The sequence below is a fragment of the Budorcas taxicolor genome, chromosome 11, assembly GCF_023091745.1.
Source record: "Budorcas taxicolor isolate Tak-1 chromosome 11, Takin1.1, whole genome shotgun sequence".
NCBI lineage: Eukaryota > Metazoa > Chordata > Mammalia > Artiodactyla > Bovidae > Budorcas > Budorcas taxicolor.
The window spans coordinates 31,076,029-31,148,117 of NC_068920.1; the positions used below are offsets into that span (position 1 = coordinate 31,076,029).

A 72,089-nucleotide genomic window follows, 5' to 3' on the forward strand; every position below is an offset into this window, starting at 1 on the left:
TTGATTCCAGTTTGTGCTTCATCCAGCCTGGCATTTTTCCTAATGTACTCTGCATAGAAGTTAAATAAGCAGGGTGACAATATATAGCCTTGATGTACTCCTTTCCCAATTTGGAACCAGTCTATTGTTCCATGTCTGGTTCTAACTTGCTTCTTCATCTGCATACAGATTTCTCAGGAGGCAGGTATGGTGGTCTAGTATTCCCATCTCTTTTAGAATTTTCCGCAGTTTGTTGTGATCCACACAGTAAAAGGCTTTGGTGTAGTCAATAAAGCAGAAGTAGATGTCTTTCTGGAACTCTCTTACTTTTTTTTATGATCCAATGAATGTTGGCAATTTCATCTCTGGTTCCTCTGCCTATTCTAAATCTAGCTTGAACATCTGGAACTTCTTGGTTCACCTACTGTTGACGACTGGCTTGGAGAATTTTGAGCATTACTTTGCTAGCATGTGAGATGAGTGCAATTATGCAGTAGTTTCCTCTGCCTTTTCTAAATCCAGCTTGAACATCTGGAAGTTTTTGGTTCACATACTGTTGAAGCCTGGCTTGGAGAATTTTGAGCATTACTTTGCTAGCATATGAGATGAGTGCAATTGTGCAGTAGCTTGAACATTTTTTGACATTGCCTTTCTTTGGGATTGGGATGAAAACTGACCTTTTCCAGTCCTGTGGCCACTGCTGAGTTTTCCAAATTTGCTGGCATGTTGAGTGCAGCACTTTCACAGCATCATCTTTTATGATTTGAAATCACTCAGCTGGAATTCCATCACCTCCACTAGCTTCGTTCGTAGTGATGCTTTCTAAAGCCCACTTGACTTTGCATTCCAGGATGTCTGGCTCTAGATGAGTGATCACACCATCGTGGTTATCTGGGTTGTGAAGATCTTTTTTGTATTGTTCTGTGTGTTCTTGCTACCTCATCTTAACATCTTCTGCTTCTGTTAGGTCCCTACCATTTCTGTCCTTTATCGAGCCCATCTTTGCATGAAATGTTCCCTTGGTATCTCATATTTTCTTGAAGAGATCGCTAGTCTTTCCCATTCTATTGTTTTCCTCTATTTCTTTGTACTGATCACTGAGGAAGGCTTTCTTATCTCTCCTTGCTATTCTTTGAAACTCTGCATTCAGATCGGTATATCTTTCATTTTCTCCGTTTTCTTCAGCTTCTCATTTCTCAACTGTTTTTAAGGCCTCCTCAGACAACCATTTTGCCTTTTTGCATTTCTCTTTCTTGGGGATGATTTTGATCACTCCTCTGGTACAATGTCACAAACCTCCATCCATAGTTCTTCAGACACTCTGTCTATCAGATCCAATCCCTTGAATCTGTGTGTTCCTTTTACTGCATTATTGTAATGGATTAAATTCAGGTCATACCTGAATGTTCTAGTGGTTTTCCCTACTTTCTTCAATTTAAGTCCGAATTTTGCAATAAAATTTTCATGATCTGAGCCACAGTCAGCTCCTGGCCTTGTTTTTCTGATTGTATAGAACTTCTCCATCTTTGGCTGCAAAGAATATAATCAATCTGATTTTGGTATTGACCATCTGGTGATGTCCATGTGTAGAGTCATCTCTTGTGTTGTTGGAAGAGGGTGTTTGCTATGACCAGTGTGTTCTCTTGGCAAAACTGTCTTAGCCTTTGTCCTGCTTCATTTTATACTCCAAGGCCACACTTGCCTGTTACTCTGGATATCTCTTGACTTCCTATTTTTGCATTCTAGTCCCCTATGATGAAAGGTACATTTTTTTTTATTTTTAGTTTTTGATGTTAGTTCTAGAAGGTCTTGTAGATCTTCATAGATCTGTTCAACGTCAGCTTCTTTAGATTAGCAGTTGGGCATAGACTTGGATTATTGTGACACTGAATAGTTTGCCTTGGACATGAACAGAGATTATTCTGTCGTTTTTGAGATTTCACCCAAATACTGCACTTTTGACTCTTCTGTGGTCTATGATGACCACTTCATTTCTTCTAAGGGATTCTTGCCCACAGTAGTAGATATAATGGTCATCTGGATTAAATTCACCCATTCTGGTTCATTTTAGTTCACTGATTTCTAAAATGTCAATGTTCACTCTTGCCATCTCCTGTTGACCACTTCCAATTTACCTTGATTCATGGTCCAAACATTCCAGGCTCCTATGCAATATTATTTGTTACAGCATCAGACTTTACTTCCATCACCTGTCACATTCACAACTAGGCATTTTTTTCCCTTTGCTTTGCCTCTGTCTCTTCATTCTTTCTGGAGCTATTTCTCCACTCTTCTCCGGTAGCATATTGGGCACCTACTGACCTGGGGAGTTTATCTTTCAGTATCATATCTTTTTGCTTTTCATACTGTTAGTGGGGTTCTCAAGGAAAGAATGCTGAGTTACCGAGATGGTGGAGTAGAAGGACAAGTGCTCATCTTCTGCAAGAACTCCAAAATTACAACTCATTGCTGAACAGCCATTGACAGAAGAATGTTGGATCCCACCAAAAAAAAGATACCCCATGTCCAGGGGCAAAAGGGAAGCCCCAAGACTATGGTAGGAGGGGGCGAAATTGTGTTTAGAATCAAAACCCCATACCTGCCAGAGATGCTTGGAGGGCTCAAGTACCTTGTTCAGAAAAGCATATGATTTATCATCCAATAATTTGCTTAAATCTTGATTTGCTAGACCAGAAGACATGCCAGAAAAGTTCAATTCACTATTGTTATTCTTACTTATTACTTTTTCTCTATACAACATTATGTTGATTTCTTACCATATTAGTTAAACACCAAATATATGTAAACTCCTTTAAGTTGCTTTAAAAAATGTGAGGTTTTTCACAGAACTAGAAAAAAATAATTTCATAATTTGTATGGAAATACAAAACCTTGAATAGCCAAAGCAATCTTAAGAAAGAAGAATGGAACTGGGAGAATCAACCTGTCTGACTTCAGGTTCTACTACAAAGCTACAGTCATCAAGACAGTATGGTACTGGCACAAAGACAGAAATATAGATCAATGCAACAAAATAGAAAGCTCAGAGATAAACCCACGCACCTATGGACACCTTATCTTAGACAAAGGCGGCAAGAATATACAGTGGAGAAAAGACCATCTCTTTAACAAGTGGTGCTGGGAAAACTGGTCAACAACTTGTAAAAGAATGAAACTAGAACACTTTCTAACACCATACACAGAAATAAACTCAAAATGGATTAAAGATCTAAACGTAAGACCAGAAACTATAAAACTCCTAGAGGAAAACATAGGCAAAATTCTCCGACATAAATTACAACAGGATCATCTATGACCCATCTTCCAGAGTATTGGAAATAAAAGCAAAAATAAACAAATGGGACCTAATTAAAATGAAAAGCTTCTGCACAACAAAGGAAACTATAAGCAAGGTGAAAAGACAGCCTGCAGAATGGGAGAAAATAATAGCAAATGAAGCAACTGGCAAAGAATTAATCTCCAAAATACACAAGCAACTCCTGCAGCTCAATTCCAGAAAAATAAACAACCCAATCAAAAAATGGGCCAAAGAACTGAACAGACATTACTCCAGAGAAGACATACAGATGGCTAACAAACACATGAAAAGATGCTCAACATCACTCATAATCAGAGAAATGCAAATCAAGACCACAGTTAGGTACCATTTCATGCCAGTCAGAATGGCTGCGATCCAAAAGTCTACAAGCAATAAATGCTGGAGAGGGTGTGGAGAAAAGGGAACCTTCTTATACTGTTGGTGAGAATGCAAACTAGTACAGCCACTATGGAGAACAGCGTGGAGATTCCTTCAAAAACTGGAAATAGAACTGCCTTATGACCCAGAAATCCCACTGCTGGGCATACACACCAAGGAAACCAGAAGTGAAAGAGACATGTGTACCCCAATGTTCATCACAGCACTGTTTACAATAGCCAGGACATGGAAGCAACAATATGTTTCCACAGAATGCCCTTACTGGTGAGTATTAGCCAAGAATTACCATTGCTTAGGAATATGAGGAATATGACATATTTTGCAAAAAGAACATCAAATGATCTGTGGACATAAGAAGCTAGAGTGAGTTATTAAAGAAACCTCTATAAAACCTATCTCAATGGTCAAATAATTTCATTTGATGTCTGCTAACTCTCACTTGCAAGTGAATACACTCCCCATGAGGTTGCCCAGTGCCCCCTTTACATCCTTATTCCTCAGAGTGTAGATGAAAGGGTTGAGTGTAGGAGTCACTACTCCATAGAAGAGAGCCATGAACTTGGGCTGGTCTCTTGAGATGGAGGAGGGGGGCTGAAGGTACATGCTAATGGCTGGACCATAAAATAGGAAAACTACAATGAGATGGGAAGAACATGTCCCAAAGGCTTTTTTCCTTCCCTCCAAAGATTTAATCTTAAATACAGCATGTCCAATGCAAGCATAGGAAATTAGAATTAAGCACAGTGGCACAGCTAAGAAAAAAATGCATACCACTGAGAGTGTGAGCTCATTAGCCCCCTTTTCGCCACAGGCAGTCTTTATCAGAACAGGAATCTCACACACCAAGTGATCCAGGGTATTGCGACCACACAGTGGTAACTGTAAGGTGACAGTGGCCTCTGAGACAGCATAGGTCATTCCACTCAGCCACACGGTGGCCACTAATAAGATACAGATGAGCTGATTCATGATGAGGGTGTAGTGTAGAGGCTTGCAGATGGCCACGTAGCGATCAAAAGACATAAGAGCCAAAAGCAGACATTCTGTGCCCCCCATTATGTGGAAGAAATAAAGCTGAACAGCACACCCTATATAGCTGATTGTCTTCTTAGACATTCCCAGGTTAAAGAGCATCTGAGGGACAATGCTTGTGGTGTAGCACATGTCCAAAAAGGAGAGGTTGGTGAGGAAGAAATACATGGGACTGTGCAGACGGAAGTCTAACTTGGACACCAGAATGATGGCTATGTTTCCCATCATGGCCATGGGGTATGTTATAAGCAGAATAATGAATAGAGGAAGCTCTAGCCAAGGACGGTCAGCAAAGCCTAGTAGAATAAACTCTTCAGGATGGCTTCTGTTAATTAGTTCCATTATCTTCAATTTGTTTCACCTATAGCAGGAAAATGACAGGAAAGATAGAAGTATTTTGAGAAGTGACAAAACACAGTTATGCAATGTGCACAATTATGAACTACTCATAGGAGACTGGGTACAGTAACTTGGGAAGGGAGATAATTAAATGAATGTGACACCAGGTGACTTAATTACTTTTCATGACTCTACAAAATAAAGGCAACTACCTTAAACAAATAACCTCGCTGAAGGTCAGTTTCCTACTCTGTTTAATAAATACGGGAATAACTGTCTTTGGGCTCTGGTGAGGATTAAATAAGTGACTGTTGTTCCGATACTCCAAAGTAATGGTTTTCATACTTTGCTTGTGAAAATTTTAGCTGAAGAGACTGTTAACATGATTCCTATCTCCAGGTGTCTGATAGAGTAGATGTGGCATGGAGTCCAGGAGTCAGATGGGTCATTATCAGAAACACTGCTGCAAGGCATTACTGAAATATTGAGAAGATTAAAAGCATTGACATAGTTATAGGAGAAGACCAGACTGGAGACAACCTAGGAAGCATTATCAGGATAGCCTTGTTCAGAATTTATGGTTACCAGGGAGGGAAGAGTTGGTGGAAGGGATAGTTAGGGAATTTGGGGTTGACATGTACATACAGCTATATTTAAAATAGATATTCAACAAGGACCAACTGTTATAGCACAGGGAACTCTACTCAATATTATGTAACAAACTAAACAAAAAAAGCATTTGAAAAAGAATAGATATGTGAATATGTATAACTGAATCACCTTGCTGTAGAGTAGAAACTAACACAACCTTGTAAATCATCTATACTCTAGTATAAATTAAAAAGCTAAAAAAGATAACCTTATTCAGATTCAGATATGTTATTATAGTTGAATAATTATATCTGTCCCATGGGAACTGGGCTTGCTTCCCTCGTGGCTCAGCTGGTAAAGAATCCACCTGCAATGTGAGAGACCGGGGTTCAATCCCTGGGCTGGGAAGATCCCCTGGAGAAGGGAAAGGCTACCCACTCCAGTATCCTGGCCTGGAGAATTCCATGGACTGTATAGTCCATGGGGTCACAAAGGGTTGGATACAACTGAGTGACTTTCACTTCACTTCACTTCATGGGAACTATGAAGGCTTGTTTTATTTAAATCTATCTTAGTAATTTGGAATTGAGCAAGAAATTTAAGCATGTCAATTTCCTGAAGTATATAATGAGAGAACTTTGCTATATAGTATGTTTTTCCATACTCAAAAATTTGTTTTTGAATGTAAATTTTCTTGCATAGCTACTTAGTTCAAACTGGGCGTTTGATTTTTCATGTTAAATTTTAATTATCTATCTTGTACGAATTTTTCTTCAGTGAGTGGACTTATCCTGTTTTTATATAAGAGTTTGGATGGTTATCATTGATTCACTTAATTGCATATAACTACAAACATCCTTTAAGGCCAGGGAATTGATGTCAGGAGGAAATTCTTTATTCCAATTCAGGATTGCAGACATTATTCATAGGCATAAAGTACTTCATATACTCACGACATGATGCCCTCCATTTCTTAAAGATTTTGGCTGTGCTGTGCAACTTGGGAGATCTCAGTTCCCCCACCAGGGATTGAACCTGGACCATAGCAGTGAAAATGCCTTATCCTAAGCGCTATAACCACTAGACCATCAAGGAACTTCTCCCTCTCTCTCTCTCTTTTTTAAAAGCTATGAGGCATGTGCAACAACAAAATCAGCTAGCTGAGTAAAGCAGTTTTTGAGAAAATTTAAAAAGTAAGTGAATTTTTGTTTATCCTTTTTTTTTCCTGTTTAGCGTTAAATTGTGTTTCATGAAATCTATTATCTTCTGTAAGACGAAAAATAATCAGATAGGAAGTTGAGGTAGTGTATACCAGTGACAAAATTCCAAGTTACTCTGCCAATTAATTATTGGTTCAAGGGAAACAGAATTACACTTGCAAAGCATAGTTTTCACATACTTTATTTCATCGAATCCTCAAATCCATCTTGTGAGCTGCCACACAAAGCTACTCAGGGCTAAGATGTGAATATGGTCCTTTGTTTACACACTAACTCTAGATCAGATGTGTATAATATAGTAATTTAATAATAATTTCAACTCATCCTGAAAGAGCTCTATGCACCAAACACTACAGTAAGCATTTTACACCGATTAAATCTTTAGTACCTAGCCCCAAACCCTATAACAAAGGAAGGTTTAGTACTCATATTTTAAGATGTTGTTAACCAATCGTGTTTATTGAGGTTCTAAATATAAAAAAGCAATTAATTCCTTAAATTGAGATAGTGAGATAATGAGACTGCAAATTTAGAGTTTCAAGATTCCAAAGAAAGCACATGTAGAGATATTTTCTAAGTGAATATGTTTGCTATAACTCATTCAACTGTGACATTATTTAAGGTATTAAAAGAACACTTCAAATGTAGGAATATATCTTGACCTAAGTTCTCTTTATGGTGAAAGTACTTTGTATAGACATATATGAAACAAAAGCATGGTATGAATTAATTTAGCTGTTAAAATAAATAAAAGGCAATCTGCCCACATTATTAAGTAATTGCACTGTATGACATCTATTGTCTGTTCGGTTAACATTGTTATAGTTACCTTTTTAATTTTTTTACTATGATTCATTTTGCAATCTTTTAAAGAGTAATTTTAGTCTTGATCTTCCAGAAATTCTTACATAATTTTTTCTAACTCTCATGATCGTGTTCAGCCAAGTATAATCTCATCAATTGTATTAAATCTGCATTATTTGGAATTTTATATATATTATTCACCTTAGCAAGTGCAGTTTTGTTTGTGAATGATGATCACCCCAGAGCCTCCTTCATTTCTCCTCATATTTCCCTGGAGATAGTACAAAAAGTGTCCTAAATAATGTGATTCTCTTTTGATGTATATTTACACTGTTTAATTCTTTCTTAGGTAACTAATCTTTTTTGTATCATTCTCATGATATTTCGTTATTTTTAGTTCTTATATTCCAAGAATTTTTAGCCTACTTTTTGATCTACCTTCAGTGATTTTTCGTCACTATTTTCACTTGGAGATAAATAAGAGATCTATTTAGCTTCCACTGTTTAACCCAGTGTTCAAAGTCACTTTACCAGAGTACAATCTATTCCTTTTGCCTTCTCCTTTAAATCTCCACTAATGTTTTCATTCTGGTGTGTCTTACTTATGTATCATTTGTATCCCACATTATTTTCTTTGTATTTATAGTGATTTTTAAGTTTATATATAGGGAAAGATTGTAGAAGAAATGAAAATTTATCTGATATCAAAGCATCTGGATGAAACATGTGGACAAGTCAATCTATCAAGTTTTGACTACATATTAAAAATGTTCACATGATTGAATGAAGGCTACACACTTCACTCAGGTGTTTAATATCTGTCAGATTAGTATTTACTAAAATTTACATGATTTTACGGTTGGTTTAAGTCAAAGACTGAGTTTGATTACAAAGATAAATCTAGTTGCTTTCTATAGGCATCAAACTATATATTTCCAAAATTTAGAGAAGGCTCCTGGAAATGAAATGCTCTCTGCTTTTCCTACACATATCAGTTACTTTGAAGTAAACACATTCCAACTTTCCCTAAGAATGGGTAGTCTTTAAAACAAGTGTCTTTTTACTCACCTTATTTTGATAACTGTAATTTAATAAAAAGGAATTATGGAGGCACACACGAATTTTCAGACTTTCAGAGAAGGACAGAGAAACTATAGTATGCAAATGAGTGTCTAAGAATTACCTTCGGAAGTGTGAGTTTTTCGTGTGACACAATGCTGCAAAAAGGGAAAAAAGCCCAGAATAGGAAGACAGTAGTAGATAATATCAAGACTGCTTTGCAGGTATGCTTTTTGTATTATATTCCTAAGACTCTTGGGCATTCTTTACAAACAGCTCATTTATGCTTATCCCAGATGAGTTAGCAGACAAAGTTCTTTGGGGACTGAGTTCTCCATGGAAATGTGTCTTATGTATAATTAGTTATTTACTGAAATGGGGTTGGTAGCAAGAGTCCTCTACTACTAGATTTGTTTTAAAATAAGCTCATTTCCTAACACACTGGAAACTACTTTTGTTATTTTAGTTTAAAAATTTTATTGTTATGATTTTTAATTGAAGCACAATTGACAGCAACATTACAGTATTTTCAGTTGCACAACATACTGATTTGATATTTGTATATGTTGCAAAATGATCACAGTAAGTCTAATTTACCATTTGTCACTATGCATGCATGTTAAATCACTTTAGTCATGTCTGACTCTTTGCAGTCCTATGGACTGTAGCTTGCCAAGCCCCTCTATCCATGGATTTCTTCAGGCAAAAATACTGGAGTGGATTGCCATGTCCTCTTCCAGGGGATCTTCCCGACCCAGGGATCGAACCTGCATCTCTTACATCTCTTGCGTTGGCAGTTGGGTTCTTTAGCACTAGTGCCAGCTGGGAAGCCCCTTTGTCACTATGCAATGTTACATATTTACCCCAGAATTTTTAAGATTTACTTTCGTAGCAATTTACTTACAGATTTGTAATGCAATATTATTAACTATAGTCACCATGGTATAATAGTGGCGCATTACGTTTTTCTTTTTTGTTCGTTTTGTTTTTTCATTTGTTTCTTGATTCCATATGTAAGTAAAATCATATGGCATATGTCTTTGTCTAACTTATTTCATTTATCATAAAGTTCTCAAGTTCCATTTTCTGTTACTCCATTGTATATATATGCCACATCCTCTTTATCCATTCATCCATCAATGGTTAACTTAGGTAATTTCCATATCTTGGCTATTGTAAATAATGCTGCAGTTAATATACAGGTGCATATCTTTTTGAATAGTGTTTTCATTTTCTCCAGATAAATACTAAGAAGTGGAATTGCTGGATCATATGATAGTTATATCTTTACTTTTTTGAGGAAACATCATACTATTTTCAATAATGGCTACTCCAATTTTTATTCCCATGAATAGTGCACTAGTGTTCCCTTTTTTCCACCTCCTTACTAATACTTGTTAATTTTAATCCATTTGATAATAGCTGTTCTGATATGAGAGGTGATATCTCATTGTAGTTTTGATAGGCATTTCCTTAATTGCTAGTGATGTTGAACATTTTTTCATGTGCCTGTATACCATCTCTATGCCTTCTTTAGAAAAAGATCTATGTAGCACTTCTGCCCATTTTGCAATCTAATTGTATGAATTCTTTGTTTATTTTGGATATTAACCCCTTATTAAATATATAATTTGAAAACATATTATCCCATTGTGTAGGTTGCCTTTTTATGTTGTTCATGGTTTTCTTTGCTGTGCAGAAGCTTTTTAATTTGATGTAATGTCACTCATTTATTTTTGCTTCTCTTGTCATTACCTTTGAAGTCAGAACCCCCCAAAAAATCACCAGTGACAATATCAAGGATTGTTTCTTTTTAGCTCTGCCATTGCTTTTTGTAGGGATTACATTAAATTTGTAGATTGCCTTGTGTAATGTGGACCTTTTAACAATATTCCCCCAATCTATAAGCACAGAATATCTTTACATCTATTTGCATCTTTTTCATTTTTTCATTAGTATTTTATAGTTTTCAGTACATGTCTTTTACCTTCTTAGTTAAATTTATTTCTAGGCATTTTATTCTTTTGATGCAATTGTAAATGGAATTGTTTTCTTGATTTCTTTTTCTGATAGTTTGTTGTTGATAATAAATTTAAATAAGATACTATTAGTACAAAATTAGCTTGAATAAGTGATTCTAGAGAATTTATATCTGAGTTCTTTGAATATCTTACTTTGCTCATTTGTAAACTATCTTACATAAGATTTAATTATTTCTGGCCATAAAATAAGGGAGCATAAAAATCAGTTGAAGAGAGAAGAAAAAGAAAATCATTAAGTGGTCTTTCATGTGAGGAGAAATCAAAGTGATAACTTAAAAAAATACCTTCAGGAGATCAAGATGGTGGCGTGGGAGGGCACGGGGCTCACCTTTCTCAGAAACACATAGAAACTATAATGACATATGCAGGGACTCTTGCTCAAATTTACCTGGGGACAGCAGAACTAATCTACTATAGCCAAAGCTGTAATGAAAGATTCATATGCAATTGGGTAGGAAGAGAGAAACAGTTTGTTTGGGACTCACATCCCTAGGAGAAGACACGAAAGAAGAGGGGGATATCACAGGCTTGGGTATCCTCTCTGTGGAGCAAGGTGTTAAGGCCCATATTAGACACCTCAACCTTGGGGTCTGACACCAGGAAGAGGAGACCCCTCAGCTGGTTGGAAAACCAGTGGAGCTTACTGGAGTAAGAAACTGAGACTCTGCTCTTGAAGAGTGCAGCCACAATCATGCTTACTCCTGATCAATAGCAGAGACTGCATATTGAAAGTTTTCTGGGCTCTGGCTGACTTGCCAGAACCACCCCAGCATGTGTAAGAGTCTACACTGGGTTCCTGCACCAGGCCTTTTTACTCCAGTGCTATTACCCATCAAGGAGGAGATGTCTATTGGCAATGAGAGTGAACACACTTGATGGGAGCTGAGACATCTCAATTCACTGGCCCTGCCTGTGAGCAGAGTAGAGGCAACCATTACCAGCTTGCAAGTCCCGGGGGGAAGATGGAGCTACCTTCAGACTAATTTCAGACCCAGCTCTCTCAGCAAAGACACTGGGCACACACAAACTGCATAGGGATGCTCCCATACAAACACGGTCAAAGACCAGGATAGGTAACGATTTCATTTAATTTTGAAGAGACAGAGAAAGTTAAAATGAGAAGACAGAAGAATATGTTTCAAATGAGAGAACAAGAAGCAACTGATAAGACTCTAATGAAACAGATAATTTACCTGATAAAGTATCAAAGCATTTGCAATAAGACTGCTAACTGCACTGGGGAAAAATTGATGAACACAGTGAAAATTTTGCCGAACTAGAAAATAGGAAAAGCCTTTGTTATAATGTCCATTTTGTCTGATATGAGTATTGCTACCCCTTCTTCCTTGTTTCCATTTGCATGAAATATCTTTTTCCATTCCCTCACTTTCAATCTGTGTGTGTCTTTAGCTCTAAGTTAGTCTCTTGTAGGCAGCATATAGCTGGGTCTCGGTTTTTTTTTTTTTTTTTTATCAAATCATCCATTATATGTTTTATCACTGGAGCATTTAGTCCATTGACATTTAAAGTAATTATTGATGGGTATGTACTTATTGCTATTTTATTATTTTCTGGTTGTTTTGGTAGTTATTCTCTGTTCTTTTCTTCTTTTATTATTTTCTATTGAGTTTTTAGATAGTATTCTTCTGTTCTTTTCTCCCTTGTTTTTGTGTATCTATTGTAGGTTTTTGATTTGTCATTACTATGGCTTGTATATCTATATCTACTTGTTTTAAACTGGTAGTCATTTAAGTTCAAACACATTCTGAAAGATCTACAGTTTTTACTCCTTTTCTCCTTATTTTGTGTTTTGGATATTATATTTTATATCTTCATGTTAATCATGTATTGTTTATTCTAGTTACAGTTATTTTATAATTTTTTTGTCTTTTAATTTCTATATGTAAGTAGTTAATCTTCTGCTTTTACTATATAATTGCCTTTCTTGTTGGGATTTTCTCTTTCCTATAGATTCCTATTTGTTTTCCACTTAGAGATGACCCTTTAACATTTCTTTTAGGATAGATTTAGTTGTGATAAACTCTTTACTTGTCTGAGAAGTTCTTTATCTCTCCTTCAACTCTAAATGATAATCTTGCACAGTAGAATATCCTAGTTGTAGGTTTTTCCCTTTCAGCATTTCGAATACGTCATACCACTCCCTTATGACCTGCAAAGTTTCTGCAGAAAAATCAACTGAGAACCCTTAAGGATTCTCTTTTATATTACTTTTTTTCCCCCTCTGACTATATTTGTATTACAATTCTCTCTTTTTCTTTATCCTTTGCCATTTTAATTATAATATGTCTTGGTATGGGTCTGTTTGAGTTCAACTCTTTTGAATCCTCTGTCCTTTGTGTATCTGAATATTTGTTTCTTTCTTCATATTTTGGCAATTTTTATCCATAATCTCATCGGAAACACTTTAAGATCCCCCCTTTTCCTTCTGTGAACCCGATAATGTGAATATTGACACACTTAATGTTGTCTCAGAGAGCTTTTAAACTGTTCTCAGTTTTTAAAATTTGCTTTTCTTGTTGCTGTTCTGATTGAGTGATTTCCATTATCCCTATCTTCCAGATCACTTATGAGTTCTTCTGTATCAATTAGCCACCTATTCATTCCTTTGACTGTTTTTTTTTTAATTTCAGCTCTTGAATTTTTCATTTCTGATTTAGTATATTTTATGTTTCTAATTCCCTGTTAAAATTCTCACTGTGTTCATCTATTCTTTTCCTTAATTCAGTTAACATTCTTATTACTAGTGCTTTGAATTATTTATCTGGTAAATTGTTTATTTGTTTCATTACTTTTTTAGAGTTTTCTCCTGTTCTTTTAATTGAAACCAGTTCCTCTGCCTTTTCATCTTGCTTCACTTTCTCAACCTCTATGAATTTAGATTAAACAGTGACCTTTTGTGGTCTTACCTGAGTGTCACTCTGTGGGAATGTCCCTGTATGGATTGCATGTGCCTGATTTCTTTGGTGGGAGAACTGGATTTGACGTGGATACATGTCACTTCTTTCCTCAGGATGTACTAACAGCCATTACCTTAGTAGAAGATGGAGGGACTGAAGCTGGAGCTGGGTATGAAGTGGGATTTCCCCTCTGCTCATGACTGTCACCTCCTAATTGGGAGTGGGTTTTGATCCCAGGTTGCTGGACCAACCCCTGAGGGCTGGGCCCAAGCTGGCTCTTTTCCCTTTAAGAGTGTGCTTTTTCCTCTCCCACACCAGGACCTTTGCCTCATAGTGGGGAAGTGCTGAAGCAAGGGAGGGCCCAAGCAGGCTCTTAGCTGTGTTGGCCATAGACAGATGTGAACTGTCCATGATGCACTTCCTGAGCAGGGGCCAGCAAATATTTCCCTCACTCTGCTCAGATGCAGTCTTGGATCCAAGTCCCCTTTGTCTCTCATAGCTGATTATTCCCCTCCAACTTCTGCCACCTTACCCTTTTATGGAACCACACCACAGGGAAGGCAGGGCCCACATGGACACTTGCCATGTATCAGTGTGTGAACTGTGGCAAACTGGCCACTGTCAGAGTTCTGGGTTGTTTCCAGTGTGATGCTTGTGTAAGCTCCAACAATGGCCACCACCTGACCCAGATGCCAACCTGGGACTGAGTCACCTCTGTGTCCCATTTTTGAGCATCCTTCTTGGTCATGACCACCCAGATCCAGTGCTGCACTACAATGTGAATTAAGTGATACTGAAGTGTATGCTTGGCTTGGGTCAGGGCATGTGCAGAGGCTTTCTCCAGAAACCCTGGAGCCACTGGAGTAGTCTTCTCTTCACCATCTTTGCCCTGCCTTGAGGGTAAGCTAGTGATGTGCACTCGTCACCAGCAGAGTCAAGCTTCTCACAGCCTTCCTGTTAGTCCCAGTGATCCTCTGGTCAGTCAAGAGGACTCATCTGCCCTGTGTAGGACCCCAGGACTGGGTCACTCAATCTGTAGCTCCAGCCACTCACTCCCTAGGGCATATCTCTGCCCATGTATTCTTTTTTTCCTCTGAGTCCCCATCTGGGGCAGCCATCTCAAACTTGATTCATCTCCTGCTTTGAACTCTTTATCAGGTGAATTATCTTGTTTCATTAGGGTTTTTTTCAGGTATGTTCTTTATTTGAAACATATTACTTTGTCTTCTCATTTTGTTTAACTTTCTCTGTCTTTATCAAATTAAGTGAAGTAGTTACCTATCCTGGGCTTGAGGCATCCTTAGGCATTCTGTGTGTGCCCAGGGGCTTCAGCAGGAGAGCTGGATCTGAAGTGAGCATGGGCTGCATCTTCTCTCCGTGTGTGCTGGCAGCCACCACCTTGGTGTGAGGTATGGCTGGTGTAGGAGGGGCTTGAGTCAGAGTCAGGTGGGAGTAAGCACCTCTCTTGTGCTCATCATCCTTTTGGAGGTGGGTTAAAGGCCCAAGGGGCTAGACAAGGAACCCTGACAGAGTTGGGTTTCTCTTGGGTGTGATGGTTGTCTCTACCTTGGTTGAGTCCTTGCCTGGGCCTGAGGGCATGAAGTTGCACTCTTGGGCTGGTTTCACTTTTCCCCCAGTATATGCATGCCTTGGTTGGAGGCTGGGTTGGGGCGAGAGCAGTTGGTGCCATGCCAGTAAGGTGGCCTCATGCCCACCAGTGATAATGTTCTCCTCCCTAGGTTTTGCTTCTCTCATGTGTGAGCATGGACACATACATTGGCAATGACTGCCCTGGCCCTGGAGAGGGCATGACTGGGCTCCAAGCCAGCTCCTTTCCTTCTAAGTGTGGGTGTTCTCATTGGCAACAGCCTCTGCTACAGAGGAGAGCAATGCCAGGGCGAGAGGGGCTGGAGCTGGAGGCCGGTGTGGGCCGGGGTCTTGCTGGTGCAGTCCTGGCAAGCTGACCAGAGCCCATGCAGTGTTTAGTTTGTAGCTTCTGCACTGTGATCAAGAGTAAGCGTGACTGTGGTGCTCTCTTTGAGTGGAGTCTTGGTTTCTTATAGCTCTGATCTAAGCCCCATTGGTTTTCAAACTGGCTAATGGGGGTTATTTTCCTGGTGTCAAATCCCAGGGCTGGAGTGCCTAATGTATGGCTGGAACCTCTCATTCCCACGGAATTTTCTGACTATTTTCTTAGTTATTTCTCCTCTATCTATTGTTTTCATTCAACTACCATTCCTGTTGTTTATATTTAGTTTCATGTGTCTATTCTCTAAATCATATGTTTTCTTGCATAATTTCTTATGGTTTCTTCTTTTCGTTTTTGGTTTGTTTGAGATAGTTTTAAATATTTACTTACCCATACTGATAATTTAGTAATCAACAGTAACAATTCAATTGTCAATTCTTTGTTGTATAATTTAGTTTTAGGAAACCAATTTTGAAAAATTTTATTGCAAATAAATGAGAGTTTCACTACTGATTGAAGTACTTAGCTGAATTTCATAGAATATTTATTTATTTATTATTTTTACTTTATTTTACTTTACAATTCTGTATTGGTTTTTTTTTTTTTTTAATGCTTTTTTATTTTATTTTTATTTTTTTTTTATTTTTTTTAATTTTAAAATCTTTAATTCTTACATGTGTTCCCAAACATGAACCCCCCTCCCACCTCCCTCCCCATAACATCTCTGTGGGTCATCCCCATGCACCAGCCCCAAGCATGCTGTATCCTGCGTCAGACATAGACTAGCGATTCAATTCTTACATGATAGTATACATGATAGAATGCCACTCTCCCATATCATCCCACCCTCTCCCTCTCCCTCTGAGTCCAAAAGTCCGTTATAGACAGCTGCGTCTTTTTCCTGTCTTGCATACAGGGTCGTCATTGCCATCTTTCTAAATTCCGTATATATGTGTTAGTATACTGTATTGGTGTTTTTCTTTCTGGCTTACTTCACTCTGTATAATCGGCTCCAGTTTCGTCCATCTCATCAGAACTGATTCAAATGAATTCTTTTTAACGGCTGAGTAATACTCCATTGTGTATATGTACCACAGCTTTCTTATCCATTCATCTGCTGATGGACATCTAGGTTGTTTCCATGTCCTGGCTATTATAAACAGTGCTGCGATGAACATTGGGGTACATGTGTCTCTTTCAATTCTGGTTTCCTCGGTGTGTATGCCCAGCAGTGGGATTGCTGGGTCATAAGGGAGTTCTATTTGCAATTTTTTAAGGAATCTCCACACTGTTCTCCATAGTGGCTGTACTAGTTTGCATTCCCACCAACAGTGTAGGAGGGTTCCCTTTTCTCCACACCCTCTCCAGCATTTATTGCTTGCAGATTTTTGGATCGCAGACATAAATCACAGCAGGATCCTCTATGATCCACCCCCCAGAATTCTGGAAATAAAAGCAAAAATAAACAAATGGGATCTAATTAAAATTAAAAGCTTCTGCACAACAAAGGAAAATATCAGCAAGGTGAAAAGACAGCCTTCTGAATGGGAGAAAATAATAGCAAATGAAGCAACTGACAAACAACTAATCTCAAAAATATACAAGCAACTTATGCAGCTCAATTCCAGAAAAATAAATGACCCAATCAAAAAATGGGCCAAAGAACTAAATAGACACATCTCCAAAGAAGACATACAGATGGCTAACAAACACATGAAAAGATGCTCAACATCACTCATTATCAGAGAAATGCAAATCTGTATTGGTTTTTTAAGGAAATCATATTGTCTAGGTATTCAATTTGGTATTGTTGCATTTGCCTTAGTGTTTGCTAGGGGTTGTGTTTTTAATTTTTCTGCTTATGCATTTATATCTTTCTTTTAAAACTTAGAGCATTTGAAACTCTTCAATCTTTTGGCAAATTGTCACCTATTTTGGAGGGGAATGGTCAGCTTATACCTTTTCCCATATTTGAGATCCCTTCTGACCTCTGTCCCTAATGGATATCTCAATTTGTTTTTCCGATGATGGTCCTCACAAATTCTGCATGTACTTCAAAGTTAACTGAGGCAGTTTCAAAAACTAATTTCTGGACATGATTTCTTAAACTTCTGATATAAGAGTTCTGTAGAGGAGTTAGTCCTTATAAGTTTAAAGATTGTAATGTGTGCCAAAGCTGAAAAACAGCCCTCTAGCAAGTACAACCAGGTGCATCAAATGTGCCTACACATGAGAGGATTTGTCACATAGAGATATTTTTAAAATATGTCTTTCAATACTTTCTAAGACACAATTTATATACAAATGAATTTTAACATTTTTATAAATTTTATCTAAAATGTTGTACCACATGTTTATTTTATTTATTATGATAGCTACATATTAAAAAGCTACATTTTAGGGAGAATTTTGAGAGGAGGTAAAATCAGAAGTGCTTTTAGAACAGGGGCTCTTCCAAGCCCTATATGGAGAGTATGAAGCACAAAAATAGCTGTGTTTATTCTCTTCTTTGATGGTACAATAAGACAAGAAGGCTCGTCATTGCCCTTTTCATGTCTTTGTTCCTTAAAGTATAAATAAAAGGATTAAGCATAGGAGTTACCAAACTGTAGAAAAGGGACATTAGTTTGTTCTTATCCTGGGAGTTAGTAGAAGAGGGTTGCACATACATACTAATTACTGGTCCATAGAAGAGAGATACAACAATAACATGAGAACTACATGTGTTAAAGGCCTTCTTCTTTCCCTCTGAGGACCGAATTCTGAGCACTGTAGCTACAATGAGCCCGTAGGAGACAAGAATAAGTGACAAGGGAACCAGGGAATAGAAAGTGCCCACAGTAGAGAGCATAGCTACATTGAATGTGGTGTCAGCACATGACATCTTGATCATCACTGGGACCTCACACAGGAAGTCATCTACCTTGTTGTTGCCACAGAGTGGCAGCTGGATGGTGAGGGATGATTGAAGCAAGGAGTTAGCCAAACCGCTTAGCCATGCCATGACCACTAGGAAGATACAGAGTTGCTGTTGCATGATAACTGGGTACCTCAAAGGCTTGCAGATGGCCACATAACGATCCAAGGACATCACAGCTAAGAGGATGCATTCAGTGGCTCCCAGGAAGTGAAACATATAAAACTGGGTCACACAACCTCCATAAGTGATAGACTTATCTGGGCCCCAGAGGTTCAGCAGCAGTTGAGGGGTGGTGGTTGTAGTAAAACAAAGGTCCAGGAAGGAGAGGTTGGAAAGGAAGAAGTACATAGGGCTGTCAAGTTGAGGATCTACTCTGGATATCACAATAATCAAGATGTTTCCCGCTAGTGTGCAGATGTAAGCAGCAAGAACTATTGTGAAGAGTGGCATTTCCAACCAGGGATGGTCAGAGAAACCCAAGAGAATGAAAAACTGTGGGGTACTTGCATTGCCTGCATTCATGACTGTTGCTCTTGGTTGTGGATTTGAGTCAAAGGGAAGATTTGCATTTCAGTGTTAAATACCCTTGATGGTCAATTTATTCAGTTAAATAACATGAGTTATGAAGGGATTTTTCTCTGTGGTGAAACTCCAGTGATGTGATTTGATATTTGCAAGATAAAAAATTATGAGACAAAATGCCCCAAATAATGATTTTGTAGTACACTTGAAAGGAAGACTAACAAATCTTGATATTTTACCTAGGAAATGAAATATAACAAATTTTCAGAGTTTAATTATTAGAGAAAGGGGGACTCACAATTGCTCTTATATTAGAGAAAGTAACAAAATAGAAGACTGTTTCCCAAGAACCACCCATTCTGACTTACTGCCTGTGTTCATTTCCTTCATCCTTACTCAGTTGAGCTTCATCATTCTCTGGTTGAATTTTTGAGTTGATTTCTGGGTAATTTCAGAATTCACTGGGCTCCAGCTGGATTCATCTGCTTTACACAGAAATAAGACATAGTGCTTTTCCTTAATCCTATGCCTCAAATCCTAAAATTACTTTTGCCAAAGTAAATTTTTGTCATAAAAAAAAAAAAAAAACCACACCTAAAAGAAACTGATTCCTTGCAACATGTTTGGAACTTGAAACAAGACAGGCAATAATTGATTATACAGACTGGCTATATAAAATTATTAAAGGTATCAGTTCTTAAAAATACAGTATGATATATATTAGTGCTTTTCATACTGTGAATTGTAATCTATCACACATTTAATGGTTATATATTATTTTATTGATTTTATAATATTTGTTTCCATTACAAGTGTGAGTATATGTATACGTGTGTGACTAGGTTTATTATATAAAATATAAAAGTTGCTTTAGGCAATGGTAAAATGTTTGAAAAAGCACTGGTGTAGTAGGATACGAAATCAGAAAACTGGATCCATTTCACTGTAATGATTAACAAGTGTATCTTTTATGCACTGCTTAAATATTTGGAACCTCCCTTATCTACCTTACTGTGCTATTAGGATTAACCAATTCAATATGTGTGGCTACACTTTTGTAAGTAATACTTAATGTTTGGTTGGTTATTTTCATGAACTATAGTGTCCAGGTTGATTAGGAGCCTCTATCTTCAAATTAATTTTTCTTAGTTTGTATCCAAATATTAACACTGTACTTATCTCCACCAGAAGAAGTCTCATAAGATTTGCATTTTCTTCCCTTTCATTTCCAAAAATTACTCATATCCTTTGGCTTTAACATGATGTTAATGATTTTAAGATTTTACACATATATTTAAATTAATGAAAATGACTGCTAACACAAACAGTATCTCTAGATTTATTTTTCCAAAATAGGAGCATTTCAATACTATTAATACTAAAAGTGCCAATTTACTTACACATTTTTTTAGTATGCAGCTTTGCACAAAATCTTGTACAAAATGATATAAATCATCAAGCAAAACAAATCACAATCACTTACAGATAATACTTACTTTAAATTAATGTTGATATTCAATGGTAGTACTTCCCTTTATTGACATTGATATTTACTTTCCATCAGGATTAATTGGAGATAAGGACTGAATTTTCTCTCTGTTTCAGTATGTTTACTTCTTATTGTAGGTCTTTACTTCTTATTGTAGGTCCTTAACATTATAAATATATTTGATTTGAAGCATCTTAAATATGTTTAGATATGAAAACCCATTTTACTCTAAAACAATTGCTCAGGAAACGTTCTTCCTCTTTATATAAAGCTGTGAGACATTTTCTCCATACAAGTAATAAACCTCAGTGGAAATCTCTTGGCAAGAAGCATGATAGAAATCCCCTAGCGGGTATACTACTTTCTTTTTGCCATAGTGAAATGAAATGATAAATTTTGGCATTTTCCTTGTTGAATGAATTTAAGAAAATGAATTTAGGACTAAGAATCCTAGAAAATGTAGTCTACCTAAAAAATTTCATGGAAAATCTCCTAGAATAACAGAGAAAATTTAAGACAATTATTTTTGGGGTAAAGATACAATTTTCTTTTATTTTTTCCTCAGGATATTATTTCTCGAGATTCCTGCAAATAATTTTATTTCTACACAGAGAGAGAAGAGGCAGTCGCCTTCTAATATTATTTTTAAGGAACAAAAAGGGTCTTGTCTTCAAATATTTCTTCCACAGTAGCATGGTATAATATAGACTTTTAACCTGACCTAATGCTATGTTAAAGTTCCACATTTGGTTTAAATAATTAAAAATGTGTCAAGAATAAATTAATGTCTCAGTGTTTCATTCATTTATTTAAGCAATAAATATTTGTTGAGTGCCTGCTATGTATCAATCACTTTCCCTGTTGCTTCAAATATAACACTGAAAAAATTACAGACAAAAATTTGCTGTAATGAAAAATTATTTGTAATAAAGAAGTAATAGATTGATGCTTATTTGCAGTATGGCAGTAAACTTGGCTCCAGAATGAATGAAGTACTAGTGAAATAACTCACAAAAGGCAAACTGATATGTGGCAAAACAAGATTTTCATTGGTGGTTTTAAACAATTATATAATTTTCACATGTACAACATTATAATTCGGCATCTGTATACACTAGAAAGTAATCACTATCACAAGTTTACTTGCCATTCATCATCTTACAGTTGACCCCCTTCACCCATTTCACTCATGTCCCAGTACACTTCCCTTCTGGTAATCACTAATTTGTTTTTTGTACCTGTAAGTTTATTTTTGTTTTGTTTATTTTTTAGATTCCACATGTGAGTGAAATCTTACAATAGAAATCTCTGTGCTTCCTATATCTGAATACCTGTTTCCTTCTTCAGGTTCAGGGAGGTTTCAGCCCTAATTTCATCGAATACATTTTGACTCCTTTCTCTGAGATCCCTATATTGTGAATGGTAATGTGAAGGATGTTGTCCCAGAGTTCTTGTAAACTATTCTCATTTAAAACAAAATGGTTTTCTGTTTCTTTAATTTTTTTTCTAATGGGTGATTTGCATTTTTCCAGATGGCATATGCATTCTTCTATATTATTTAATCTGCTATTAATTTCTCCTCCTGAAGTTTTCATTTCACACACTGTATTCTTTAGCTCTGACTGGTCTTTTATTATATTTTCCAGTTCTTTGGTAAAATTCACACTGTGTTGATCTATTTTTCACTCAGTTCAGTTAACATTCTTGTTACTATTGCCTTGAACTTTTTATCAGGTAAATTATTTACCTGTTTCACTAGAGTTTTTTCAAGGGCTGTTGTTTCTTGGTCTTTCATTCAAGACATATTCTTTTGTCATCTTATTTTGTTAAACTCTCTCTGTCTCAGTGAAATTAAGTGAAACTGTTACCTATCTCAGTTTTGGAGGTGTGTCTTTGTGTGGGTTCATCCCTGTGCAGTCTGTGTGTGCCCAGGGTGTTTGGAGAGACAGCTGGACCTGAAGTGAGCACTGGCCATGTCTTCCCCAGGGTCATTTTAGCAATAATAATTCTTCCATTCCATAAGCACAGTTTATTTTCCATCTGTTTGTGTTGCCTTCAATTTCTTTCATCAGTGTCTTAGAGCTCTCCAAGTACAGTGTACAGTTACTCAGAATAGCACATTTTCTTACATAGCTACTACAGTTATCAAAACTGGGATATTTTATAGCAATATAACTGTACTATTATCTAATCCACAATTTATATTCAATCTTGTTGATTATCTCCAAAATGTGCTTTATTTTGTTCCCCATGCAGGAGCCAATCAATACAGAAAGGTACATGAGGCTGGTTTGTCTTATAGGTGATGCTGTTAAGTTCAGTCACTTGATTAAGGTGAGGTCCCCCAGGTCTCTCCTATGACAAGTTGTGATATTTTTTCCTTAGAAATTAAAATCTAATTAGAAAGGAAAGGCCAGAAATTATATAAATATCTTGATCCTGATCAAATTTTAACCCACGGATTTTAACATCTATGTTTTAATTTTTTTCAGTTTTATTGAGATACGATTAACATAGAGCATTGTATAAGTTTAAGTTGTACAGCATAATGATATATCATGAAATGATGACCACAGTAAATTTAGTGTACATTCATTATCTTACAAAGATATAAATTAAAAGAAATTTAAAAATATTTTTTCCTTGTGCTGAGAACTCTGAGGATTTACTCTGTCAACAACTTTCATATATAACATACAGCAATATTAATTAATCCTGTTGTGCATTGCATCCCTATAACTTTTTATCTTATAATTGAAAATTTGTACATTTTGATCACTTTTATCCAGTTCTCTCCCACTCCATACCCTACCCCTAATAACAACAAATCAGATCTGTTTCTGTGAGTTTGTTTGTTGAAGTATAATTGAACTACAACACTGAATGAGTTCCTGGTGCACAGCATATTTTTGTATGTTTCAAAATGATCACCACAGTAAATCTAGTTACCATCTATCATCTTATGAAGCTATTACACAGCTATTGACTATAGGCTTCACACTGTACATTTTATACCCACGATGCATTTATTTTGTAACTGTACATTTGTGCCTTAGTTTCCCTCAGCCACTTTTTCCTCCCTCCAACCCCCTCCCATCTGGCAGCTACCTATTTGTTCTCTGTATCTAGGACTTTGTTTCTGTTTAGTCATGTCTGTACATATGTACTATTTTTAGATTTTACATGTCAGTGAAATGACACTGTCCTTCTCTATCTGACTTGTTTCACTTCTCATAATACCCCCTAGGCCCATCTATGTTGTCACAAATGGCAAGATTTCATTCTTTGTCTAAGTGAGAGTCCATTGTATATATATTCCACTACTTATTTATCTACTCACCTATTGATGGGCATGTATTTTGCTTCCATGTCTTGGCTACTATAAATTAATCTGCAAATGAACATAAGGGTGCATATACCTTTTTTTCAGGGGGGGAGTGGTTTGGAGGTACTTCTTTATGTTTTAATTTTTAAATTAACTTTTATTGGATTTCCAGTGCTGTGTTAGCTTCTGCTGTAGAGCAAAGTGAATCAGTTTTCCATACATCTTTTTGAATTAGTGGTTTTTTTTCCTTTGGATAAATACCCAGGAGTGGAATTTCTGGATCATATGGTAGTTCTATTTATTTTCTGAGACAGTGTTTTGCTCTAGAATCTTTTTTTTTTTTTAATTTTCTGTTTTTAATATTTTGAGGAACCTCCATATGTTTTCCACTGTGCTAAACCAATTCCCACCAACAGTGCATAAGGGTTCCCTTTTTTCCACATCCTTGCCAACATTTGTTATTTGTTGTCCATCTGATGCCATTCTGATAGGTGTGAGGAGATATCTCATTGTGGTTTTGATTTGCCTCTATCTGATGGCTAGTGGTTTTGAGCATCTTTTGAATGTAAGTCATCTGTATGAAATTTTTTGGAAAATGTCTGTTTAGGTTCTCTGCCCATTTTTTAAATCAGATTTTTTGAGTTATGCTTTCTTTGTATGTTTTGAGTATTAACTTCTTGTCACATATATTTGCAAATATTTTCTCCCATTCAGTAGGCAGTCTTTTTGTTTTGTTGATAGTTTCCTTTGTTGTGGAAAGGATTTTTTTGTTTGATGTAGCCCCCTCTTAAAAATTTTGCCTTCGTTTCCCTTCCTTGAGGAGATATAGCAAAAAGAATTAAAATTTGCCATCTCCAGCAATATGGATGGACTTGGAGGGCATTATTCTATGTGAAATAGGTCAGATAGAGAAAGGCAAATACTGTATGATATCACTTATGTGTGGGACCTAAAAAAACACAAAAACTAGTGATTATAACAAAAAAGAAGCACACTCACAGATGCAAAGGACAGGCTAGTGGTTATCAGTTTGGAGAGGAAAGTGAAAAGGGCAATATAGGGGTAGGAAAAAAAAGGTTTTATGGGATTTTATGGAATAATGTGTGTGAATCTTGAAAACTGTAAAGTGCTATAGAATATAAAGAATCTTTCACTTAATGAATAAGAACCTAGGTATATTAGTAAGATACAATGCACGTGAAGAGAAACTATAACCTTTATTCCTATAGGGATAAACTAATATGCCAGCAATGTTTAAAGATGATTTCTCACCCATAAAACTATTTGCTTTTACTAAAATAGAGTAATGCATTTATGTAATTTTTAAAAGATAAATGATTACTAATAACTATATGTGACTGTCACTAGATTTTCATTTTTACAGAGAAATTAAATTTCTTTAGCCTTGAGAATTTGAGTTTATATCCCACCATGGAATTTCACAAGACCATTTTCCTCACCCCAGAGAGTTTTATATTTCTGAAAATTCTTTTAAAAGAATAAATGAAAATTTGGTTATTAGCTAAAATTATCCATAGTTTTGATAACAAATATTTTAATTTTTGCCCCCAAAATTAAGTTTTGTGAGTATCTTGGTGAACAAAACCAAACTTTGCTCTTTGCTACAGTCTAGTAGTAAATAAAAGCACTTTTCAAATGATCACTTAGAAGGATAAATGCCATAAATGAGAGGTATATGGTGAGCAAGTAAATTTGTGGGTATTAGACTAAATCAGGGAGACCACAAAAAGATTTTCTAATAAATGATGAGGCTTGAGCAACTAGTAATTAGGTGGAAGGATTTGTTGTAGTTCAGTTGCTCAGTTGTGTCCGACTCTTTGTGGCCCCATAGTTTGCAGCATGCCAGGTGTGGAAGGATAAGAATGCTCAAACATTCTGCGCTTTAAGAAAAAATGCTAAGTGCAAGACAGAAGGCTGTATGGCTGGGAAATACAGCCATACATTCCTCTTCCTTCGGAGAAGGAAATGGCAACCCACTCCAGTGTTCTTGCCTGGAGAATCCCAGGGATGGGCAAGCCTGGTGGGCTGCCGTCTATGGGGTCGCACAGAGTCGGGCACGACTGAAGCGACTTAGCAGTAGCAGCAGAAAAAGAGTATGGAACCAGGAGTGTGAAGATGGAAAAGAATGGAGGGGTGGGAGGTACGAAAGAGGAATGACTGATTTGTCTTGGTAATGGTTTTGATATGGAAAACTATGCAAGAGATGGTTTAAGATATGGCTAATGGTTTCTGATTTGCAGATTCACAACAAGTGAATCAACTTACTAAAATAGTGAGCTTTAGAAGAAGACTTTGTGGTGGAGAGAGCAGGTGTTCAGCTTTTGATTGTGTTGAGTTGGAAATGTCTATCATATATTCAAAAAGAGATGGCAGTGGTAGAAAATGGTTGGGAAATCTTAAAAATGGCACTTATATTGAGATATAATTGTATTCATTCATTTACAGTGTCTTGAAATGCTTATTGCTTTCTTTTTGTGCTAAACAAACATTTTAAACTCCATATATTTAAACTTTTTCCCTTTCCCATTTATTTGAAATGTCGCATTTAGTAAACACATGCTTATTATATATTCTGCCATACTCTGTACTTACATTTTTAGATAGTTTGTGCTTCTGCTACCTTCTGTGATCTAAGTATTCTGTTTTCATAACTGGATAAAATCCAAACTTTTCAACTTTTCAGTTATCATCTACAGCCTCTTTTTGTATGTGTTTTGTAACCTTTTCTCTGCTGCCTAAAATGTTGTCCCATCTATGCCCTTACATTGTTAACTACAAGTAATCATTTAAGTATCTGAGGTTAAGAGTCGTTTCCTCTGCGAACTAGAATATTTTTTAGTAGAGGAACTCTGATTGTTTTCTCTCTGGTCTAGTGCTACCTAGTGATCAATAAATACTTATTGAGTGACTATCCAAATAAAGTGAATTAATTCAGATCAATGTTAGAAAAATTTCCTATTACCATTTTTATAAATAACGTCATAATTTAGAGGAGATCCTGTGTGCTTGGTTGCAGAACTTGGGACAAGTAAGGATTTGGGGAATGAAAGAAGAAAGGAAAAAAATGCAATTCATTGGAAATAAAGGGATGAATTAAAAAGAAGGTTAGAAATAAAATTCAGCTGAGGGCTTCCTTGATGGTCCAGTGGTTAAGAACCCACCTTGCAATGCAAAGGGACACTGGTTTGATCCCTGACCCAGGAAGATCTCATATTCCACAGAGCAACTTAGCCCGTTTGCCACAACTACTGAAGCCCACGTGCCCTAGAACTTGTGCTCCACAACAAGAGAAGTCCTCTCATTGCAACCGCAGTGTAGGCCCCACTCACCCCAACAAGAGAAAGCCTGTGTGTAGCAACAAAAACCCAGCACAGTGAAAAATATATAAATAAATATTTCAAAAATTCAGCTAATATTTCCAGTTTCTAGGATGAGATGCACACACTTAGCTAGTTTAAAGTCAGCTGTTACTAGATTTGGGACAGACTACATGCTTAGAACAGTTCTGAAGCGTGCATATGAGGACTTGTGTGCTATGGGAAAACTTCTGTCTTGGGATTGCTGGTCATTTAGTCAGAAAGATATGGAACTCCCTAACTAAGGTGGTAGACAAGACAGTTCTCTAACATATAGTATAAGTGGGAAGGTAAACCATCCAAGTGTTCTGAATAGTCAGGCATTGACAGGAGGGAATTAGCATGGCTTGGCCTCAAGAAACAAAGTTCACTGAGGAACCTTATAGAAGGCAAAGGAACTTTTAATTTAGAAAAATATAGCTTATGGTCTCAGCATTGCTTCCTGAAGTTAGGAAGATTTTCTAACTGTTGACCTAACTCTGTAAACTTGTAAGAGCCTGAAAAATAGAAAAATTAGTTTGAACATTATTACTATTTTCAAGAGAAAAAAAGACTTAGAAGATTCTCATCATGATGGAACACTTGTTACTTTTTATAGTAAAATGTTAACAGCATCAGCCTCTTAAAGGCCTCCTTCATATCTTTATTTCTAAGGCTATAGATGAGGGGATTCAACATGGGTGTGAATATCCCATAGAAGAGAGAAACGATTTTCCCCCAGTCCTTAGAGGTGGAAGAAGGTGGTTGTAGATACATGTATATGCCTGTTCCAAAAAAGAGAGAGACTACAACCATGTGAGACCCACACGTCCCAAAAGCTTTCCGTCGTCCTTCTGCCGATTTGATTCTCAATACTGCTTGAGCTATGAAGCCATAGGAGATGAGGATCAATGTCACTGGAATTAGCAGAATTAACACGCTGAAGAAAAAAAGCTCAGCAACAATAGGCTTTGTGTCAGCACAGGACAACTTGAGAAGGGCAGGAACCTCACAGAAAAAGTGGTCCACTTCTTGACGACCACACCGTGGCATGTTAAGAGTCAAGGAGGACTGCAGCACTGAGTTGCTGAAGCCAGTGAACCAGGAGAAGGCTATCATCCTCAAGCAGAACCAAGAGTTCATGATGACAACATAGTGGAGGGGTCTGCAAATCGCCACATACCTGTCAAAGGACATAACAGCAAGGAGGAGACACTCAGTAGCGCCCAGGGCCAGGAAGATGATGAGCTGGGCCACACAGCCAGCATAGCTGATAGTTTTCTTGTTGTGAGAAATATTCGTCAGCATATGAGGGACTGTGCTTGTGGTGTAACAGAGATCTAAGATGGACAGATTAGTAAGAAAGAAATACATGGGAGTATGAAGCTTGGGATCCAGAATGCACACCATCATGATGGACACATTGCCAAAGATGGTGGTTGTGTATGATATTAATAGTAACATAAAAAGAGGTTTTTGTAGCCAGGGCTTGTCTGAAAAGCCAAGTAGTACAAATTCTTTCGGGGAACTCTCATTTGCCCAATTCATGATGATGCATTTATTTTTCATTCCTAAAAAGTATAAAATAGGAAAGTGGTCAATAGATAATATTGACTACTCTTATTGTAACAGAACTGAACTTAGGATAATCATAGTGAATGATTCGACACCAAATATATAGTCAATTAAATAGAACCCTGTAAAATATAATATGGATATTGTATAGTTAAAAAATAGCCCTTCTGTTTTGGTATTTATGTTTGACTTTATGAAGCAAATCATCACATTTAAATGCCAAGAATATGAACCTGTATGCATGAAACATGGACAGTTACATGTGTTCAATACATTTCAATTCTTATCCCTTTTCTTATACTGCTGCTGCTGCTGCTGCTGCTGCTAAGTCACTTCAGTTGTGTCCGACTCTGTGCGACCCCATAGACGGCAGCCCACCAGGCTCCACCATCCCTGGGCAAGAACACTGGAGTGGGTTGTCATTTCCTTCTCCAATGCATGAAAGTGAAAAGTGAGAGTGAAGTCACTGAGTCATGCCCAACTCTCAGTATTTTAAGAATAAATGCTGTTTTAATTCAGCAGTTTTTAATCCATGCTCAAAATGCTGAGTAATATAGAGGTTATAATAGCATCATGTAAATCTGAACTTGATCTAAAGAAATTATGCTTGTTTTAGTAGTATATTCTTGGGATATTTTTGAGCTGTCTCTCTAAAATGACACATATGAGCATCCATTTCCACAAAGAGCTATCATGAGTATTAAATGCTTTGATTCATGGTAAAAAATTATGACTAACGTGGTTTATAATGATGATCACAGTTGACATCTCCCAGCATCTCCAAATACCTTGATGAAAACTGCAAAATGCATAAGCTAATTGTTGATTTACTACCAGTGACAGGCATTGCTTAGTGCCTGAAATAATTCTTTCTAGTTCTCACCAAAACCCTAATAAATGGATATGATCTACATTTTACTACTGCTATGACTCAATGAGAATAAATAATTTGCACACTCTGTAATCTTAAGGCCAAGACGCAAAAGCAGAATTTAAAGGCCATTCATTTTTATATATTCCTTAATTCCACCTAAATATAGAGAAAGCAGCAAAGGAAGACACAAGAGTTGTAAACAATGGAATCAAGGAGCCAAAAATCAAATAAAGTTGATTTTCTTCAGTCTGTGAAAGTTATCAGTTATTTAGTTATATGACCCAAGGGCATCTAAATACCTTTAGTCTACTTTGCATGTTTAAATTTTCATTGCTTAGACCTACCCCATTTGAATTTACAAGCATAAAAATAGATAGTGCTGCTAGATTGACTTAAAAAAGAAGATATAATAATAAGAATTGACATATTTTATACCAGAGTGGAATACTTTTTTCCCCAAGTTAGTAACACTGATATATAAACTATAACTTTAGCATGGGATGCCTACATGAGAATGAATAGAGATGGTGCTAAGATCTACAATTCTTTCCATTACATGAAGTTTTAATTTTGGCTTTTTAGCTACAGATACACATTATCTAGTAAATGCCAATAATATACTCTCAGTTGAAAAATAGAAAAGGATGTAAGACTTGACTTATTTGTGTGTACATTTAAATTTTCACATGAAAAAGTTCATACATTGATAAAGGATAGTCAAAATGAAAATGTGCAGTTCATGGCAAAAATGGTTAACATACTAAATATAAGTAATTAGTACATAATAATTATGAGAAAAGGCCAAAACTCCAATAAAAAAAGAGCAGTGGATATAAATAGACAGGTTGGACAAACAAATATGAAGCAAAGGTGAAAATAGAAAAGATGTGCAATTTTTCATCAATAAAAAAACAAATCAAAACAGGGAAATGCTGCTTTGTCTGTTCAATTCTGCTGCTGCTGCTGCTGCTAAGTCACTTCAGTCATGTCTGACTCTGTGCTACCCCATAAACGGTAGCCCACCAGGCTCCCCCATCCCTGGGATTCTCCAGGCAAGAACACTGGAATGTGTTGCCATTTCCTTCCCCAATGCATGAAAATGAAAAGTGAAAGTGAAGTCGCTCAGTCGTGTCCAACTCTTTGCGACCCCATGGACTGCAGCCTACCAGGCTCCACCATCCATGGGATTTTCCAAGCAAGAGTACTGGGGTGGGTTGCCATTTCCTGCTCCTGTCTACTCACTAGATAATGTTTTAAAAAATCGCCTTAAAAGTTAGCTTTTCAGAACATTGCCTCTGTAGCTAGAATCTCCCAGCATTTTATATCTGATCTGTATAAGTGAAAGTGTTAGTTGCACAGTCAAATCCAACTCTTTGCGACCCGGTGGACTGTAGCCTTCCAGGCTGCTCTATTCATGGGATTCTCCAGACAAGAATACTGGAGTGGGTAGCTATTCCCTTCTCCAGAGGATCTTCCCAACCCAGGGATTAAACCCAGGTCTCTAGCATTGCAGGCAGATTCTTTACTCTCTGAGTATGGTTCTGGGCAAATTGATGAATATCCTTGTGTTCAAAATTCACAGATTCTGTATTGATAATAAGAGAGTTCTTGTATAGGTTTAATGCAGCAAGGCCTACACATCTGAATTTAGGACAGCTCTGGAATATAGAGCTGTGAATGTGAACTAGTTATCACTAATAGTATCAAGAGCATTAATCATTATCAGTAAGTATTAATAGTAATAATGTATCATTATCTCCACTTCCCATGTATATGAAAAAACAGACAAATTACTACTAGTGGAGCTGAAACATTATAATTTTATGATAATATAGTATGAAATGATTATATGTGCATGTCATTTTTTCTTTGTGTCTAGCATAATACTGAGAACATTGTTTCCCAGTAAATGATAGTCAAGTCAATGGTTAATAAGAGACATTGAGTTGCCTGAAGGCATAATAAAAACACTTTACTCAACAGCTGGTTTTTTTTTTTCTATTTCTTTTATTTCTTTTTATATTTCTTTTTTCACATCTTTTATTCAATACTCCTTCCCACATTTTGTATGTCTCTGATGTCATTGATGCTCATTCATTAGTTCATTCTTTACATTATCAGAAAAATGAAATTACCCTTTGTAAAGGACATTTTCATCCCACTGTTATCATAACTCTTCTCTTATTTCTATATCCTCTACTAATTAAAAGAATCCTAAATACACCTTTTTTTTTTTGTATGACAATATAATGGGCAAAAGAGTGAAATGATAACAAGTGGTTTTGGAGCCACTGAAAATATTTGACCTTTATTTCAAGATTCCCAGGAAGCAAATTGAACTCTGCTTACTGAATGTGAAGCAACCTAGAGGCAAGGAAGTATATGAGATGATCTTGAGAGATCTTTCCCACTCAATGATAATAACATAATTCTGTTTAGCAGACATCACTCACCTTTGCTCTTTTCTAGTGTTGAAAAGATGTCTACACCATTCTTTGTGCATCTTTTGAAGGAAGTCTGGTCCAAAAACAGGAAGAAAAATGCAGTGACTTTTTGACATTTCACCTCTTGTGAAATTCTTATTCAGCTACATTTTGCCCACAGATTGAGAATGAAATTAGCACATAACTGGACTGAATCAAAAACATATGAGAAAAGTTCATATGATGAGGTAAAAGTATATTAGAGATAGTGTCTTCAGTCACCCAGGTGTTTTTGACTGACCCTGGCTCTTCTCAGCAAGCTCCTAACACAATGAGAAGCTGATTTTATAAATACCAGCAACACTGACAGAGTCATGGAGAGAAGGTTTAGCTGTAACTGAAGGCTTACCGTTCATACAATGCTCTGTGCTCTTTTAGCCCTAGGGATTCCAGAGTCCCTCAAGTTTAATTGGTCATTGTGTCCAGAGTGAAACCATGTGAACTCTATTTCCTGTAAGGGTAGCATAATACTGGCACATAGATGGTTCACACATATTAAAAACTAGATTGAAAATACTAGTCATGAAGCATAGACCATGAAAAATAAGTTTGGGATTGTTTAATCAGGAAAGTACAAGACTACATGAACTTTTAATCCATTCCTTTAAATAGTCTTAAGGTCAAATACTGAGACCACAGATGGTGTATATGGGATAATAGTATTTCTATTATTCATTGGTTTTTTGATGAATGGGCTTAGTTTAAACCTGCTAGAGAACTCCATATTAAAAAACTATTTCATACAAAGTTACAATATAAAATTAACACACAAATTTAAGTTTAGAATGAATTCCTTGGGGCAGAATTACAGCTGACTCTCGAACAACATGGGCAAGAGCTGTGAAGTCCACTGATACACAGATTTTCCATAAATATATAAAAATATATGTATAAAGCGTCATGTGTAAGACGTGTGGGAGAGGATAGTGTGTCCTCACGTAGGCATGAGTGATACTTAATGTAAAATTAATACTTTAGTTTTTTATTGCTTATAACTTTGCTTTCAAAGAATTACATTATTATACAGTATACTTCTTTCTCTCTTTCACAGTTAGAGAAACTATGTTTCAGCCTGTCACCACAGGTAAGTAGTTTTATAAAAATATATAATCTCAATACTGTATTATGAATATGACTATATAACACAGGCCATAAACATTATTAAATGATTCACTTAGTGTATAAGGTAGGCTACTGTGAAGCAATTATATCACTTATTTATTTATAAACATTTTTTGTTATCAATATATGTCATTATACCTTAAAATAAATATGAAATTTTCACATTATTTTTATATTTTTTGATTTCTAATAATACATATATATATATATATATATACAGTGTTTTGTATCATATAAGACAATATTAATGTAGGTACTGACAGACTATTCATCTGGTAAACAGAGGATGTAAACTTATGGTATCGATAAATACAGTACATACCATAAATATATTTTCTCATCCTTATGTATTTTTAATAACATTTTCTTTTCTCTAGCTTCCTTTATTGTAAGGATACATTATATAATACATATAATAGGTGTTAATAAACTTTATATTAACAATAAGGCAACAGTAGGCTAGTCGTAGTTAAGTTTGGGAAGTCAAAAGTCATGGAGTTTTGATTGAGTGTGGAATCAGCATTCCTAACTTTTGCATTGTCAAGGGTCAACCGTAGTAGAAACATATGGAATTGGAACAGGAATAGCATTTGGAAATAAGTTGATTTATTACTCGATATGTGCTCACCTAAGATTTGGTATGACGAAATTGAACTGAGTGTCAGCATAGATATAATCTCACAGAACATCTTTTGCTAGTAGTTTAATGTATTTGTTTTCACTTGTTTCTCTTTTGTATAATGCATTTTTTATAAATTGTAAAATCATCTGTGTAGAATATAATCATTTTCTAAATTGTTTCATTTCTTAGCACCTGCCCTTATTGTTCAGTTCACTCGCCCAGTTGTGTCCAACTCTTTGTGACCGCATGGACCTCATCATGCCAAGCTTCCCTGTCCATCACCAATTCCCAAAGCTTGCTCAAACTCATGTCCATCGATTCGATGATGCCATCCAACCTTCTCATCCTCTGTCATCCCCTGCTCCTTCTGCCTTCAATTTCTTGCCAGCATCACGGGCTTATTTTTAATGAGTCAGTTCTTTGCATCAAGTAGCTGAAGTACTGGTGCTTCAGCTTCAGCACCATTCCTTCCAATGAATAGTCAGGACTGATTTCTTTTATGATTGACTGGTTTGAGTTACTTGCAGTCCAAGAGACTCACAAGAGTCTTCTCCAACACCACAGTAAAAGTGCAACAATTCTTTGGTGCTCAGCCTTCTTTATGGTCCAATGCTTGCATCCACACATGACTGCTGGAAAAACCATAGCTTTGACTAGATAGATCTTTGTTGGCAAAGTAATGTCTGCTTTTTAATATACTGTCTAGGTTTGTCATAGCTTTCCTTCCAAGGAGCAAGCATCTTTTAATTTCATGGCTGCAGTCACCATCTGCAGTGATTTTGGAGCCCAAGAAAATAAAGTCTCTCACTGTTTCCACTGTTTTCCCATCTATTTGCCAGGCAGTGATGGGACGGGATGCCAAGGTCTTAGATTTTTGAATGTTGAATTTTAAGCCAGCTTTTACACTCCCCTCTTTCACTTTCATAAAGAGGCTATTCACTTCCTCTTTGCTTTCTGCCATAAGGGTGGTGTCATCTGCATATCTGAGGTTACTAATATTTCTCCCGACATCTTGATTCTGGCTTGTGCTTCATCCAGCCCAGCAATTTGCATGATGCATTCTGCATATAAGTTAAACAAACAGGGTGACAATATACAGCCTTGATGTACTCCTTCCCCAATTTGGAACCAATCCATTGTTTCATGTCCAGTTCTAACTGTTGTTTCCTGAACTGCAAACAGATTTCTCAGGAGGCAGGTCAGGTGGTCTGGTATTCTCATCTCTTTAAGAATTTTCCAGTTTGTTGTGATCCACACAGTCAAAGGCTTTGGCATAGTCAATAAAACAGAAGTAGATGTTTTTCTGGAATTATCTCTTTTTTTTTTTTTTATGATCTGATGGATGTTGGCAATTTGATCTCTGGTTCCTCTGCCTTTTCTAAATCCAGCTTGAATATCTGGAGGTTCTCGGTTTATGTACTGTTAAAACCTAGCTTGGAGAATTTTGAGCATTACTTTGCTAGTGTGTGCGATGAGTGCAATTGTGTGGTAGTTTGAACATTCTTCCCTGGTGGCTTCCCTGGTGGCTCAGAGGTTAAAGCGTCTGCCTACCATGCAGGAGACCTAGGTTCGATCCCTGGGTCGGGAAGATTACCTGGAGAAGGAAATGGTAACCCACTCTAGTATTCTTGCCTGGAGAATCCCATGGATGGAGAAGCCTGGCAGGCTACAGTCCAGGGGCTCACAAAGAGTTGGACATGACTGAGCAACTTCACTTTCATTTTCACTTGAACATTCTTCAGCATTGCCTTCTTTGGGATTGGAATGAAAACTGACATTTTCCAGTCCTGTGGCCACTGCTGAGTTTCCCAAATTTGCTGGTGTGTTGAGTGCAGCACTTTCATAACATCATCTTTTGGGATTTGAAATAACACAGCTGGAATTCCATCACCTCCACTAGCTTTGTTCATAGTGATGCTTCCTAAGGCCCACTTGACTTTGCATACCAGGATATATGGCTCTAGGTGAGTTGTCAGGAAGCATTTAACAGGAGGCTTCCTGTGTGCTGTTTTGATTTGTCAGGAATCCTCTGTTCCTTATTAATTCCTGAATATTCAGGAATTAAGAGGAGAGGCAAGCCTCTCCCAGGGCTGAGGGATCCAGGCATTTCCTTCGTTAGTTTTTCTATAGGGTGATAAGTACCCTCTTTCTTCTTGTGAACCATATGGTAAAAGTGATTATTTACAACTCTCTCTCTCTCTTTAATATGGATCACCTATGTTTTCTAAGTCTGGAATTTTAACCTTTATCTTTGCTGAAAATAACTACAGTATATATGGCCACACCATGTTGATTAAAACACCTTTGCTCCATCAGAGCTTTGGTCCCCGTGTCTTGATTTCTCTCTCTCTCTCTCTCTCTCTCTCTCTTTTTCAGGCTGATCCCCTGGAACACAGAGGCTCTCTGAGTTTACTTTCCTGCCCGGGCTTCTAAGACCTTCTCAAGAAGGTGCTCTGTCCCTTCACTCCATCGAGAGGGCGCCTGAGGCCTTCGTGAATAGAGTAAGCCCTGTGTAGGGGCTTTATTGGCTTTCTGTATAAACCAAGGAATATCAGCCTCTTTCTCTCTCCTTTACTTTCTTATTGGTTGACTCCAGACCACCAGGTTCCAGCCCATTAAAGGACCAGAACAGTGGGTGACCACACCACTGGTAATTTGGGTCTTTAAGATCTTTTTTGTATAGTTCTTCTATGTATTCTTGCCACTTCATCTTAATATCTTCTGCTTCTGTTAGGTCCATACTGTTTCTGTCCTTTATTGTGCTCGTCTTTGTATCAAATGTTCCCTTGGTATATCTGGTTTTCTTGACGAGATCTCTAGTCTTTTCCATTCTGTTTTCCTCTATTTCTTTGTGTTGATCACTTAGGAAGGCTTTCCTATCTCTCCTTGCTATTCTTTGCAACACTGAACTCAGATAGGTATATCTTTCCTTTTCTATTTTGCCTTTAGCTTCTCTTCTTTTCTCAGCTATTCATAATATCTCCTCAGACAACCATTTTGCCTTTTTGCATTTCTCTTTTTTGGGGATGACTTTGATCACTCCTCCTGTGCAATGTCATGAACCTGCATCCATAGTTCTTCAGGCACTCTGTCTATCAGATCTAATCCATTGAATCTATTTGTCACTTCCACTGTATAATTATAAGGAATTTGATTTAGGTCATACCTGAATGGTCTGGGGCTTCCCTTGTGGCTTAGATGGTACAGAATTTGCCTACAATGCAGGAGACCCAGGTTTGATCTCAATCCCCTCCAGTATTCTTGCCTAGAGAATTCTGAACAGATGATCTTGGTGGGCTGCAGTCTGTGGGGTTGCAAAGAGTTGGACACGACTGAGTGGCTACACGTTCACTTTCTTTTCTTTGAATGGTCCAGAGGTTTTCACTACTTTCTTCAATTTAAGTCTGAATTTGGCAATAAGCAGTTCATGATCTGAGCCATAGTCAGCTTCTGGTTTTGTTTTTGCTGACCTTATAGAACTTCTCCATCTTAGGCTACAAAGAATATAATCAATCTGATTTCGGTATTGACTATCTGGTGATGTCCATGTGTAGAATCTTCTCTTGTGTTGTTGGAAGAGGGTGCTTGATATGACCAGTGTGTTCTCTTGGCAAAACTCTATTAGCCTTTGCCCAAGGCCAAACTTGCCTGTTATTCCAGGTCTCTTGACTTCCTACTTCTGCATTCCAGTCCCCTATGATGAAAAGGACATCTATTCTGGGTTTTAGTTCTAGAAGGTCTTGTAGGTCTTCAACTTCAGCTTCTTCAGATTAGTGGTTGAGCATAGACTTGGATTACTGTGATATTGAATGGTTTGCCTTGGAAATAAACAGAGATCATTCTGTTCTTTTTGAGATTGCACCCAAGTACTACATTTTGAACTCTTTTGTTAACTATGAGGGCTACTCCATTTCTTCTAAGGAATTCTTGCCTCAAGAAGTAGATATCTGAGTTATCTGAGTTAAATTCACCCATTCCAGTCCATTTTAGTTCACTGATTCCTAAAATGTCGATGTTCACTTATGCCATCTCCTGTTTGACCACTTCCAATTTGCCTTGATTCATAGACCTAGCATTCCAGGTCCTATGCAATATTGTTCTTTACAGCATCAGCCTTTACTTCATCACCAGTCACATCCACAACTGGGTGTTGTTTTTGCTATGGTTCCATCTCTTCATTCTTTCTTGAGTCATTTCTCTACTCTTCTCCAGTAGTATATTGGGCTAACCTACCAACCTGGGGAGTTCATCTTTCAGTGTCATATCTTTTTGCCTTTTCCACTATGAGCCAGCCCTTATTGTACATTCTTTTAAAAATTTATAGTTTATAATTATTTATATACTTTACCATTTTCCTATTAAATATTTGCATTTCCTTTTTTATTGACCTCTAGTTGATTTACAACATTATAATAGTTTCAGGTTTAGGTGTACATCATGATTCAGTATTTTTTATAGGTTATATTCCATTAAAAGTTATTATAAGACAATGGCTATAATTCTCAGTGTTATACTATACATCCTTGTTGCTCATCTATATTATACATAGTAAATCCCATACCACAAATATGCCCCTCTCCCTTTTGCATAATCACTAGTTTGTTTTCTATATCTGTGAGTCTGTTTCTGTTTTGCATTTTTATAAATGGAATACTATTGCTGGGGCTAAGTTGCTTCACTCATGTCCAACTCTGTTCGACCTCATAGACGGCAGCCCACCAGGCTCCGCCATCCCTGGGATTCTCCAGGCAAGAATGCTGGAGTGGGTTGCCATTTCCTTCTCCAATGCATGAAAATGAAAAGTGAAAGTGAAGTCGCTCAGTCTTGTCTGACTCTTTGCGACCCCATGGACTGCAGCCCACCAGGCTCCTCCATCCTTGGGATTTCCCAGGCAAGAGTACTGGAGTGGGGTGCCATTGCCTTCTCCCAATAGCTTGTGTATGCTCAATTTCTCCTTTTATGCAAAGGAGACAACCTAATGTGCTGAATGTATTAATGGCTCTACCCCCTGAGAGAATTTCCTCTCACTATTGCCCTTTGAGGTGACACCTAAGTTAGGATCTTTTGTAGCATTTTTTCACTTATGACTCACAACAACATATAAAGCTGACTATATATTAGAGTCCTGAAATTTTTCTTTCCCCAGCATTTGGTCTTTTGGGGATCCTTATGAGGCCATAAGTATAGTTTAAGAGTGCAATACTGATGTAACAGAGGTAGGTTAAGTGTCTGTGCCATTAGTTCACATAATTTATGTCCTCTGGACATGATCCGGTCAGATCCAAATGTTTGGTTTCCAGTTGTATATTGGATTTTTACTGCATGAATCTAACCTTATGAGATGGTGGATCTGACAACATCGAGCTCAGATAGGAAGCCCCAGTTACATAGTCACTTGATGCTTATACTACATCAGAATAGCTGCTTTGTAAGTATTAGGTTAGTGCAAAAGTAATTGTGGTTTTGGACTGTAAATTTTTTAAAAGCATTATAACTAGGCTCAAACATATCTTTATTAATCAAAACAGGAGCCATTACAATCAACACATTTTTGCCAATGAGAAAAGGTCTGTTTATTCCTGAAGCATAAAAATCTATGCTTTGGGATCCAACAAACTCTTGGAAAGAATTTTCTGCCTCCTGCTGGTTGTGATAGTTGTTTCCTTGCAAAAAATTGTCATGATGCTTGAAGAAGTGGTAGTTGGTTGGTGAGAGAGGTCAGGTGATTATGGCAGATGAGGAAAAACTTTGTAGCCCAATTCCTTCAACTTTTGAAGTGTTGGTTGTGTGATGTGCAGTCAAGTATTGTCATAGAGAAGAATTGGGCCTCTTCTGTTGACCAGTGGCAGCTGCAGGCATTGCAGTTTTTGATGCATCTCATTGATTTGCTGAGCATACTTCTCAGATGTAATGGTTTCACTGGGATTCAAAAAGCTATAGTGGATCATACCAGCATCAGGCCACCAAACAATGACCATGACTTTTTTGGGCACAAATTTGGCTTTGGGAAGTGCTTTGGGGCTTTTTCTCAGTACAACCATTGAGCTGGCCATTGCCATTTGTTGTATAAAACCCACTTTTCATTGCATATCACAGTCTGACTGAATGGTTCGTTGTTGTGTAGAATAAGAGAAGATGACACTTCAAAATGATGATTTTTAAAAAATTTTTCAGTCACCTCATGAGGCATCCGCTTATCAAGCTTTTTCATCTTTCCAATTTGCTTCAAATGCTGAATGACCACCGAATTGTGAATGTTGAATTCTTTGGCAACTTCTCATATAGTTGCAAGAGTATCAGCTTTAATGATTGCTCTCAATTGGTCATTGTCAACTTCTGATGGCCAGCCCCTTTGCTCGTCATCTCCAAGGCTCTCATCTCCTTTACAAAGCTTCTTGAACCACCGTTGCACCATATGTTTGTTGGCAGTTCCTGGCCCAAATGGGTTGATGTTGCAAGTTTTCTATGCTATGTACAACCCATTAAGAATTTGAATAAAAACAGTTGCTCAAATTTGCTTTTTGTCTAATATCATTTCTATAGTGTAAAATAAATATAAAGTAAACTCAAGTAATGTCATTAGCAAAAATCATAAAGTGACAAATGCCAATTAAAACAAGGTATAACATATCCACATTGATATAAGAATGTATTTCAACATCAAACAACAAAGTTCAACAATGCAAAGCAGCTATTGCTTTTGCACCAAACCAATACATCTAATTTTCTCTTATGTGAGGCATTGCCATGGTCCAAGACTCTAAAAGTCTGTATGACAATCTTTTTCCTTTTTGGCTATCAGAGATGCCATATAAAAAGTGTTTACTTAACTATTACAGATAAAGCTAGCACCACGAATATATTTTTTTACATGTTTCAAGCAACATGATAACTCTCACTGCTGCTTATACCTGTTAGAAATCTCTCTCTTGCTCTGAGACCTATTTATAGCTTATAGCCTTCTCTGTCACCTGATAGTTCATAGCAGATTACCCGGTGTGGCATGTGCCACCTCCAAATGCACTGGATTCCATCAAATATTGTGCCTCTTTGTGTTAAGTAGAAAAAATGCAATACATTTTTCATAATATTAGAGAGAATGTACAAGCACACCTAAGATGATTGAACTTCTAAAACTTCACTTAATGTTCAGTTCAGTTGCTCAGTTGTGTTCAACTCTTTGCACCGTCATGGACTGCAGCACACCAGGCTTTCCTGTCCATCACCAACTCCCAGAGCTTACTCAAACTCATGTCCATTGAGTTGGTGATACTATCCAATCATCTCATCCTCTGTCGTCCCCTTCTCCTCCTCCTTCAATCTTTCCCAGCATCAGGGTCTTTTCCAATGAGTCAGTATATTGCATCAGGTGGCCAGAGTATTGGAGTTTCAGCTTCTGCATCAGTCCTTCCAATGAATATTCAGGACTGATATCCTTTAGAATTGTCTGGTTGGATCTCCTTGCAGTCCAAGGGAATCTCAAGAGTCTTCTCCAACACCACAATTCAAAAGCATCAATTCTTCAGCACTAAGCTTTCTTTATAGTCCAACTTTCACATCCATACACGACTACTGGAAAAACCATAGCTTTGACTAGATGGACTTTTGTTGTCAAAGTAATATCTGCTTTTTAATATTCTATCTAGGTTAGTCATAGCTTTTCTTCCAAGGAACAAGTGTCTTTTAATTTCATGGCTGCAGTCAACATCTGCAGTGATTTTGGAGTCCCCCAAAATAAAGTCTCTCACTGTTTCCTTTGCTTCTCCATGTATTTGCCATGACATGATGGGACCAGATGCCATGATCTTGGTTTTCTGAATGTTGAGCTTTAAGCCAAATTTTTCACTCTCTTCTTTCACTTTCATCAAGAGACTCTTTAGTTCCTCTTCACTTTCTGCCATAAGGGTGGTGTCATCTGCATGTCTGAGGTTATTGATATTTCTCCTGTCAATCTTGATTTAAGCTTGTGCTTCATCCTGTCTGCATTTCTCATGATGTACTCTGCATATAAGTTAAATAAGCAGGGTAACAATATACAGCCTTGACGTACTCTTTTCCTGATTTGAAACCAGTCTGTTGTTCCATGTCCAGTTCTAACTATCGCTTCTTGACCTGCATACAGATTTCTCAGGAGGTAGGTCAGGTGGTCTGGTATTCTCATCTCTTTGAGCATTTTCCACAGTTTGTTATGATCCACAGTCGAAGTCTTTGGTATAGTCAATAAAGCAGAAGCTTTTCTGGAACTCTCTTGCTTTTTCAATGATCTAGTGGATATTGGCAGCTTGACTCTGGTTCCTCTGCCTTTTCTAAATCCAGCTTGAACATCTGAAAGTTCATGGTTCACGTACTGTTGAAGCCTGACTTCGAGAATTTTGAGCATTACTCTGCTAGCATGTGAGATGAGCACCACTGGGCGGTAGTTTGAGCATTCTTTGGCATTGCCTTGGACCAGTTCATGGACCACAGCCTTGTCTAACTCAATGAAACTGAGCCATGTCATGTAGGGCCACCCAAGATGTACACCTCATGGTGGAGTGTTCTAACAACACATGGTCCACTGGAGAGGGCAATGGCAAACCACTTCACTATTCTTGCCTGGAGAACCCCATGAACAGTATAAAAAGGTAAAAAGATAGGACACTGAAAAATGAACTCTCTGAGTTGGTAGGTCAGCCCAATATGCTACTGGAGAACAGTGGAGAGATAACTAAAGAAAGAATGAAGAGATGGAGCCAAAGCAAAAACAACACCCCATTGTGGATGTGACTGGTGATGGAAGTAAAGTCCAATGATGTAAAGAACGATATTGCATAGGAACCTGGAATGTTAGGTCCATGAATCAAGGTAAATTGGAAGTGGTCAAATAGGAGATGGCAAGAGTGAATATTGACATTTTAGGAATCAGTGAACTAAAATGGACTGGGATGGGTGAATTGAACTCAGATGACCATCATATCTACTACTTTGGGCAAGAAGGTCTTCCCTTGTGGCTCAACTGGTAAAGAATCTGCCAGCAATGCAGGAGACCTGGGTTTGATCCCTGGGTTGGGAAGATCCCCTGGAGTAGTGAAAGGTTTACCCACTCCAGTATTCTGGCCTGGAGAATCCCATGGACTGTATAGTCTGTGGGTTTGCAAAGAGTCAGAAAAGACTGAGCAACTTTTGCTTAACTTGGACAAGAATCCCTTAGAAAAAATGGAGTAGCTCTGATAGTCAACAAGAGATCTGAAATGCAGTACTTGGGTGTAATCTCAAAAAGAACAGAATGATCTCTGTTCATTTCCAAGGCAAACCATTCAATATCACAGTAATCCAAGTCGTGCCCCAACCAGAAGTGCTGAAGAAGCTGAATTTGAATGATTCTATGAAGACCTACAAGACCTTCTAGAGCTAAAACCCCAGAAAGATGTCCTTTTCATTATAGGGGACTGTAATGCAAAAGTAGGAAGTAAGTCAAGAGATTCCTGGAGTAACAAGCAAATTAGGCCTTAGTACAAAATGAAGCAGGGCAAAGGCTGATAGAGTTTTGCCAAGGGAATGCACTGGTCCATAGCAAACACCCTCTTCCAATAACACAAAAGAAGACTCTACACATGGACATCACCAGATGGTCAATAGCAAAATCAGATTGATTGTATTCTTTGCAGCCAAAGATGGAGAAGTTCTATATAGTCAGCAAAAACAAGACCAGGAGCTGACTGTGGCTCAGATCATAAACTCCTTATTGCAAAATTCAGACTTAAATTGAAGAAAGTAGAGAAAACCACTGGACCATTCAGGTATGTCCTAAATCAATTCCCTGGCAATTATACAGTGGTAGTGACAAACAGATTCAAGGGATTAGATCTGAGAGACAGAGTTCCTGAAGAACTACGGGTAGAGGTTCATGACATTGTACAGGAGGCAATGATCAAGACCATCCCCAAGAAAAACAAATGCAAAAAGGCAAAATGGTTGTCTGAGGAGGTGTTACAAATAGCTGAGAATAGAAGAGACGCTAAAGGCAAAGGAAAAAGGGAAAGATATACCCATTTGAATGCAGAGTTCCAAAGAAAAGCAAGGGGAGATAAGAAAGCTTTCCTAAGTGATCAATGCAAAGGAATAGAGGAAAACAACAGAATGGGAAAGACTAGCAATCACTTAATGTGGAGGGCCCTAAATCTTTGTAAGTTTTATCTTCCACCCTCTGACATGCATGCCATAGAATATTCAGACTTCTTGAAATGTCTTGCTCTTTAGATATGATTTAGGGCTTCCCTGATAGCTCAGTTGGTAAAGAATCCACCTTCAATGCAGGAGACCCTGTTTCGATTCCTGGGTTGGGAAGATCGCTGGAAAAGGGATAGGCTACCCACCCCAGTATTCTGGTCTGAAGAATGTCCATGAGGTTGCAAAAAGTCAGACATGACTGAGTGACGTTCACTTTCACTTAGATCTGATTAGGATGCTGCCATCAGTATTGTGGAATAGTTATATTCTGTGAAATATCAGGACGGTCAAGATTTTTGAAGACAGACTATTTTGTCAGAAAAGGTACAGTTGATTTAGATTCAAGGTGGGACGGTGAGTATGTCCCTTTGTCCTCACATAAATGTGAATTGCTTTTAATTCTCTGTACTGATGGGAATTGAAAATGATACACTTAATAGATCAACCATATGCTAGAGACTATATTAATCTTTTCTAGTTAAGATTCTACAACAGATACACAGCTGCAAATGGGGCAATCATTTGTTAGGTTTAAGCTTATGCACTTTCATGTGTCTTAGTACCTCTGGTACTTAGTAGATGGGAGCCATTATCAATTTATTCTCCATCTTCTGGTTCAAAGTCTGAACTAATCTATGCATTTTATTCAGGACACAGTATTGCTTCTGATCTTGGCTGATGAAGGGCTGGTCTATGGATTTTCCCTTGGCTTAAAAAAATTAATTTATTTTTTTTAATTGGAGGCTAATTACTTTACAATATTGTGGTGATTTTTGCCATGCATTGACATGAATCAGCATGGAGGTACATGTGTCCCCCACCAGCAACCCCCTCCCACCTCCCTCCCCATCCCATCCCTCTGAGTTGTCTCAGTGCACCAGCTTTGAGTGTCCTGTTCCATGCATCAAACTTGGTCTGGTGATCTATTTCAGATATGGTAATATACATGTTTCAGTGGTATTCTCTGAAGTCATCCCACCCTCACCTTCAGAGTTCAAATGTCTGTTCTTTATATCTGTGTCTCTTTTGCTGTCTCTCATATAAGGTCATCATTACCATCTGTCAAAATTCCGTATATATGCATTAATATACTGTATTGGTATTTTCCTTTCTGACTTACTTCACTCTCTATAATAGGCTCCAATTTCATCCATGTTATTATAACTGATTCAAACGCATTCTTTTTAATAGCTGAGTAATATTCCATTGTGTATATATATACCACAGTTTTCTTATCCATTCATCTGCCAATGGACATCTAGATTGCTTCCAGTTCCTAGCTATTGTAAACAATGCTGTGATGAACATTGGGGTACACGTGTCTCTTTCAGTTCTGGTTTCCTCAGTGTGTATGCCCAGCAGTGGGATTGCTGGGTCATATGGCAGTTCTGTTTCCAGTTTTTTAAGGAATCTCCACACTGTTCTCCAGAGTGGCTATACTAGTTTGCATTTCCACCAACAGTGTAGGAGGGTGCCCTTTTCTCCACACCCTTTCCAGCATTCATTGTTTGTAGACTATTTGATAGCAGCCATTCTGACCGGCATGAGATGGTACCTCATTGTGGTTTTGATTTGCATTTCTCTGAGAATGAGTGATGTTGAACATCTTTTCATGTGTTTGTTAGCCATCTGCATGTCTTCTTTGGAGAAATGTCTGTTTAGTTCTTTGGCCTAGTTTTTGATTGGCTCATTTATTTTTCTGGTATTGAGTTGCATGAGCTGTTTGTATACTTTAGAGTAATTATTTGTCAGTTGCTTTGTTTGCTATTATTTTCTCCCACTCTGAAGGCTGTCTTTTTACCCTGCTTATAGTTTCCTTCATTGTGCAAAAGCTATAATTTCCTTCATTGAGCAAAACTTTTAAGTTTAATTAGGTCCCATTTGTTAATTTTTGCTTTTATTTCAATTACTCTGGGAAGTGGGTCATAGAGGATCCTGTTGTGATTTATGTCAGAGAGTGTTTTGCCTATGTTTTCCTCTAGGAGTTTTATAGTTTCTGGTCTTACATTTAGATATTTAATCCATTTTGAATTTGTTTTTGTGTATGGCATTAGAAAGTATTCTAGTTTCATTCTTTAACAGGTGGTTGACCAGTTTCCCCAGCACCACTTGTTAAAGAGATTGTCTTTTCTCCATTGTATATTCTTGCCTCCTTTGTCAAAGATAAGGTGTCCATAGGTGCGTGGATTTATCTCTGGGATTTCTATTTTATTCCATTGATCTACAGTTCTGTCTTTGTGCCAGTACCATAGTGTTTTGATGACTGTAGCTTGTAGTATAGTCTGAAGTCAGGCAGGTTAATTCCTCCAGTTCCATTCTTCTTTCTCAAGATTTCTTTGGCTATTCAAAGTTTTTTGTATTTCCATGCAAATTGTGAAATTATTTGTTCTAGTTCTGTGAAAAATACTGTTGGTAGCTTGATCAGGATTGCATTGAATCTATAGATTGTTTTGGGTAGTATAACATTTTCACTATATTGATTTTTCTGATCCATGAATGTGGTATATTTCTCCATCTATTTGTGTCTTCTTTGATTTCTTTCATCAGTGTTTTATAGTTTTCTATATATAGGTCTTCTGTTTCTTCAGGTAGATTTATTACTAAGTATTTTATTCTTTTCATTGCAGTGTTGAATGGGATTGTTTCCTTAATTTCTCTTTCTGTTTTCTAATTGCTAGTGTATTGGAATGCCAGGGATTTCTGTGTGTTGATTTTATATCCTGCAACTTTACTATATTCATTGATCAGCTCTAGTAATTTTCTGGTGATATCTTTAGGGTTTTCTATATAGAGGCTCATGTCATCTGCAAACAGTGAGAGCTTTACTTCTTCTTTTCCAATCTAGATTCCTTGTATTTCCTTTTCTTCTCTGATTACTGTGGCTAAAACTTCCAAAACTATGTTGAATAGTAGTGGTGAGAGTGGGCACCCTTGTCTTGTTCCTGACTTTAGGGAAAATGCTTTCAATTTTTTACCATTGAGGATAATATTGGCTGTGGCTTTATCATATATGGCTTTTATTATGTTGAAGTATGTTCCTTTGATGCCTACTCTCTGGAGAGTTTTTATCATAAATGGATGTTGAATTTTGTCAAAGGCTTTCACTGCATCTATTGAGATAATCATATGGTTTTTATCCTTCAATTTGTTAGTGTGGTGTATCACATTGATTGATTTGTGAATACTGAAGAATACTTGCATCCCTGGGATAAAGCCCACTTAGCCATGATGTATGATCTTTTTAATATGTTGTTGGATTCTATTTGTTAGAATTTTGTTAAGGATTTTTGCATCTATGTTCATCAGTGATATTGGCCTGTAGTTTTCTTTTTTTTGTGGCATCTTTGTCTGGTTTTGGTATTAGTGTGATGGTGGCCTCATAGAATGAGTTTGGAAGTTTACCTTCCTCTGCAATTTTCTGGAAGAGTTTGAGTAGGATAGGTATTAGCTCTTCTCTAAATTTTTGGTAGAATTCAGCTGTGAAGTCATCTGGTCCTGGGGTTTTGTTTGTTGGAAGAATTTTGATTACAGTTTTGATTTCTGTGCTTGTGATAGGTGTGTTAATAATTTTCTATTTCTTCCTGGTTCACTTTTGGAAGGTTATACTTTTCTAAGAATTCATCCATTTCTTCCAAGTTGTCCATTTTACTGGCATATAGTTGCTGATAGTAGTCACTTGTGATCCTTTGTATTTCTGTGTTGTGTTTTCTGTTGTGATTTCTCCATTTTCATTTCTAAGTTTGTTGATTTGATTTTTCTCCCTTTGTTTCTTGATAAGTCTGGCTAATAGTTTGTCTATTTTATTTATCTTCTCAAAGAACCAGCTTTTAGTTTTGTTGATTTTGGCTATGGTCTCCTTTGTTTCTTTTTCATTTATTTCTGCCCTAATTTTTATTATTTCTTTCCTTCTACTAACCCAGGGTTTCTTCATTTCTTCTTTTTCTAGTTGCTTTAGGTGAAAGGTTAGAGTATTTATTTGATTTTTCTCTTGTTTTTTTTGAGATAAGTTTGTATTGCTATGAACCTTCCCCTTAGCACTGCTTTTACTTTTTTTAGGTTTTGGGTTGTTGTGTTTTGATTTTCATTTGTTTCTATGCATATTTTGATTTCCTTTTTTACTTCTTCCATGATTTGTTGGTTTTTCATTAACTTATTATTTAGCCTCCACATGTTTGTATTTTTGATAGTTTCTTTTCTGTAGTTGACATCTAATCTTACTACATTGTGATCAGAAAAGATGCTTGAAATAATTTCAATTTTTTTGAATTTACTAAGGCTAGAGTTATGGCCCAGGATATGATCTATCCTGGAGAATGTGCCATGTGCACTTGAGAAAAATGTGAAATTCATTGTTTTGAGGTGAAACCATGGAGTAAGTCCATAAGACTTCTGGACAAAGTGTGAATTCCCCAGGCCAGAATACTGGGCAGAGTAGACTTTCCCTTCTCCAGTGTCTTTCCAAACCAGTGATTGAACCCACATCTCTCACATTGCAGGAGGATTCTTTACCATCTGAACAACAAGGGAAGCCCTAGGGTGCATTGGGGAAATGCTAAGTAGAATATTTATTGTGTATTCTTGAAATGGCATTTCAAAGTTCTTTCTGAAGGGACCCAGCATTCCCTTTAAGTGATAGAATATAGGTTTGAGCACAGACTAAGATATGAGACCTGGGTGAAGGATCATTATTTTTATTGTAGTTCCCATTTCCATTTCACCAATGTAATATTTTTGAAAAATCTACACCACCAACTTTGTAATTGTCTCTATGTATGTCTCAAACCTAGGAAATTATAATCTAATAGCCATCACCATAGATATTTGTGGAGAAGGAAATGGCAACCCACTCCAGTACTCTTGCCTGGAAAATCCAACGGATGGAAGAAACTGGTAGGCTACAGTCTGTGGGGTCGCAAAGAGTCAGACACAACTAAGTGACTTCACCTTACCTCACCTTAGTGCTGAGCCAGCCCTGCTATCCATTCTGTTAATTGTAGCTGGGTTCAGGTATTGAAGAGCTGCCATGTCACCTCTGCTCATTTGAATTTTATCACTCACATTCTCAGTAGGGATCTCAGTTTCTTGAAAACATCTTCTATTGTTAGCCTTGGCCTGGGGAGGACATTAAGCTTCCCAAAGATACTTTGTCTCTTTACTGGTACATTCTCTACTCACTTAATAGAGTGTGTCCTCTGGGACATCACAGGAAGTGCAGTTAGATGAAAGATTCTCTGTTGGTATATCGTAAATCCATTCTAACATTCCTAACTCTGAGCCCTGTTATACTTTATTATTCTGTCAAGGCAACTGTAGCAATGCTATCACATTCACCGTACATATAAATCCATAAAAGTTTAAACTACATCCCTGTAGTACTAATATATTAGAACTGAATCCAGCATTCCTTTCAAGAAATTGAATTCCTAAACACTGAAAAAGTGTTCCATTGTCTATAAACTTTTCCATATCCAGATTTGTTTCCGTTTCTCCTCTAAGAGAGGTTGCTGATGGTATGTGTTAGCCAGGTACAACAGATTTTAGAATAATCTATTTTCTCTTATAGTAGGGATCATAGTTATTGCTCTGGTGTTGTTGAGTAAGGACAATGAGAAACTGTGAGAAGGTCTGAAGCATCTTGCAAGGAACGTGTTTACATGATCTCTGGCGAGTGGAGTTTTCTCTTCTTTAACAAGACGGAGAAGACTGCTTTTGTCAGTTTTAATGATTCAGAGAAATCTGAAAGGAAGTTCACATTTTTGAGGTGCAATCGTACATATATCCATCATCTTAGGTGGCAAGGTCTGGCTTCATCCCTCTTAGAGTCCTGACTTTAATATAAACAGTCTGTTGAGATGTGCATTTTTTCTTCTTTGCAGTTCTGTCTGTCTTATAATCAAGTCCTGGGTCTGATTTTCAACACTCTTTCCTGTGTAGGATATGAGAATCTCTTTAAGTGCTTCCATGGAAGTTTACTTGCTTTTGTAGCATTCCCTAGTTATTGGTTCTCAAAGTTGCTCCCTGGACCTGCTTCATTATCATCAACTAAGACTTCATTAGAAATGCCAATTCTTGGGCCTTACTCCAAACCTAAGGAATCATAAACTCTTGATGTGTGGCCCAGAAATCTGCATTTTAACCAACAGTTTGAGAACCATACCCTTAGGCTGGTAATTGGCTGACTGACTGGAGCATAGTACTCTTTCTTTTTTCAAGGCTTCCAAGATAGTCGATGAAAGCCAGCAATGTTGACAATTATCAAAGTATCATTACCCTCATATCTTTCAAGGGCTAGATGTACTTCAATGCTTCTCCTTCTACCTGTATGGTATGCCAAACCACAACATGTAAGACTATTAGTAGTAGTGATGTTAGAGCGTGTTGAGTTACTGCTATTCCACTTACCCCTACCTGTGGCAGGTTTGTCACAATTTGACTGGTGAGTGAATTATTTCCTTGAATACTCTTCTAAGATTCTGCTTTCAAATCCTGCTTCCAGACCAATTCCATTTAGGTCCTCTAGAAAGCAGACCTTGAGAATAGAAATTAGATTCAAACAACCGGTTTCAAGAATAATGAGTGAAGGACAGGAAAAAATGAGACCGGTAAGAAAAACAGAGAGTATAAGGGCATATTAGTCAGGTTGTGTAGAATGGGAGATCAGTTCTCCTGGGACTTCCTGGAAGACACATAAGATTTTTTTCACATGAAGGAAGGTTTGCTGGAACACTTATCCACTTGCTACAATTCTCCCTTGTTTGAAAGTTTCCTCTAGGGTCATTAAATCTCTTGCATTTGGGGGCAGCACTTGTCTTTGTGCCGATTAGACTCCCACAGTGTTATACAAGGCCTTGGGACCAACCAGGAAGGCATATGCATCGTGCTTGAGCTAAGACACTGTCAGGATAGATGAGATGAATCTGAATTCACACAGAACTGTCCCCTAAAGTTCTGCTGAAGTCAGAGGTGGGCTGTGCATTGAGATATACTTCACCAGAGGCATCTGTTTTAAAAGGTGAGATGTAAATATCATATTCTACATTTGTAACCACATTAATTGGGATGCATTGGCTCTCCACAGAATCTCCTCTAGATGCTATTTTGAGAAGAGGAAATGAGTTAAAGGAAAAACACAGACAAAATTGATGTTTGTGAGAAGAGGACAGTCTCAACAGAAGTAGAGAATTCTTGTAGCATTTTGCATAGTGAATATGAGCTAAACCAAGACTCTCTCCTCCTAACCAAGAATAAGGATTGGTCAGGGGTTATACCTCTTCCAATGATCTGTAATTAAACAGGAGCTTGGAGAAAAAATGTTTATTCATGGAGGTATAAATATGTAGATACAAATATAGGTAGATATATACATATAGTGAAACAATCTAGCCTTATACAAAGAACACAAACCAAAAGTTACTGGAAGTGGATAAAAGTCACAGATTGGAATAAGACGTATCTTGATTTTGGAGATGGGGAAAATCTGTAAGACTCTGAGATTCTCTAAACATCAACTTATTTCTTCTACTAAACATTGAGTTCAGATTCATAATCAAAGTGCTAACATTTCAACTCTAATTTGCAAAATTTTACATAAAACAAAGGAACAATGGTGCAGAAAATAGAATAGAGGATCAGAGAGTATATATGGATTTTCTAAAATACATGTCATTGTAAAAATAGAAAAAAAATCTAAGAAAAATAAAAATATGAGATATGAGAGACCCTTTTGCATCTTAATCCCCTTCAAAATAGTTGTGCTTGTGAGTTTCCTGTAGATTAACATACTGTAAGCATGAGAACTATTGATTGTGAGAACTTTAAATAAATCTACTTTTAGTGTTTAGATAAAGTCAAATGTGATCATGATAGGTGGGTAAGAGTAGGGTGGATAGATAAAAAACAATAGGACTGAAATAGTCAGGACATATCTTCCAGCAAGTTGTGTAAAAGCAAAAATATGTGCTGGTGGTTCATTTGCTAAGTCAAGTCCGACTCTTGTGACCCCATGGGCCTGTCAGATTCCTCTGTCCATGAGATTTTCCAGGCATGAATACTGGAGTGGGTTGCTATTTCCTTCTCCAGGGGATCTTCCTGACACAGGGATTGAACCCAGTCTCCTGCACTGCAGTCAAATTCTTTACTGACTGAGCTACCAGGTAATCCCTAAACATATACTAATGTTGCATGATATCATTACATTGTTGAAACTGCATTATACTGAGTTTAAGAATTCACCCCTGTGACTATATAATAGATTGTAGATATCAGATAATGTCATATTTTTTCTTAGAATTCTAGCTTGAATGTTCCATTTGATGCAATGTATTATTTTTTATATGAATTTAAATGTTTCTTTTTTTTTAGAAGCCTTTTTAAAAAATTTTTATTTTTACTTTATTTTACTTTACAATACTGTATTGGTTTTGCCATATATTGACATGAATCTGCCACGGGTGTATACGAGCTCCCAGTCCTGAACCCCCCTCCCACCTCCCACCCCATATCATCTCTCTGGATCATCCCTGTGCACCAGCCCCAAGCGTCCTGTATCCTGCATCAAACATAGACTGGCAATTCGTTTCTTACATGATAGTAAACATGTTTCAGTGCCATTCTCCCAAGTCATCCCACCCTCTCCCTCTCCCTCAGAGTCCAAAGTCCGTTTTATACATCTGTGTCTCTTTTGCTGTCTCACATACAGGATTATCATTACCATCTTTCTAAATTCCGTATATATGTGTTAATATACTGTATTGGTGTTTTTCTTTCTGGCTTACTTCACTCTGTATAATTGGCTCCAGTTTCATCCATCTCATTAGAACTGATTCAAATGTATTCTTTTTAATGGCTGTGTAATACTCCATTGTGTATAGGTACCACAGCTTTCTTATCCATTCATCTGCTGATGGACATCTAGGTTGTTTCCATGTCCTGGCTATTATAAACAGTGCTGCGATGAACATTGGGGTACATGTGTCTCTTTCACTTCTGGTTTCCTCGGTGTGTATGCCCAGCAGTGGGATTGCTGGGTCATATGGCAGTTTTATTTGCAATTTTTTAAGGAATCTCCACACTGTTCTCCATAGTGGCTGTACTAGTTTGCATTCCCATAAATATTTCAATGATATTCCCAAGCTTTTGATTTTCTCTAGTTCACATTATCGTTTTTAGAATTATTTAAAATGATAAAAAACAAAGCATGACTGCTGATAAAATATAGAAACATAAACTAGGAATATTTAACTATCTGATAATTTTTTGGTGAGGATTAAATAGGCTAATTGATTTAGCAAATTGGTAGTTACCTGATAGGAACTCAGTCAAGCAGAGATATGCTGCTACTCCTGATTTTCAATGTTAGTTTCATCTATGGATCTCTAATTAAAATTTATTTTTATCCATTGATTATATGTACATTTTCTTAAATTTATATTTGTAAAATGACTTGGTAAATAAGGAATAAATTATGAATAAAGTGATGGAAATATCTGGACTTTCCCATTAGAGTTTTGATAATTTAGTTTAGTTCTCTAGTATTTGGTAAACTGAAAACTGTTCTGGGAAAGGAATATTTTTATTTAAATGTTGGCATAAGTAAGTCTTTATGAAACATGTTGATTTGGGTGAGAGAAGGGAGCCCACGAGTTTATATTTCTTGGAAGGATATGCAGTTCAAGGAGTCACTGAAGGTCATAAATTTGTAAAATCCTTTTCAAATCATTAACATCGATTGTTTTCCTTCAAAGAGTCTTGTTGGGAGACTCCCTTGGCAAAAACTTATTGTAAATGAAAATGCTTGGAATTATAAAAAATGCTATATAAAAGTTGAAGAACTGATAGATTTTGTTATGATATATGAATAGGAAAATTGGTAGGAAACAGAGAAGCAGGAAAGTGAAGGAAGAGAATACAGAAGTAAAAAAAAATTAACAACATAAAAATGGAGAAAGAAGAAGGAAAAGGAACTATGGATGCCATCTTTCTTTTGGATGTTAAGAAAATACTGCCAGTGATTGAGTGGAAAGAATATTTCCTCAAATCATTTTTAATCTACTGGACAGATAAATAGTAGTACATATTTCAAACTTGTTTTGTAATCTCAGGTTTTATAGGAAGAAAAACATGTTGAAAAGAGATATGTCTATACTGCAATATAAAGATTGATAATTTAAAGTGGTGAGAAGTGGGTACAATTACTTTCCAGTTCTTTGGAAGGAAAAAAATGTAGATATATGACATTTCTTTTTTCTAAGTGATATAACTTATGTGTGTGTGTGCTGTGTGCTAAGTTGCTTCAGTCATGTCCAACTCTGTGTGACCCTATGGACTGTAGCCTACCAGGCTCCCCTGCCCGTGGCATTCTCCAGGCAAGAATACTGGAGTGGATTGCCATGCCCTCCTCTAGGGGGTTTTCCCAACATAGGGGTCAAAACAGTGTCTCTTAGGTCTCCTGCATTGGTAGGTTGATTCTTTACCACTAGCGCCACCTGGGAAGTCTGATATAACTGTCTATAAAAGTTTGCTCCTATATTTTGATGCTTTGTCCCTGGAAAAATCAACTGAACAGTATCTTCATCAGGCTCATGATAAGTAACAAACGTTGAGGAGTTACTATGGGCCAGGAACTCCTTCACATTTAGTTTCTTAACAAGCATAGATAGGTTCTATGATTCCCCGACCTCCCCTCCATTTTTCAAACATATAATCTAAGGAAAAACTAAGATAAGAATGTAAGTTTAAACAACCTCCTTAGATCACAAACCGTAAAGTATTCTTTTTTTAAAAAAAATATTTATTTATTTATTTTACTTTACAATATTGTATTGGTTTTCCCATACATTGACTTGAATCCACCATGACTGTACATGTGTTCCCCATCCTGAACCTCCCTCCCACCTCCCTTCCCATCCCATCCCTCTGGGTCATCCCAGTGCACCAGCCCCGAGCATCCTGTATCATGCATTGAACTTGGACTGGCGATTCATTTCACATATGATAATTTACATGTTTCAATGCCATTTTCCCATATCATCCCACCCTTGCCCTCTCCCACAGAGTCCAAAAGACTGTTCAATACATCTGTCTCTTTTGCTGTCTCGCATACAGAGTTATCGTTACCATCTTTCTAAATTCCATATATATACGTTAGTATACTGTATTGATAGTTTGAGCATTCTTTGGCATTGCCTTTCTTTGGGATTGGAATGAAAACTGACCTTTTCCAGTCCTGTGGCCACTGCTGAGTTTTCCAAATTTGCTGGCATATTGAGTGTAGCACTTTCACAGCATCATCTTCTAGGATTTGAAATAGCTCAACTGAAATTCCATCACCTCCACTAGCTTTGTTCATAGTGATGCTTTCTAAGGCCCACTTGACTTTGCATTCCAGGATGTCTGGCTCTAGGTGAGTGATCACACCACCATGATTATCTTGGTTGTGAAGATCTTTTTGGTACAGTTCTTCTGTGTATTCTTGCCACTTCTTCTTAATATCTTCTGCTTCTGTTACGTCCATACCATTTCTGTCCTTTATTGAGCCCATCTTTGCATGAAATATTCCCTCGGTATCTCTAATTTTCTTGAAGAGATCTCTAGTCTTTCCCATTCTGTTGTTATCCTCTATTTCTTTGCATTGATCACTGAGGATGGCTTTCTTATCTCTCTTTGCTATTGCACTCACCTCACACGCTAATAAAGTAATGCTCAAAATTCTCCAAACCAGGCTTCAGCAATACATGAACCGTGAACTTCCTAATGTTCAAGCTGGTTTTAGAAAAGGCAGAGGAACCAGAGATCAAATTGCCAACATCCTTGGATCATGCAAAAAGCAAGAGAGTTCCAGAATAACATTTATTTCTGCCTTATTGACTATGCCAAAGCCTTTGATTATGTGGATCACAATAAACTGTGGAAAATTCTGAGAGAGATGGGAATTCCAGACCACCTGACATGCCTCTTGAGAAACCTATATGCAGGTCAGGAAGCAACAGTTAGAACTGGACATGGAACAACAGACTGGTTCCAAATAGGAAAAGGAGTACGTCAGTACTGTATATTGTCACCCTGCCTATTTAACTTCTGTGTAGAGTACATCATGAGAAATGCTGGGCTGGAAGAAGCACAAGCTGGAATCAAGATTGCCAGGAGAAATATCAATCACCTCAGATATGCAGATGACACCACCTGTATGGCAGAAAGTGAAGAGAAACTAAAAAGCCTCTTGATGAAAGTGAAAGAGGAGAGTGAAAAAGTTGGCTTAAAGCTCAACATTCAGAAAATGGAGATCATGGCATCTGGTCCCATCACTTCATGGGAAATAGATGGGGAAACAGTGGAAACAGTGCCATACTTATTTTTGGGGGCTCCAAAATCACTGCAGATGGTGATTGCAGCCATGAAATTAAAAGACACTTACTCCTTGGCTGGATGGCATCACCAAATCATTGGACATGAGTCTGAGTGAACTCCAGGAGATGGTGATGAACAGGGAGACCTGGCGTGCTGCGATTCATGGGGTCGCAAAGAGTCGGACACGACTGACCAACTGAACTGAACTCCTTGGAAGGAAAGTTATGACCAACTTAGATAGCATATTGAAAAGCAGAGACATTACTTTGCCAAAAAAAGGTCCATCTAGTCAAGTCTATGGTTTCTCCAGTGGTCATGTATGGATGTGAGAGTTGAACTGTGAAGAAAGCTGAGCGCCGAAGAATTGATGCTTTTGAAGTGTGGTGAGGAGAATACTCTTGAGAGTCCCTTGGACTGCAAGGAGATCCAACCAGTCCACTCCAAAGAAAATCAGTCCTGAGTTTTCATTGGAAGGACTGATTATAAAGCTGAAACTCCAATACTTTGGCCAAAAAGAAATTGACTCATTGGAAAAGACTCTGATGCTGGGAGGGATTGGGAGCAGGAGAATAAGGGGTCGACAGAGGATGAGATGGCTGGATGGCATCACCAACTCGATGGACATGAATTTGATGTCAACTCCGGGAGTTGATGATGAACAGGGAGGCCTGGCATGATGTGATTCATGGGGTCGCAAAGAGTTGGACAGGACTGAGTGACTGAAATGAACTGAACTGATACTGTATTGTTGTTGTTCTTGCTGGCTTATTTCACTCTGTATAATAGGCTCCAGTTCCATCCACCATTAAAACTGATTCAAATATTCTTTTTAATGGCTGAGTAATACTCCATTGTGTATATGTACCACAGATTTCTTATCCATTCATCTGCTGATGGACATCTAGATGATTCCATGTCCTGGCTGTTATAAACAGTGCTGCAATGAACAGTGGGGTACACATGTCTCTTTCACTTCTGGTTTCCTCAATGTGTATGCCCAGCAGTGGGATTACTGGGTTGTATGGCAGTTCTTGTTTCCAGCTTTTAAAGGAATCTCCACACTGTTCTCCATAGTGGCTATACTAGTTTGCATTTCCACCAACAGTGTAAGAGGGTTCCCTTTTCTCCACACGCTCTCCAGCATTTATTGCTTGCAGACTTTAGGATGGAGAAGGCAGTGGCAACCCACTCCAATACTCTTGCCTGGAGAATCCCATGGACAGAGGAACCTGGTAGGCTGCAGTCCATGGGGTCTCTAGGAGTCGGACACGACTAAGCGACTTCACTTTCGCTTTTCACTTTCATGCATTGGAGAAGGAAATGGCAACCCACTCCAGTGTTCTTGCCTGGAGAATCCCAGGGATGGGGGAGCCTGGTGGGCTGCCGTCTATGGGGTCGCACAGAGTCGGACACGACTGAAGCGACTCAGCAGCAGCAGCAGCAGCAAACTTTTGGATAGCAGCCATTCTGACTGGCATGAAATGGTACCTCATTGTGTTTTGATTTGCATTTCTCTGATAATGGGTGGGGTTGAGCATCTTTTCATGTGTTTGTTAGCCATCTATATGTCTTCTTTGGAGAAATGTCTATTTAGTTCTTTGGCCCACTTTTTGATTGGGTCTTTTATTTTTCTGGAAATGAGCTGCAGGAGTTGCTTGTATATCTTTGAGATTAATTCTTTGTCAGTTGCTTCATTCACTATTATTTTCTCCCATTCTGAAGGTTGTCTTTTCAGCTTGCTTATAGTTTCCTTTGTTGTGCAGAAGCTTTTCATTTTAATTAGGTTCCATTTGTTTATTTTTGCTTTTATTTCCAATATTCTGGGAGATGGGTCATAGAGGATCCTGCTGTGATTTATGTCGGAGAGTGTTTTGCCTATGTTTTCCTCTATGAGTTTTATAGTTTCTGGTCTTACGTTTAGATCTTTAATCCATTTTGAGTTTGTTTTTGTGTATGGTGTTAGAAAGTGTTCTAGTTTCATTCTTTTACAAGTGGTTGACCAGTTTTCCCACCACCACTTGTTAAAGAGATGGTCTTTCCTCCATTGTATATTCTTGCCTCCTTTGTCAAAGATAAGGTGTCCATAGGTGCGTGGATTTATCTCTGGGCTTTCTAGTTTTGATTCATTGATCTATATTTCTGTCTTTGTGCTAGTACCATACTGTGTTGATGACTGTGGCTTTGTAGTAGAGCCTGAAGTCAGGCAAGTTGACTCCTCCAGTTCCATTCTTCTCAAGATTGCTTTGGCTATTCAAGGTTTTTTGTATTTTCATACAAATTTTGAAACTATTTTTCTAGCTCTCTGAAAAATACCATTGGTAGCTTGATAGGGATTGCATTGAATCTATAGATTGCTTTGGCTAGTATACTCACTTTCACTATATTGATTCTTCTGATCCATGAACACAGTATATCTCTCTATGTATTTGTGTCCTCTTTCATTTCTTTCACCAGTATTTTATAGTTTTCTACATATAGGTCTTTTGTTTCTTTAGGTAGATATATTTCTAAGTATTTTATTCTTTTCATTGCAACGGTGAATGAATTGTTTCCTTGATTTCTCTTTCTGTTTTCTCATTGTTAGTGTATAGGAATGCAAGGGATTTGAGGAAGAATTCGAGCTCAGAAATCAAGAGAGTGGAAGGAAGGCTGAATGAGGAAGAGAAAGGGAGAAGGAGGAATGAAGATTGAGGTATGGGAGCAAGGTATTCAGACAAATTGCAATACAAAGACAGAGAAATAAGAGCACAAAATGAATAAAGAAGTTGCAAGAGAATACGGTTGAACTTTAAGGTGTATCAAAACTTTATGATAAATGTTATAAATGTATGATCTTTGAGAGCAAAGATGAAATGATATTATAACATTTAATAAGGTTAATTTTACTACTACATGTTTAATATTTATTTATATATTGTTTCTAATGCAGAGTTCTAAAAATGCATCATATGAAGAAGATGTAAAGGAGGAAGAAAACATAGAGTGATGAGTATCGAAGATTAAAACAAATCACTAAATCTTGTATTGTATTCCCAAAATAAGGATGCAAAAATCTCACTATTGAGTAAAAAGGAATCAAATAATTCATACTGCCCCTCCTCCTGTTTCTGTACTGGAACATCACAGGTCTTTCAGCAACTTCATTTGAACCATTCCTTGAAGAGACGATTGCTCTAGAAGCTATGTTCACAATTTGCAATGACAGCCACAGTGATTTCATCCTCCTGGGCTTCTCTGACAAGCCATATTTGGAGAAGATGCTCTTTTCAGTAATTCTGATCTCTTATTGCTTAACTATTACAGGAAATATGGTCATAATTCTTGTCTCTGTGAAGGATCCAAAACTCCACAGCCCAATGTATTACTTTCTTTCCAACCTATCTCTGCTGGATTTCTGTTTCACCAGCAGCTGTGTTCCACAGATGTTGGTTAATTTCTGGGGTCCAGAGAAGACCATCAGCTACAGTGGCTGTGCCATTCAACTCTATGTCTTCTTGTGGCTTGGGACCACTGAATGTGTCCTGCTTGTGGTCATGGCTCTGGACCGCTATGTGGCAGTGTGTCATCCACTGCAATATACCACTATCATGCACCCAAGAATTTGTCTGCAGCTGGCCATCCTAGCATGGGGGACTGGCCTGATTCAGTCTCTAATTCAGTCTCCTGCTACCCTCCAGTTACCTTTCTGCTCCCACCAGAAGGTGGATGACATAGTGTGTGAAGTTCCAGCCCTCATTCAGGTCTCCAGTGCAGACACCATCGACATTAAAATCCAGATACTCATAGCTGGTATTATTCTTCTGGTGGTGCCCTTGATTATTATCCTTTCCTCTTATGTTGCTATTGCTAAAGCTGTGCTGAGAATAAAGCCAACTGCAGGGAAGAAGAAAGCATTTGGTACCTGCACTTCTCATATCCTTGTAGTGTCCCTCTTCTATGGCACTGTCACAGCTGTCTATCTTCAACCCAAGAGTCACTATGCTCATGAACAGGGCAAGTTTCTCACTCTTTTCTACACTGTTGTAACCCCGACCCTTAACCCGCTCATCTACACTCTAAGGAACAAGGAGGTAAAGGGGGCACTAATAAGGCTGGGGAGGAGGGTCTGGAATATTCAGAATAACTAAAGATGTTAAAATATATTGGATGTTTGCTTAACCTGAGAAAGAAAATAACTGTATCATAAAAAGCTGAAGATATACCTCCCAACCTTAGAGTAGTAGAAAAGGAGCTGCATTTTGCTCAAGCTGAGATTTCAGTCCTATTCATCAATCACTGATTAAGCCTTATTTGTTTCATGGTGCTGATTTAGGCACAGTATATGGTAGAAATGAATATATTTATTAGTCATATTAAATAGCACATAATATAGTTGCATTGGGGCAACAAAAGAAACACAAACTTGCAAAATAAAAGACTAAGTATAACATTTCATGCCTTTCCATTATTTCTCTTTCCTTTGTTCTATTTTCCTCCACTATAGTATTTCTATTTCCCAACTATTACTTCCATCTAAACATCTAGTCCCAACAAGGCTCCTAACATTTTTAGAGAGTGTTCAAGAATTACTTAGGTAATCTAAACAGTAGTTCTAGTTTTGAGTTACTTCTGCCTTTTTGCCTCAGTCTGTCCTTTGTTGATGCGTGATGTGCCTAGAAATCCCCAGTACACCAATGTTTGCCAAGGAGAGGTCAGTACTTACTGCTGTCTGGTGCTACTGCTCTACAAACCTGTATCCAAGTTTCTTAGTTTGAGCCCCAATATTCTGGGCCTTCAATTATAGGAATTGACTTCATTTTTCCTCATTCTGAGTCTCTGTAATAATGAAATGGATTTCTTTTTATCAAATCCAAGTTCCTTTTGTCTCAGTTGGTAAAAAAATCTGCCTACAATGTGAGAGACCTGGGTTTGATCCTTGGATTGGGCATACCCTTGGAGAAAGGAAAGGCTACCCACTCCAGTATTCTGGCCTGGAGAATTTCATGGACTGTATAGTCCATAGAGTCAGACATGACTGAGCAACTTCCACTTTTCAAGACACAAAAAATCATCCACATCATGGAGTTTATTGTCCAAAGCTGTATAGAGACATTAACCAAAATATTTTTAATTTATCATCTTAATGGGGAGAGACTTGCTCTTCAACTCCTGCTTTGGTCTAATTACCATGCCTCATGCCTTTGACCTTTGAATATTATTCACCAAAATTTATTTATTGATTTTTTTAATCTACACTTATAAGTGTTCACCACTCTAGTTTGTTTCACTGAAATCAAGGGTATAAACTTGATTCTCCTGTAAGATTGTCTAATAAACTATACCTCCCATCTGCTGATGCCTATTGCATGTACAGGTGGAAGTAGTATGAAGCTCTATTCCATCCCATTTTCCTATACTAATGAACTGTGCCACTTGTTTCTGATTTGGAGATTTCATATCAAGTTTTTAAAATGAATTCTTATTTGTGATCTTTTTTAAATATAAATTTATTTATTTTAATTGGAAGCTAATTACTTTACAATATTGTATTGGTTTTGCCATACATCAACATGAATCCGCCACGGGTGTACACGTGTTCCTCATCCTGAACCCCTCTCCCACCTCCCTCCTCAAAAAAGTATCAAGTAACTCAAACCGACATTAAACTTGTAAGAAATAACAATACATTTCTCACTGTTGATAAGATAACAATGGTTGTATAAGCATTTTTTATCTTTCCACTCTATTCTAAGATTAAAGAAAGTAAATGGGAAGAAATCTAAAAGGACAGAGGTTGTTTTGTGACATATTGCTTTAAGTTAGTAAAGCTGGAGCAGCTCTCGGGAGTGTTGAGGTTTATGATGTGGATATAGTAATGAGTACCTGAAACGAAAAGTGGTTTCTACCTTGGAGATGCAAACAGGGATGCCAGCATATTCAAAAGTTCATCTTACTTGTGACACAGGCTGCAATGATACCAGGTCTTTTAGTAAGTGAAAAGTTGTGCATCTGATGCCAAAATGTAAATGCATGTGGAGAGAGGTCATGATACCAGTAAATGACAGCAGTATGAAGGGAAGAAGGTACACGGTTCCTCAGGCTTTAGAATTCATAAGATTCACATGGTGTACTTGTTAAAAGTTAAAGTACTTGTGTTTCATACACAGAATTTCTGATTTAAAGCATTTGATTGTGCCCTGGGATGGGCATTTAAAATAACACCATGGGTGATCCTGATGCAGGCTGTTTAGGACCACACTGTGGAAAGTTCTAGTCTAGATAGTTGCTCAGCTAAAACGACATGAACTTCAAATAATCCATGTATTTTAAAAATAGGAGCAAAGGGAATGATCTAGAAATAGAATAAAGCCAATAGCTCAAATCCCACTTTCTGAAGTAGTGAGTGTGGGATTATTTTCTCATAAGGGAGTTGTGGTTGAAATACTGTCTTCAAGAAAGAGTCTCAGTTCAATTAACACTAGGAGGTATAAAAAATGTTAAGTAAATTATTTGAGGATACAGGTAAATTATTATTTATGGGACAGGAGATCCCAACAGTACATAGGAAGGATAAGGTCATAGGAAGGATAAATGCAGATGTATGGAAAGGAAAGAGGTTCTACTATGGGTCTAATAGCACGGAAAATGTTTGTTGTTGTTCGGTCACTCAGTTATGTCTGACTGTTTGTGACCACATGGACTGAAACATGCCAGACTTCCCTGTCCTTCACCATGTCCCAGAACTTGCCCAAACTCATGTCCATTGAGTCAGTGATGCCATCCAACCACCTCATCCTCTGTTGCCTTCTTCTCCTCCTCCTGCCTTCAGTCTTTCCCAGCATCAGGGGCTTTTCTAATGAGTCAGCTCTTAACATCAGATGACCAAATTATTGGAGCTTCAATTCTGCATCAGTCCTTTCAATGAATATTCAGGATTGATTTCCTTTAGGATTTACTGGTTGGATCTCTTTGCAGTCAAAGGTACTCTCAAGGGTCTTCTCCAACACCACAGCTCAAAAGCATCAATTCTTTGGTGTTCAGCTTCTTTATGGTGCACTCTAACATTTACATATGACTACCAAAAAAACCATAGCTTTGACTATACAAACCTTTGTTTGCAAAGTAATGCCTCTGCTTTTTAATATGCTGGCAAAAATACATTAACCTTTTGGGAGATGACTGAAGAAACAGTGATGAGAAGCACTGTGGACTTAGCTATGTCCTAACTTATTAGTTGACATGATTTTTTTTCCCACCCTAATCACAAATTTTTATGGAATTTATATTGAGAGCCAGGCATTGTTATAAAACCATAAATAAGTCATAAAATATTGACTCCTTCATAGATATTCTAGATGATAGTCAATGTTTCCTTGGATAAGTGACTAATTCAGGAAAAGGCTGACTATATCATGCATTCAGGCATTCTATTACTTTTAAATCTCTAGAATGGGGTGGGGCAACATTTTCTGGCACATGTGTTGTATATGGTGGCATATTGAACCTTCTGATGGTTGCAAGGTAAGTTCTGTGTATATATTGGTCTGTAATCCACTCAAGTTCCTGAACATAAGACCTGCCACAAGACAGGAAAACATGTTCACCAGTATAAAACCCATGATCAGTGGTATGTGCATTTATGTTTGCATGTCTGCCTTTTTTGTGTGTAGCCATGGAAAATGAATCATATATGAAAAAATAACACTTAAAATGTGGCTATTATAAAAGTTATAAAACTTATCCCTTTTCACGTGGACAGTGGGAGAATTCAGTAAGAGCAGTATTTGAAAGAGCAAAAAAGAACAATAAAAGCAAAAGTCACTAATCATCAGAGAAACATTTATGAGTGTAGAATCCACAGATTTTAAAAATTGGGTTTAAATTTATCTTTTGGATTCTTTTCTCTCTTACCAAGATAACCTATACTTTAGCAGTGACATTATTATTCTATAAAAATACTCAAATGCCTATTCTATCTGCCTTTGAATGTTACTGGATTTTTGTATATGTTAATATATTGTTCATACTTAAAACCAGATTCAACTGTTAAAATGTATTATGCCCTTCTCAATACATTTTATTTTTTTATTAATGTACTGCCTAGATAATTTTGTAAAAATTCACATGTTTCTGTGATGCTAGCTTTAGGATGGAATCATCTTACTCATACTGTGCGGCCAGTGCTAAAATGCTTCAGCCTATTGATAAAGTTGTTGAATTGAATGATAAGGAAAATCCTTAAAGAATGGAACATGAGTTCATAGAATAGGAATGATGAATGAAGTTTTTTTTAAATTTTCATCCATTTTTTAAATTGAAGTCTAGTCAATTTACACCATTGTGTTAATTTCAGTTATATAGCTGCATGAGCGACTGAACTGAACTGAACTGAACTGAACTGAACCTATATTTTAATAACCTAGAACACATATAAGTTCTTGCCTGGAGAATCGCAGGGACGGGGGAGCCTGGTGGGCTGCCGTCTTTGGGGTCGCACAGAGTCGGACACAACTGAAGCGACTTAGCAGAAGCAGCAGCAGCAGAACACATATACCACAGCTTCTTTATCTATTTTCTGTCAATGGACATTTAGGTTGCTTCCATGTCTTCAGTTCAGTCGATCAGTCATGTCTGACTCTTTGCGACCCCATGGACTGCAGCACACCAGGCTTCCCTGTCCATCACCAACTCCTGGAGCTTACTCAAACTTATGTCCCTTGAGTTGGTGATGCCATCCAACCATCTCATCCTCTGTCATCCCCTTTTCCTCATGCCTTCAATCATTCCCAGCATCAGGGTCTTTTCAAATGAGTCAGTTCTTTGCATCAGGTGGCCAAAGTATTGGAGTTTCAACTTTAGCATCAATCTTTCCAATGAATATTCAGGACTGATTTCCTTTAGGATGGACTGGTTGGATCTTTTGCAGTCCAAGGGACTCTCAAGAGTCTTCTCCAACACCACAGTCCAAAAGCATCAATTCTTTGGCTCTCAACTTTCTTTATAGTCCAACTCTTACAACAATACATGACTACTGGAAAAGTCAAAGCTTTGACCAGATGGACCTTTGTTTGCAAAGTAATGTCTCTGCTTTTTAATATGTTGTCTAGGTTGGTCATAACTTTTCTTCCAAGGAGAAAGTGTCTTTTAATTTCATGGCTGAAGTCACCATCTGCAGTGATTTTGGAGCCCCCCAAAATAAAATCTGCCACTGTTTCCACTGTTTCCCCATCTATTTGCCATCAAGTGATGGGACCAGATGCCATGATCTTAGTTTTCTGAATGTTGAGTTTTAAGCCAACTTTTTGACTCTCCTCTTTCACTTTCATCAAGAAGCTCTTTAGTTCTTCTTCACTTTCTGCTGTAAGTGTGTTATCTGCAGTGTTATCTGCATATCTGAGGTTATTGATATTTCTGCCAGCAATCTTGATTCCAGCTTGTGCTTCATCCAGCCCAGCATTCCACATGATGTACTCTTCATGTAAGTTAAATAAGCAGGATGACAATATACAGCCTTGATGTACTCCTTTCCCAATTTGGAACCAGTCTGTTGTTCCATGTCCAGTTCTAACTGTTGCTTCTTGACCTGCATACAGATTTCTTGGAGGCAAGTCAGGTGGTCTGGTATTCCCACCTGTTTAAGAATTTTCCAGAGTTTGTTGTGATCCACACAGTCAAAAGCTTTGGCACAGTCAATAAAGCAGAAGTAGATATTTTTCTGGAACTCTCTAGCTTTTTCGATAATCCAACAGATGTTGACAATTTGATCTCTGGTTCCTCTGACTTTTCTAAATCCAGCTTGAACATTTGGAAGGTACATATGGTTCCATGTCTTGGCTATTGTAAGTTGTGCTGCTATGAGCATTGGTGTGCATATATCTTTTTTTAATTAGAGTTTTCTCCCATGCCCAGGAATGGGGTTTCAAGATTATATAGTAACTCTATCTTTAGTTTTTAAAGGAACCTCAATACTGATTTCCATAGTGGCTGCTCCAACTAACATTCCCACCAACAACATAGGAGGGTTCCTTTTTCTCCACAGCCTCTCCAGCATTTATTATCTGTAAACTTTTAAGTGATGGCCATTCTGACTGTTGTGAGGTGATACCTCACTGTAATTTTGACTTGGATTTCTCTAATGATCGATAATATTGAGCATCTTTTCTTGTGCCTGTTGGCCATTAGTTAGTGACTTTGAAAGACACTTTTAGTTGAGAATCAACTTGGCATTATAAGATACTGACATTAAAATATAAGCACATTTTCTAGGCATTATTTTCACTTTTAGGTAAAGGCTGTTACTAAAATAATTTCACAATGAACTAAAGGTTACATGGAGCCAATTTCTTTATTGGAAATGCCTTGTGAAAAGATGTTAGTGTCCTATTGTTTCTCCAGAAAGCTTTTCTTTTCTAATCAGCCTCTTCATGACTCCCTTGAACTCCTTATTCCTTAATGTATAGATCAGACAGAGGATGAGATGGCTGGATGGCATCACCGGCTCGATGGACATGAGTTTGAGTGAACTCCAGGAGTTGGTGAAAGACAGGGAGGCCTGGTGTGCTGTGATTCATGGGGTTGCAAAGAGTCGGACACGACTGAGCGACTGAACTGAACTGAATTGATAGAGCAGTGGGTTCAAGCTGAGAGTAACAACGGAGTAAAAGATACTGAGTAGTTTACCCTCATCCTGAGATGGACTGTTTCCTGGTTGTATGCACATGTAGATAACAGTCCCATAGAAGATGGAGACCACAATGAGATGGGAGGAACAGGTCCCAAATGCTTTTTGTCTCCCTGCTACAGACTTGGACTTGAGCACAGCTACAGCAATGAAGACATATGAAACCAGAATGAGAAGAAGCGGTGGGAGGAAAATAAAAAAACACAGTGCAAATAAGATTTCTTCCATGACTGTGGTGTCCACACATGTGATTTTGACCATTGCAGATATCTCACAGAAATAGTGATCCAGGTGGTGGTTTTCACATCGAGGAAGACTCATAGCATAGGGAGAGAGGATCACGCAATTAATGATACCAATTATCCAGGTCATGGTCACTGGCCTCGACAGAGTTGAGGGTTCATTATTGTCATGTAATGTAGAGGCTTGCAGACAGCATTGAATCTGTCATAGGACATCACAGCCAGGAGCATACATTCAACTGTGCATAATGTCACATCAGTGAAAAGTTGAAAGGCACAACCACTGAAAGAGATTTTTTTGTCTTTACCCCAAACATTGACCAACATCTGTGGGACTCTATTTGTGGTATAAGAGAGATCCAAGATGGCCAGATTTCTAAGGAAGAAGTACATAGGAATTTGGAGACGTTCATCTAGTAATGGCAGCAGGATGATGGCGATATTTCCTATCAAGGCAATAGTGTAGAAGAAAAAGACAACCCCAGAGATGATCATCTCCAGTTGAGGCCACCCAGGAAACCAAAGTAGCTATCATTGAGCATTTTCTTATTTTCTTGAAATCAACTGTAAAAATAAAATATTAAGTATTGGAAGCCATAGTGAGTATATTTTTAAACAGTATTGCAGATATATATTGCTAAGATAAACATCACACAATTAAAAAGTTAGTATTTAAATCTCATAGTTATTCTAACTTTCCTGTATATCCAATTTGGTATAAAATTTATTTCAAGGGCAATTTGCCTCCAGAGTTTATACTCTCAATTACTTTGTCTCCTTTTATGTCAAGGCAAAAAAACTGCGGAAGTCTCAGAAGAAAATCCTGAGAAAAATTGCTGAATGAAGCCAGATGGACTTCCCTTTACAAATCAAGAAGCTCAAAAGGGAGTTGGGAATAAGCAACAAATTATTACCTCCTTCATCCAAGGGTTCATAGAAAATGAAGGTTTTATAACTCTTATTCTTTTTCTATTAGTTAAGCTGCAAAGATTCAATCCTGCTGTCCATGTTCACTCTGCTATATAAATCTTCTGATCTTATATTTTAAAATGCAAATTTTTCTTTCAACTAAAAACTTGTATTCCAATCATTATTTTCCCTTTTCCATCCCTCCTCAGAAACAGCATTCTCCCTCTTTCATTGCAGATACCATATTTTTTATCTGTAGTTTTCATTCCAAATTCTATCATTTCCTATGAAGTGATGCTTTTAAATGGACCCATTTCTTAATTTTATGCTCAGTCATTAATATTCACAATTGACTATGTGACTATATGAATTGTCCATATCCTATCTCTCATCTTACAGAAGCTCCAGTTCTACTACTTATGCATTTAAAATGTTAAACCACTTCAAGAGGGGGCAATGTGTTATTTTTATGTTCATATCCCTAGTGACTTTTCTCAGATTTAGCACAGAAAAAAATCTGTAAAATTTGATGTTGGTCCAGAGAGACTTTGATGACCACACGTGGATGTTTTTCTTTTTCCTGTCTAACAAAATTAGTATCTTTTTACAAACGGATCTCTACTAAGAAAATGTCTGTCGAGCACACTAATGGGTTCTTAGTTTCTAAACCAGTGGTCTTTTCTAAATTATTTTTCTACTTGAATTTTCTATGGCAGGTTCAGTTCAGTTCTCAGTTCAGTCGCTCAGTCGTGTCCAACTCTTTGCAACCCCATGAATCGCAGCATGCCAGGCCTCCCTGTCCATCACCATCTCCCAGAGTTCACTCAGACTCATGTCCATCAAGTCCGTGATGCCATCCAGCCATCTCATCCTTGGTCGTCCCCTTCTCCTCCTGCCCCCAATCTCTCCCAGCATCAGGGTCTTTTCCAATGAGTCAACTCTTCACATGAGGTGCCCAAAGTACTGGAGCTTCAGCTTTAGCATCATTCTTTCCAAAGAAATCCCAGGGTTGATCTCCTTCAGAATGGACTGGTTGGATGTCCTTGCAGCCCAAGGGACCCTCAAGAGTCTTCTCCAACACCACAGTTCAAAAGCATCAATTCTTTGGCACTCAGCCTTCTTCACAGTCCAACTCTCACATCCATACATGACCACAGGAAAAACCATAGCCTTGACTAGACGGACCTTAGTCGGCAAAGTAATGTCTCTGCTTTTGAATATACTATCTAGGTTGGTCATAACTTTTCTTCCAAGGAGTAAGCGTCTTTTAATTGTGATGGGACCAGATGCCATGATCTTCGTTTTCTGAATGTTGAGCTTTAAGCCAACTTTTTCGCTCTCCTCTTTCACTTTCATCAAGAGGCTTTTTAGCTCCTCTTCACTTTCTGCCATAAGGGTGGTGTCATCTGCATATCTGAGGTTATTGATAATTCTCCCAGCAATCTTGATTCCAGCTTGTCTTTCTTCCAGTCCAGTGTTTCTCATGATGTACTCTGCATAGAAGTTAAATAAGCAGGGTGACAATATACAGCCTTGACGTACTCCTTTTCCTATACCAGACCTGCCCTTTGCCTTCATAAATAATTCTCTTCAATTTTTCACTAGCATTTGCCCCAGTGCAATTTCCATTCTTTTCCTCCTTTCTTCCTGCATTTATAAACAACATTCTCTAATGGAATGCCCTTCCCCTATATTTCCTCTGCCTCTATGGTTTAAGTTACTAATTCTGCACACATAACTAAGCATTCTATTTTTTATGGCCCCTTCATCTTTTGCAGCTTCAAATTTACAAATTTAGCCAATCTGTGGGGATTTCCACTGGATTTTACTCCCATATCAAGCATATATGCAAAATTGAATTCATTCTGTTTTAAATCTTAAAACAAAAGCTTTTTATCCATATAGCTGCCTCATAAGGTATCTCCTAGGTTCTTAACAAATGTTTGTTAAAATGAATTTATGTGTTTGGGGAATAGAAATTAAAAACACAAATATCCATTTTCATGTGAAATCAATTAGGATTTAATATACAGCTCAAACTTTGAAGAAAAGAAAATTGGTACAAAAGCCAGAAGCTTTTATGCAAATTCTTTAAATTGGAAATCTTATCAAATGTTTTAAAAACAGTATAATTTCTCTCCCAACTGACTCTAATTAAGCTTAGTGAGCTTTTCTGTGGTGGTGATTTAACCAAGGACTCTCTGGAGGAGAAAAATCTAACTCTTCTAAAGTAGGAAAAGTTTCTTTATCTCTTTCTTAAAATAAGACTGAATATGTAATTCTTCACTACATGCTGCTGCTACAGCTGCTAAGTTGCTTCAGTCGTGTCCGACTCTGTGCGACCCCATAGATGGCAGCCCACCAGACTCCCCCATCCCTGGGATTCTCCAGGCAAGAACACTGAAGTGGGTTGCCATTTCCTTCTCCAATGCATGAAAGTAAAAAGTGAAAGTGAAGTCGCTCAGTCGTGTCCGACTCTTAGTGACAGCATGGACTGCAGCCCACCATGCTCCTCCATCCATGGGATTTTCCAGGCAAGAGTACAGGAGTGGGGTGCCATTGCCTTCTCTGTTTTCATTACATAGTTCATAACATTTCCTCCCACTTGCCATTGAGATCCTACATGACAGTGGCAGGAGGCAGCCACTGCTTGTCATCTTTCGCAGTTCATATACCCATTCAAGAAGAATCTTCCCATTCTACATTTCAGAGAAAAAAAATCTTCAGTGTGAAAGATACAAGTAGTTTTCCCTAACCAGCCAAGGTAAAATTTGTTGAGTCTGGGAAGATCTTGGGGACACTGGGTTATTAAATAGTAATTAAATGAGTGTTGTATAATTATCCAAGGAAGAAGATCATTAAAAAAAAAATCTCCCAGGAGAAGTTCCCCTAGTTAACCAATAATATTGATATATGATTAAATAAATAACTACGACAATTTTACAAGTCAGTATACATTTCTTATAAGTGGTTTGATCAATAAAATGCTTTTATTGATAGCTTTATTATCCTATTTTATATGGAAAAACATTGCTTGTCTAGAAGTTATAGATTATCACAAGGTAACAGACATAATGAACAATACAGATGAGACACACAAACCTACATATGATAGAAACGCCAGACCTCCCTGTCCATCACAACTCCTGGAGTTTACTCAAACTCATGTCCTTTGAGTAGGTGATGCTATTCAACCATCTCATCCTCTGTCGTCTCCTTCTCCACCCACCTTCAATCTTTCTAGCATCAGGGTCTTTTCAAATGAGTCAGTTGTTCGCATCAGGTGGCCAAAGTATTGGAGTTTCAGCTTCAACATCAGTCCTTCCAATGAACATTCAGGACTGCTTTCCTTTAAGATGAACTGGCTGGATCTCGTTGCAGTCCAAGTGACTCTCAGGAGTCTTTTCCAACACCACAGTGTGGGTGCCTCAGTTTACGTGTCATCATACATTAGTTATTCATTAATGCATTAGATTTGATAATAATTTTTATATATTTCCACAACATAAATTGTCTACATATAAAGGTTGTAGAGGACACATTTGCATAATAGAAATTTCTGGGAGGAAAAATCAGCGTCCTATTGTTTCCACAGAACTTTCTTTTTCCCAATCAGCCTCTTTATGGCCCCCTTGAACTCCTTATTCCTTAGAGTATAGATCAGTGGGTTCATACTGGGAGTAAAATGGAATAAAAGATACTGAGAAGTTTACCCTCATTTTGATTTGGACTGTTTCCTGGTTGGATGTACATATAGATAACAGT

General features: G+C 37.5%; 4 protein-coding genes, 1 non-coding gene and 2 pseudogenes across 5 annotated transcripts; 2 read left to right on the plus strand and 5 right to left on the minus strand.

The window, feature by feature from the left end:
• Positions 1–4,132: 4,132 nt before the first annotated feature.
• LOC128056297 (olfactory receptor 2B11-like) lies at positions 4,133–5,071 on the minus strand. The gene has a single exon (XM_052649011.1). It carries the CDS (start codon positions 5,069–5,071, stop codon positions 4,133–4,135), a length of 939 nt encoding a protein of 312 aa, XP_052504971.1.
• Positions 5,072–18,168: 13,097 nt separating this feature from the next.
• Positions 18,169–19,113, minus strand: LOC128056459 (olfactory receptor 2B11-like). Its single transcript, XM_052649231.1, has one exon. The coding sequence runs from the start codon at positions 19,111–19,113 to the stop codon at positions 18,169–18,171; it is 945 nt and encodes a 314-aa protein (XP_052505191.1).
• An 8,776-nt stretch (positions 19,114–27,889) lies between these two features.
• Positions 27,890–28,831, minus strand: LOC128056345 (putative olfactory receptor 2B3). Its single transcript, XM_052649102.1, has one exon. It carries the CDS (start codon positions 28,829–28,831, stop codon positions 27,890–27,892), a length of 942 nt encoding a protein of 313 aa, XP_052505062.1.
• Positions 28,832–35,475: 6,644 nt separating this feature from the next.
• Positions 35,476–35,547, plus strand: TRNAG-ACC (transfer RNA glycine (anticodon ACC)). Its single transcript has one exon. It is a non-coding gene; the product is annotated as a tRNA-Gly (tRNA).
• Positions 35,548–59,695: 24,148 nt separating this feature from the next.
• LOC128055566 (olfactory receptor 2H2-like) lies at positions 59,696–60,640 on the plus strand. Its single transcript, XM_052648176.1, has one exon. The coding sequence runs from the start codon at positions 59,696–59,698 to the stop codon at positions 60,638–60,640; it is 945 nt and encodes a 314-aa protein (XP_052504136.1).
• Positions 60,641–66,864: 6,224 nt separating this feature from the next.
• LOC128056910 (olfactory receptor 2W1-like) lies at positions 66,865–67,957 on the minus strand (annotated as a pseudogene).
• Positions 67,958–71,904: 3,947 nt separating this feature from the next.
• Positions 71,905–72,089, minus strand: part of LOC128056941 (putative olfactory receptor 2W6) — a 923-nt pseudogene continuing 738 nt past the window's right edge.

What these genes read in the sequence shown, in the direction of transcription:
- LOC128056297 (XM_052649011.1), bottom strand. Translation starts at nt 5,071, where the DNA reads ATGGAACTAATTAACAGAAGCCATCCTGAAGAGTTTATTCTACTAGGC.
- LOC128056459 (XM_052649231.1), bottom strand. Translation starts at nt 19,113, where the DNA reads ATGAATGCAGGCAATGCAAGTACCCCACAGTTTTTCATTCTCTTGGGT.
- LOC128056345 (XM_052649102.1), bottom strand. Translation starts at nt 28,831, where the DNA reads ATGAATTGGGCAAATGAGAGTTCCCCGAAAGAATTTGTACTACTTGGC.
- LOC128055566 (XM_052648176.1), top strand. Translation starts at nt 59,696, where the DNA reads ATGTTCACAATTTGCAATGACAGCCACAGTGATTTCATCCTCCTGGGC.